Source organism: Coturnix japonica, chromosome 20, assembly GCF_001577835.2.
Source record: "Coturnix japonica isolate 7356 chromosome 20, Coturnix japonica 2.1, whole genome shotgun sequence".
In the NCBI taxonomy this organism is placed as follows: domain Eukaryota; kingdom Metazoa; phylum Chordata; class Aves; order Galliformes; family Phasianidae; genus Coturnix; species Coturnix japonica.
The window spans coordinates 8289863-8361151 of NC_029535.1; the positions used below are offsets into that span (position 1 = coordinate 8289863).

A 71289-nucleotide genomic window follows, 5' to 3' on the forward strand; every position below is an offset into this window, starting at 1 on the left:
CTCTTTAGCAGAGCCCAGTTTTAAAGTGTGGCTCCCAATAAAGACAGACTCTGCTTAATTTAGTTCAACATTCTCCTCAGAATATCAGACATTATAATTGCTCTGACAAAATTCATAGCTTATCCACTCTTAATTTACTCTTTCTACTTAGAGCAGAGCTAGTTGTATCAGCCCTATGCACATCCTCTTTCCTACAACACTCTAATGGCTCCTATTTAACCTATTACTACACAGACATGTTGGATTAAAGTTTACCTGAATGAGAGCTTTATCCAGCTCCTGCAGGAGCTAATGGAGAAGGTATTTCAATATATACAATGTGACTATTATCTCAGGGGAGAAAAGAAGAAAGAAGTCCTGCTTAAATTAGAATAAGAATTCTGCCAAAATCAGTATTCCTTTGTTTCGTCCAACTATTCACTAAAAGCCCGCTCTCACTTAACAGCATTTTATATCACTTCTAGCATTCATGACATAGCCAATTATTTTCAGAGTCACGAACCAGTAATACAGTTAATTATAGTCTCTGGCACTTTTTTTGTTTGTTTAATCTCCATATTTTCCTCAGCAATAGTTTGTTGCCCTCATCCTTTTTAACTCCCATTTAATCCATTTGCCATCGCTTTTCCCAGCACAAGCATTTCTATACATTTCTATAGCATCCTTGATGCACCAGATGCACTGGTCACTGTGCCACAATCCCCACACCATCCCCTGCATTCCCACCCCTCCAGCTTTCCCTGCATGGAGTAAAGCCAAGGTCAGCCAGATGCTAATGAGATATTTGAAGCCAAAGCATGATGGGGTGATGATTGCTTGATGAGTATAAGAGGAGAGAAAGGTCTTGGCCGTGCCTCGTTTATTGAATCACCCACAGTTGCGTGGGGACAATTAAGGATAGAGCAACTACGCTCCTCTGACCAGCTTCCCAGTGTCATCGTTACTGGCATTAAGACAAAGAGGGGCAGGTTACGCACATCCTTTTAGCCTCATTCCCGCTCTAATGAAAGCATTGCAAATTATAATAAATCAGAGATTTTCATTGCATAAGCTGCAGCTTTCTGGCCCTCATACAAAGGGGGAATATTTTGCTGGCATGGAGTATGAAGAGCCTCCAATTTGTGCTGGAAAAGCTGGATAATGGTATTCCTGTCCTTGCATGGAGAGTCACTGCTGTACACCCATAGTGTGTGCACCAAGGCTTTGTCCCACTGGAGTTGTCCAGGTAGCATCTCAGAAGGCATTTACATGAGATGAGCTCAACCCTAGAAAGACACACAGCCCTTTGCTAAGGATAAAGGCAAGCAGCAGAAAATTAATTGGTACTCATGTAACTGGCATGTAACAGCCACAAGGCAAGTGAGAAGTTGAGTTTGGAGAATACGAGGAATGCAAGAAAAACCACTAAGCAATACAAGGTAAAGAAAATAGCTCACTTCAACAAGGCATTAAATGGAGGTAAACAACTCAATGAAAAGCAGAGGTAGGCAGGAAAAAGAAACAGATCCAAAAAAGCCTACAAACAACAACAAAAGCAGCAGCTAATAGTAAGCATGATACCCACAGCAGAAACAAGCCCAGATGATGATGGAAGAGCTAAGTGTATACTCCAAATAACACAAGTGAGAAGAGGAAGAGACAGCCCAAGGAGCACCTCTGTGCCTCCTCCACATACCTGATCCATTCTATGCCCACTGGGTGGCTTTCTAATCCATGCTTTAACACAATGTGAGACAAAAATCTGGGAGCAAGAGAGGAAAGTTCAGGAGAAGCGTGGCTTATTAAGGATAATCCTGCACCGCACACAAAATAAAGCCTCGTGTATCAGCAGGGCCACACCTGGGAGATACAGCAACTAGGAGAAGGAGACAGGAAAAAGAAAATGAGTATCAGAAAACAGGGCAATCCAAAACCTGGAGAGGGGAGAGATGGTGGCTGTCCTGGAGGTGAAGTGCAGCTGGTGCTGCCCATAGCAGCAGGTCAGGGACCTCACTTACAAGTACTAATAATGCAACCGACCCCAAGCAGAGCCCACATCATTAATTGCTCCTTACCTTCTTCCCCAGGAAGCCTGATTACCACACACAGGTCAGCTTTTCTCTCCCTCCCTGCTAAGGGCAAGTGTTCCTGGGGTTCTTTAATTCCCATCACACCTGTGCTCATAGGACAGGAGCAAGTTCATTTGTTGGTAATTATATTGATTAACTTCCCCAGCTACAGAGCTCAGGAGTCCCTGATTGCCTCAGGTTACAAACCTTTGCAGAAGGGAAGAGCTGTGCTGAGTGATGCTGTGGATGCTGTAGACCCCCATAGCTTTCTTTCCCTGCCCTGGGCACGCTGCTGTTCCATCCACACTACAGAACAACGTGGGATGTTTGCCATTCCCATACAAGTTCAGCATCTCAGAAAAACAAAACATTTGCTCCCTTCCATCCCAGATCTAAAATCACACCAAGCTTACCAACAGCCTCAAAAACACATTTCTGTTAAATATCTCCATCTTTCAAGGAAAGAAATACACTAAACATTTACTCTTTCCTTTTCTGCGTGTGTGTGCTCTTAAAAAAATCAACCAGAACTCTTCAGAAAGAGCTACCATCCCCATTTTCTTGTTTTTCCCCATTTGATGGAACATTTTCTCTCTGTTGCTGTTTACACCGGTGCATTTCTATATCTGGCTGCTTAAAATAGCGTGATCAGATACCAGGGATGGAAATCTCTTCTCTTGCGCATCCAGCGTGTCTGTTGTTGGAAGCCTTAAATCCAGCTCTCTGGTGGGATGAAATAGATGCCACTAATCCAGTTTCTAAAATATCAGGCATCAAACTGACACCGTTTTAAGACTGAAAAAGGCAATTTAATCAAACCTCTGCTATTTTCTCTTTTTTTTTCCTCTCTCTTCCACAATTTATGATGGCAGAAAGAGAGACAGATTGCTTGGGGAACAATGTTTTCAAACCTCTACAGATAACATAAAACTGCTCTACCGCTTTCTGGGCTGTTACAGCCCCCAAATGCACTCCATCTCCTCGTGCTCCTGTTTGCTCAAAGCACTGCAGAACGAGGTTTACCCTTCTGTGTTTGTTTGAGCACGGCACTCCAGATAGCTGCAGGGCCAGAAGGTAACTGGAAGCTGGATACAGGCGGGTACAAAGCAGGAAATTAATTGTGGGTAGTGAATATTGGCTTGGTTATTATTTGCTGCTATCATTATTTCCACTGAGTTCATCACTGACCATGAGAAAAATGCACTGAGGCTCCCGATGCAATAACCAGGAACCTTTTCATTTTTGGGGATATGACATGAGTAGTTCTGAAGCTCAGAATGAAGCAGTTCCCAGGCTGGAGGAGCTGAGACTTGCCACAATAAATGGAAGAGAATCCACTTAATCCTGACACATGGGCTGGGTGCAAATCCCTTGTGCAGCATTTCAGCCTGGGCTTTGTCTCTGAGATGGCAGAAGGGATTTTTGACAACCAGACTAGCTGATGTAAACCTGCCACCTCTCAGCACACCACCAGCAACAGCATGTAGAGTGAAATGCTTTGCATGGGTTGTCTGAGTTGTAGTGGGAGCCAAGCAGTTTTTAATGCACCAAGCTGCTCAACCCATCCACACGAAGGAAGAGAAGCCTCAGGAGAGCTTCAGGCCTCTTTGTCCATAATAAACACACATTGCAAAGCTTTGCTCCTGGATTACACCTGACCCTGGCAGGGCCCCCGTCCTTGTTCCTCAGCAGCTACTGACAGTGCCATCCACTACTCCATCCCTGCATTCCTCTGTCTTTTTCTCCCCAACTGCCTTCAGACAGTGTGTGGGCACTGCCTGACAAGCCGACAGCAGCAGCATTAAAGTGTCACTTTGTTGATGCTCAGGTGCATGTCACAGTGTCACATCGAGTCCCACACAGCCCCATGAGGCTGTGACAAAACCCAGAGGCAAGGACACAAGGGATGAGGTGGGACCCAGCCCCAGCATGGGGCAGCAGCTGTGCCCTGGGGGGGTCCCTGCCCAATGGCCAACTCCCATCCGACCACATCCCCAGGAGATGCTCCTGGGCAGCAATGTGTGCTTCCAACAAACACCATTTCCAAGCAGCAGAGTGAAAAGTGGTTTGGAGAACTGCAGGAAGAGTTGAAGCCAATGAATAGATGAGGATAAGAATGATAGGAACTATTTGTGCTGCAAAGGCTTCTGTCAAAAATGGTCCGAAAGCAACATTTTGTCCCACAGAGCTGGCAGCAGTCCTGTGCTGTAACTCAGTTATTGACAGCAAAGGAAGATCACCTGGAGCTTATTTGGTACACTACATTTAATATGTATTCTTTTGAAATCCTGAACATATAATTGCATCTATTCTTTGGGAAAAAAACCCCACAAACTACTGCTCTGAGTGGTTCTAAGCAAAGAGTTTCTTCCTATACCCACTCCAAGGTAAATATTTTCTCAGAAGACCTCTTCAAAAATCTAAAGTTATTTTTAACATAAATAACTTCATTATTTTGTTCCAAATGATAAGAGAAGTCAGCTTGACTCAGTCAGCTTTACAGAAAGTTTTTCTTCTTGCTACTTCAGAGAGGAACAGGATTCTTTGTAGCAGGAAAATGAGAAGGGAAGAGCTTCCCTTTCCCCTGAGCTGTACAACGCCAAGAGGCAGCAAAGACCTTCCAGTGTGCAAAGGGAAAAACTCTGAAGGCGCCATAGGCAAAGAGCAGGGAGAGAATCAGGAGGTCTGCAGGCAGGCTGGGGAAACACCACCCAAATCCAACAAAAGCAATGAACTCCAGACTACCTCCCCTCGAAAAGAGAAACACATCAATGCGACCCAAGTAGTTTCATAACAGCAGAAAGTCCAAGTCTGGAGCCCTACTCCATTGAGCTGCTGGATGCAGGGCGCATCTCCATCCATCTCCTCTCCATGTCTGTGCTTGCTGATGGGCACAAGTTTCCTCCTCATTTCCAGCCTAATTACCCATCTATTTCCATTCATTCTTCTGCAAACATTGGTTTTTGTATTTAATTGCTCTTCCTCTCCCTGGTATGCAAAGAGCCTTGTGTGGCTGTAAATTATGCCATTTCTCCATAATATTACCCTCCAATGTTATCGCATGGATTTGGTTCTGGCTCAGCAATTGTAGCTTTGACACCGTGAATCCAATAGCAGGTTTTTTTTCCTATCAATTTCCAAAGGCTGAGCCCGTAGAGAAGAAATTACAGCAATGATTCCAAACAGAGGCCCTAGGAAAGCTGATAAAATGCCTCATGCCTGTGTTTTCTGCAGGGAAGGATCAGCTTCCCTGTTTAGCACTGCTTATTAAGTCATTACAAACAATTAAAGCAGCCGAGGGGAGGAAGACGGAGCTGTCGTCTCCTGCTTGCAGTCTGCTTCTGCCCCCGGCATGAATTTCATGAGACACAAATCTCCCAGCGGGAACCTCCCAGCGATTGATTTCCTGCTTGTAAAATCCAGCAGGAAGATGCCCCAGCTTTCCTGCCAAAAAAGGGAGATGAAAGGGAAAATGTGCCTCACACAGCTGCAAGGAGAAACCTGCCCAGCCATAGGCCATGAACAACTCATGGCACTCATGGGACCCTATGGGACAGGTGCTCATCCAAGCACTTTGTGCTACGTTTCCCCAGCACAGGTTATTTCTATGCCAGGGTTGGTTCAGATTGAATACTAGGAAACATTTCTTCTCTGAAAGAGAAGTGTTGTAGTGGCACAGCTTCCCAAGGGGGTGGAGGGGGTCACCATCCCTGGAGGGGTTCAGAAAACACAGAGATGTAGCACTGAATGATATGGGTTGGTGGTAAAAAGAAGGAGAGAAAAAAGGGGAAAAAAAAGAAAACCAACCAAACAAGAAGCAAATGTTGGTGGCCTCCATTTGTGCTGAACCCAGCTGCTGACCAATGCCAGGTGCTGTGCACTGCAAAGCCCATAGACCCACCAGGTAATGGGCACTGCCAGTACCTGATTGCAGAGCAAGTAGCTCATCGTATCCTTCTGTTAAATTAGGATATGCTGGGGGACAGACGTGTAATCGATTGCTAAGTAACCTGCAGAGACATGAAACTGCTCGGCAGTTATCTAGTACTCACTAAGCAACACAAAAAGGTTATTGATGCACTTGGGGAGTGTTTCTGTACAGCATGTGCTCCTGTAACTCCTGACATCGGAGGCAGAGAAACACATCACTTAGCATTTATGAGAAGAAAGCAATTCTTATAATAAGAAATCAGCTTCCTGGCAAGGAGCCTCAGTGAGCGTTTGCAGCAGCTGGTGGAAATGGGCCATCTACAAGGGAGTCATTTTCAGCCGCCTTCAAGTGAAATTGAGAAGCAGGAGGAGGCAGATCTCAGAGCCCGCGTGTGCTCTCTGTCAATAAAATGACACTGGCATTAACGAGGATCTCTGGGATTACATGGAGTGGCCGATCCAGTCCTAATGCAGCCTTCCAGCCTAGAATACCTCCTGCTCAGGTAGCTCTGGACTGAAATGGACGACCTGGCAGGAGGCAGAGCCCAAGGAGCTCTGTGCTCTGAGATAGTTATCTATGGAAGAGAGAGGTTTTGTTTTACAACATTTGTGTGTTGTTTTGTTTTCTGCTTAGAATCGCAGAATCATGAAGGCTGGAAAAGACCTCCAAGATCTCCAAGTCCAACCCCAGCCCACCTGATTGTGCCCTCTGACCACATCCCTCCATGCCACATCTCCACAGCTCTGGGATGCTTCCAGGGACAGTGACCCCACCACCTCCCTGGGCAGCTGTGCCACTGCAGCACTGCTCTTTCAGAGAAGAAATTGTTCCTAATATCTGATCTGAGCCTCCCCTGGCACAGCTTAAGGCTATTACCTCCCAATTGCTTCTCCTCCACAAGAATCAGAAACACTTTCCCTTTAGTGACTGTTCACATAAAATCACATTAGTAGGATTTCTGATGGGGAGATGCTGTTCCCACGCACGAAGCTTTATTTCATTCAGGAGGATTTGCTGTGGGGCTTTCAGGGGTTTGGGATCCACAGTTTGTAAGAAAGAAAAGTCATGTCCTCCTGACTGACATCCACTGCTCTTTTTGTCTTTCTACCACACTAAGTCCATCCTCACCCTCACTTAGAGCCAAATACCCCTGTTCCATCCATGCCAACAGAGTGCAGATGAGACAGCTTCGCCAGCTGGAAATCTTCATTTGCATCAATGCCTCATCACTTTCCTTTTGCTCTGCATTTCACAACACACCATTTCCTACTGAAGTTCACCCTCTGTTACACAACTTCCATTTGCTCCAACACGTTGAAACTTCCAACCAGGAGCACGCTCTCACAAACCTAATTTTCATTAGCAGTACTTGCCTGTATGAGTTGCAACAACCTATTTAAATAGATCAGCCTAGCATAAACCACAAAGATGAGCTGTTATAAGTGATCATAGTTCACAGAATCAAATTGGGCTACACTCAAAGGTAGCCTCTTGTTTTCCACCCTCTCTCCTCTCCCCACTTAGAATAATTGACTGTATCTTAAGCCTCATAATCCACTTCTTGGTTGGTCTGAAGAGCATTTGCACAAAGGTGCAGCTCTGTGCAACCACCCTGGAATACATCGTGCTGGAAGACAGATCTCAAGCCTTTTTATTTTTTCTACTTAATCTAAACAATGAACATTGTACAAAATATTAAAACATTTTTTTTCTAAAACATGATATTAACATGAAGATGAGTCATTTTACTGTCACAACACAGGCAGGGAGGGGGAACCATAGCAAACAAAGCAGCAAATTCATTCAGCAGCAATTTGCACTCCATAACCCTCCGATGATTGGGCTTTTAGGCCAGATGAGCTCTGCCACTTAAGCAGACAAAGTGACACATTTAGCTGTTGCTTAGAGATATTGGAATATATTGCACAAAGCCAAGCATCCCCAAAGGGCTCTGTGCTGCTTTTCTGTGGATGCATTAACACCACTGCAATGCTGTGTGCAGTCAGGAGGCAGTTTTCAAAGTGAATGCAGCAACGTCAGAAACAAAGTTTTCAGAAACAATACTTCTGACATAAAAAACTCGAGAAGTAAATTCTCAGTGACTGATATGTGAGTCCCAGTGCTGTACTGAAGCCAGTGGGTCTCTGGCATCCCAGGTCAGGCACTGCCTCCTCTCAACTCCCAGAAGGCTTACAGAAAAACAGAAGATACACTGTCCTCACTGGGAAGCTCTTAACCCACATGTGGCAACAGCATCATGACAAGGGGAGCCCTGTCTGCTCCCCTGAACCACCAGGACCCACAGAGATGAATTGCATGGAGAAGAAGCCTTTCTCCCCACACTGGGCAGACTCAGGGCAGAAACTCCAAATCCAGTTTCCAGCCTCAGAAAAAAGAAGGGGAAAACGTCAGAGAATAGAAACATCCTGAGTTGAAGAATCATTTTGATTTTGTTCTCTCTGAAACAAGGCTGAAACCAGACCAGGAGCTGAAAATTGAGGGCTTTAAAGCAGCTCTCTAGCATTCTATCCTCACCCTTTAAATCCTCGTCTAAATTGCAGCAAGACCGGTCACGGATCCTTGCTTGCAAGACCCGGGTGCACCGGTAGAGCTCCGTTAATTAGAGGAGCTGTCCGCGGTGCTGCCCTCACCCGGAGCCGACGCTTTTATTCCCATCGGAGCCGCTCCGAGGAATAAGTCACACAGCATTTATCTTAATTGCTCCCCTGCAGAGACAGCAACGGGGCAGTTATTGATACATCCCTCACCTCTGAAGAGCAGGCCACTTAGAGGACTCATTACTACTTTTTTTTTTTTCGCTTTAAGCACCTGCATTATAACTTCGCTTCCCCATCACAAGTGGTGTTGCCATTCACAGACACCTTTTTTAATGAACAATTCACCCATTTTCCAATGGAAAGCTCTGCTCCATCCCCTACCCAGTAAAACCAGCACCCTTTCCTGGCTCCCAATGGTGTTATCCTTCCCCTAAGTCAACCTGGAAGGGTTGGGAAGCTGCTGCAGGTACAGGAGTGACAGTGAGCTCTGAATTCCCCTTTCCAGCTCACCTCAACACCCACCAGCTCAAGGAGAAGGACATCACTGGGGGAAACAGCCAAGCCCCATGAGCACCCATCCAAACAGTGACCTATGCAGCTCAAAAGCAGCTCCAAGGCAAGGGCTACAACATAGCTAATGTTGCCCCACAATAAATAACACAGCACTGCCTTTTCTTGCCAGAAACCACCACTTAGAGATGCTTGACACAACCAGTGCTGAATGTTAACCCACAGTGCTGCAGCACCTTTTGAAAAGTACGAACAACTCATTCAAATAAATCACCCTAATAACCAGCGACCGCAAGGCAGTCAGCAGAGAACATTTTGTTTTGGTGAGCAAAGTATTGATTGCACATCCATGTCCTTGAGATGAACTTGACTCTTTGAAAGCAGCAGAAACAGGATCCTCCCCCTGCTAATCCCTCTGAAGGGTGAAGCAGAACTGTTTTACCAAGCTGGACCCAGCCACAGCACTTCTTTAGTGGCCTCAGAGACCCCCAGGACATGTTGAGCATGCAACAAAAGTTCCACCCCATCATCCCTCTGGCTTCATTGCTGAGGGGCTGCAGGAGGCTGGGACAGCATAACTCACTGCCATCAATAGGGGAGCAACCCCACAGATGATGTGCTGTGTTATCTGAAAACAAAGAAGGCTTCAGCCCTGTCTGTGCTGAGCTGTGGGTGCTGCTGCAACCAGGCACCACCATTCTCCATAGCCCCAAAGTGATGGATGGCCTATGCATGCGGTCAGCAGTGCATTCGCTTTATGGAAGCAATAAAGCAGCACAGATTTGGAAGCACAGGGGACTTCCCCCTCCCTAAAATTCTGCCTGCCTTTCTTTTTGCACAGCTGACTCAAGCTATATGGTGACATGTGTCACCTGCAGATCAGTTACACCTGCAGTGTAATCACAAAACAGTGATTCCTAAACAAGTGTCTTCCCATTGCAGACCTATCAAACCCGGCTTCCCCTACAACAACTCACAAACTGTTCCAATTTCCCCCCACAAAAAGAAAGAGGGCAACTCTGGAGGAGTCCATTTTCTGTTGAAATAATGCTCTTATAATCCCTATGGATATTGTTTGGGCAATCTTCACTTTGTTTCATTTTGCTGAGGTCCAGCAACTGGCCAGATTTGGGTAGAGATACAGAAAATACCAACAAGAGTTGTGCTTCAAGCCTAGGGGAAAAAAATGACTCAGTTCTACCCGTGACCCTCAGGAAGATGCTTCAAAGTGTTTGATTCCCAGCTCATTACCAGCGCACATGAATCTTGCTAGAAAAGGGAAAACATCCCCTGAAAAGGAGCAAAATCAAACACATCTCTTAACAGCATTTCTCATTCCAACACGCTGACCCATTTGGTGCTGCACACTGGCAGCAGAGCGCTGATGGATGGATGTCTCTCCCCTGCTATTAAAGCAAAGGTCAGGCAGCCTGCAGCCAGGTGCTGCATTTAAAAGACTAAAGGAGAATGAGGATGACCTTTGGCTTCCTTCCTACGTTGACATGAAAACAAAAGTGATCGTATGCTGTTGCTGGCTTCGATATTTAACCCGGGGTGTGTTTCTTCACAGCACTCCTGCACCTCCTCAAGCACATCCCAAGATTAAGCTGTGTTTCCAAAAGCTGGACCAGGAGCTCAGCTGGAAGCAGCAGCGCTCTGGCAAGGTATGGCTGTTTATTTTTTCATTACCAGCTCTGTAATGTTGTATGCCCTCCTCCCACTCCCTCCCCCCCTCCACACACATCTGTGCATCTTTCCTTGTTAAAAACAGCCAGTGCTCCCTATTGGGATATTCCAACTCCCCCCTCCTCTGCCTCTTCACACATCCCCTGCTCAAACAGCCACAGCCTGACAGCCCAGGGTGCTGCCTGTGCACCTCATTCCTGAAGAGAGCAGCCCTGCTACACCAGCTGCTCGCCAGCATCTGCCTGATTTCCTATTTAAATAGCCCCAGCACAGACAGAACTTTTCTTCCCCCGATGGGAAGGAGTGCTAATTGCTCAGCCGTGCCATGCACACACGGCCACCATGTTGCTATGATCTCAAAGATGGGTAACGTCAGCATCCCGGGGACCCTCCTCCAGCCAGGATCAGCGAGACAAGGCTGAGCTACACGGAGCAGCAGTGCCGGAGGAGCAGCAGAGCTGCACACCAGGTAAGGGGCACCGCAACCCTCTGTCCCCATGCTGTACCTGCTCACTGTATGGATGCGTGACAAACTGCAAGCAGAGCAAGGCACTTCTCATTGCTCAGCCTGGGGACCAGTTGCCAAATCTTTGATCTGCACAGGGGGTCGGGTTTTTTGTTCCCTTCCCTGCAGAGGAATTTTTGGGAGCACAGGTCAGGCGGTAGCAGTGGATGTGGCAGCCAGAAAGCTGGATGCAGAAGGGGAGATTCTTTCCTTGACTTTAGACAGGATCTGCTTTCCTGGTGCTCCCCCCTTTTTTGTCTGGATAATCCTCAACTTGGGATTCGTGGGTTTGTCTGTCTGTGCCAACTTTTGCGTGCTGCCACAAGTGGATGCTCTTCATAGTGAGTAAGATCATAACCTACCTCGGTTAAGAAATAAAGTTACTTTAAATGTGGGTTAAGCCCCTTTAACTTCATTTTAGAAATACCCCTTTAACTTTATTTTTCTCCCTTCTTACTTCTGCTAGGGCACCCTGGGAGAGGAGCATAGCTGGGTCGTAAATGTTATTGTACGTGCAATCTCAGCTGCTGAAATGAGCTTGAAGACTCCAATCTAAAGAAAGGCACTAATTAAACACAACAATGCTCCTGCTCTGATATGGAAAAGCAAGCACTGTGCAAGTGAGACAATCATCCCTCACATCCTCCAGGGGAAGCTGCCCAGGCACAAAGCTTCCTCTGCTCTCTGTGTTGCTGCCAGCCCTGAGGACTCTCACTACAAATAGCTGAACTGAAGCCACCGGACCTCTCCAGCAGAGAAAAGCAGCGGCTCACCAGGGTGCTCTGAGAGCTGCTCCACTTACACAGGGGGGATACAATTGTCCTTTGCTTTGTTCATGAAGCCTTGGATGTCAGAGGGCAGCCTGTGACCAGCAGGCATGGGGAACAGCTCTCTGTGGGACAGTTTGAACAGCACCTGCAGCAATGCAGCCAACAGCTCCTACCTGGACAGCAATATGACATTCAACTTCACCTTCCAAGAGCAATCAGCTGATTTCTATGTTATCCTCCCCGTGATTTACTCTGTTATCTGTGCTGTTGGGCTCACAGGCAACACTGCTGTCATCTATGTGATCCTCAAGGCTCCCAAGATGAAGACGGTAACAAACATGTTCATCCTGAACCTTGCTATAGCTGATGACTTGTTCACACTTGTCTTGCCCATTAATATCGCTGAACACCTCCTCCACTACTGGCCCTTTGGAGAAGTCCTCTGCAAGGTCATTTTGTCCATAGACCACTACAACATCTTCTCCAGCATTTATTTCTTAACAGTGATGAGCATAGACAGGTACTTGGTAGTACTGGCTACAGTCAGGTCCAAGAGGATGCCACACCGTACATACCGAGCAGCCAGGATCGTCAGCTTATGCATCTGGATCCTAGTCACTATCATAGTTCTCCCATTCATCATCTTTGCCAACGTATACATAGATGACCTGAAGATCAAGAGTTGTGGTCTAAACTTCCCCAAGCCTGAAAGGTTTTGGTTCAAAGCCAGCAGGATCTATACCCTCATCCTTGGCTTTGCCATTCCAGTGTCCACTATCTGCATCCTCTACACCATGATGCTCTACAAGCTGAGGAACATGCACTTGAACTCTAATGCCAGAGCTCTGGACAAAGCCAAGAAGAAAGTCACCATCATGGTCTTCATTGTCCTGGCTGTGTGTCTTTTCTGCTGGACCCCCTTTCACCTGGCCACTATTGTGGCTTTGACCACTGACTTGCCCCAGACCTCCATGGTCATTGGTATCTCCTACTTCATCACCAGTCTAAGCTATGCCAATTCATGCTTGAATCCTTTCTTGTATGCTTTCCTGGATGACAGCTTTCGGAAAAGCTTCCGGAAGATGCTGGAATGCAGAACTTCTTGAACAGAGGACCGGGAGGCTTGCAGCTCCCTTCCCTCCCATAGCTTTGCAGGGGAAACTTTGCAAACTTTGGGGCTGGCTAATGAATGCACAAACATTCTCCTTAGACTGTATGTACTGTATGTTTACCATTATCATTCACTATTTGTCCAGCATTTTCCATCTCTGCATCCCCAAACTTCTCAAAGCTGTATTCCTACGTTCTTGTTTCTGATCACAACCCAAAGCAGTAAGGACAGAAAACTTAAGGACAGAAACCTTTTTCAAAGGTTTGCTTCTGCTACACAGTGGTCCTTTATTGCCATCTGCTGTACAGCACAGTGAAGCTGTAGACCAGCTTTTAGACTGAGGGAGCAGCACGGCTTTGTGACATATTAACAATACAGAAGATGCAAAATGAGTGTTTAGAAGGAAAAAATAACCATTCTCATGTCCAAGTGTGCACGTGTGTTAAAGCTTTGCTTTTGTTTGGGGGAATGTCAGCTCCACTCTGACCCGTTTCCTTCTTTCTTGAACTGTTAACAGAAGTTACATTTAAACCAAAAGAAAAACCCATGTTTTAAAAGTACTGTTCAATAACACACCTTAAAAATGTTGTGGTTACTGTGAGAATTTGTGTTAGAGATTATTTTTACCTAATAATTCCTGTTAAACATCAGATATACATTTATTTAAGAGTGGTCAGTTAAATAAACTCCACGGGGAATAAGAAGGAGAAGAGTCTGGTCCTTCTTTCACTGCAGAAACCTTGTGCTATTTGTCCCATGTCATGGTTACACACATTGTGCTTTCCCTGCCATAAATAACAACATCATCTATTGGTAACAGCTGAGGTGTTTTGTAAGTCACAAGGCTATCAGCAGTCACTACAAATACAGGTCCACCTTCAACAGATAAATAATAAATCAGTGCTTCGCAGAGCCAGGGCTTGCAGTGAAGCACCTGGAGATCAAAAGCTGAGAGCAATGAGAACTATGTGAACATGTTTCAACCCCATCCTCTACCTCTCTGTGGGGCTGTAGGATAGGTACATATCTTCCAGCTCTCACCTCTACTGTTTATCTGCACAGCAGAGCAGGGCTCAGTGCCACCAGCAGTATGAATGCAGTGCTCCCAGAAGGCCCAACTTTGTGGGAAGGAAGGGCTGAAGGGATCAAAACTAGATGATCATTATGGTCCTTTTCCACCCAAGGCCATTCTATGACCCCACTTAGGAGTCCCTCTCTGCCCTCCCCAAATATACAAGCACCAAGACAAGCTTTTATCTGCCCACACCTTGTCACAAAAACACAGAACAAACCAAACAGAACCTAAAACAAGCCATAACACACACACTAGAACCGACCCAGGAGGTGAATTACCTGGAGCATGGGTCTGATCTCCATCCACAAAACAGAGCAGCAGCGTAAGCTCAAGCACCATCCAAGAGGCAATTGTAGAAGCAGAGCCTTCCTTCAGCAGTGTAATGGGCTCCTGGGGAGGCAGGTAGGAGCTCCAGCTGAGGCCACTTGAGGCAAATCAGGCCCATCTGTGCTCTTTTCTGCCTTAGGCCTGATGACTTATTGCCCGCAAAGTTCAGGAGCCAAGTTCCATGGCTCAAATCTATTTCTTGTTAGCTACACCTTGTGCCTATGCTTCCTCCTTTACCCCCAAAACACAAGGGTTTGTCCAGATGAGAAATGACAACGTGTGGTTGGTGTGGGGGGAGAAGGCAGGGGGAGAGGGGGCTGTTTGCTTAGCAGGAGGAGTCACAGTCCTCAGTCACAGGAGGAGGAAGTGCAAAGCAATCAGCTCTACCTGGAAGGTGCTGCTGGCTCCCAGGAGGCGATACAAGACTCGAGGAGGAGGAAGATATGGCAGATGGAGGCTGGGGCGTGAGACTATTGGCTGATTTGGGAAGGAAAGCTGGGAGCTGCGGTCCTGACTCACCTTCCCAGGGCATCAGGGGGGATGCAGAGCTATTGCAAGACCCCCGGAGCAGCCCAGGAAGAGCTGAGTACAGAGGATGGGCACAGCCACCCACTGCTTCAGCACGGCTGCCATCTGCTGGCCACGGATACCCGGGTGAAAACACATCACAAACCGACACATGCTGCACCACGGGCACGAATTGCCTCGCTAGGTAATAAATCCGACAGTTATTAACGTGATATCAGTGGGAAAGGCAACAAAACACCTGTGGAATCGCTTCAAGACAAAAGGAGGCTCAGCTCCTCTTCGCTGTGGTGACCATGCACTGGGTGGAGAAGGCAGCCCAACCCTGCAAGCAAAGCAGATGAACTTTCATCTGGAATGCCTTAATAAATGCAAAGATGCTGGGAAACCCCACAGCTCCCTGCCTACACAGAGCTGGGGGCTTTTGGCTTGCTCCTACCTGTCCCCTCTCTGGGAGCAACATCAGGACAGCGCCTTCCCTTATGGCACTGAGTGATGTGGTTTAGTGGGCATGGTGGTGATGGGCTGATGGTTGGACTTGATGATCTTAGCAGTCTTTTCCAACCTTAATGAGGCTGATTCCCCCAGTTGCTCCCTTCATCATCCTTGGGAGAGAGAGAAGAGGCCATTTCCCACCTCCAAAGCAAAAATTAGGGCTCATGCAGGGCTCGTGTTCCCACCACAGGCATTAAATGCAGGCAGCTGAGAGAAAGAGAAGGGATAAGAAATTGCTATTGCTTTTTAAGTCTTTGCACTGCAGCAAGAAATTGTCTTTGTTTCGGTCAATTGTCCTCGGTTGAGTTGTGCTGCAGTTTGTTCCCACACGGAGCTGTAATCCCCCGGTACTGGCACAGCCTCCTGCCGCTGGTCATGATTTTGAGTGAGAAATGACATAATGCTCCAGTGAGAAATGGAGGCTCTGCCAGGGTGATGCCTGCAGGGCTATGAGCACCTTGGAGCTCAGTGCTGGGGGAGAAGGGCACTGAGAGGGATGTGGTTAGTGGGCACAGGGTGGGGGAGCAAGCTAATGTTTGTGCTAAGTGGATCCTAGTGGTCTTCTTCAGCCTTAATGATCCAGGCTGGGCTGTTATACAGGGAGCCAGAAAGGAACATGTGAACCAGTTTGGGCTGTTGGGACCAGTGGCAACCTCTGGCCCCCCAAAACCCACAGGCTGCACTGCCCCATTTCCCCAGCTCCCTTGTGCTGGAAGGGAGTTGGTTTAAAGCAAATCATTGAGTAAAGTGACAGTAAATATTGCCATGTGTTTCTCACTGGCATTTGCTTTTCGTAAGCAGAGATGCAGAGAGAAAGATCAAAGCTGTCTGAATAGCTTTTAATTACGAGCCTCAATTGCTCTATTTTCTCTCAGAAAAGTATTACAATTATCTAACAAAGCTCATCAAGTGGAATTAGGCAGTAGCCTGAAGCTTCAAGCGCTGTTTAGTGGCTATTTTCCCTTTTAAAATAAAATAATATTTGATGTCTAGATGGAAAAACAGGCACTCCCGTAAGTGCCCAGGGCTCACTGCATAGAGGCAGGTTGGGAAGCTGTCCTCGACAAGAGCTGAGCTGCTCCCAGGGCTGAGCACAGCTCTGGGAATCCACCCCAGTGTCCCCTCAGCACCTTTGGGTGCTGCCATCACCTCCCACATGGGGGAAGGGACATCACAGGGAGGTCACAATGAGCTGCAATGCTGGAGCAAAACCAGACAGCTGTCCCCGTTGTCTGTTTTCTTAGAGGAGATTTATTTCTCCCTCTTTCCCCAGCACTTCAGGGCAATTCCACCACGTTACCTTGCCCTGCACAGCTCGTGGCTGCATTAGAGGAAAGCCCAGGAGTTCCTAGAGACCCCAACATCCACTGTACACAACTCAATAAGAGTGACGAACAAGGAACGCGGAGAAATAAGGATTCCATTTCATCAACTCAGCCCTCAAATGAGATCAGAGGCTGGTAATTAATAAAGTCAGCTTTCAATGCAATGAAGAACGTCCCATGAGACTCAGCCTGCTGCTGCTCCACATCGATGTGAAGGACGTGGTGTAATTACATTTCTCTGAGCTGTGTGCTGGAGAAACAGGGCTGTGCTGGGCACACTGCATCCTCCCATCCCAGGAGCTAATGGCCACATCCCACGGTGGAGGATGGTGTGGTTGGACAGCTCACATCCATCCCTAACACATAACCAGGAGACGACAGGCAGTTTTCCAGCCAAGCAATCTCAAGCCAAACCCCACGGCTGATGCCAAAGCAAACCATGGAGAGAGAACCCTGCTCAGATTTCCACCCCCTGCTCCACGCAGCCACAGGAATGCAGGCAGCAGGGGCAGAGCCAGGGCCAGAGGTTGGCTTCGTGTTCTGCTTTTTTGCTCTCTATCCCTGGAGGCAAGTGATTATCTCCAGGAATTTTCTCTGCAGTTAAGCAAAGCAAGAGCACGGGATGCCAAAATGAGGGGATGTCCAAACTATGTGAGCAAATGACCTGTGCACACACAGACAGGCTGCTATTAGTGCCTAAAATTGGATAAACATTCTATAGCCAAATCACAACGCTGGATTTGTTTCACACAGGGGGAAACGTAAGCTGAAAAGCCATTAATCTTGATTACCTATTGACTGCGTTGCTCGTGTGTTCATTCTTCATCACGGAGTGAATCGGTGCAGTGTGATATTTTCAGGGCACTCGCTGCACGTGGCAAACTAAAAACACACAAAAATCAATGTTTACAGAGCGCATAGGGCTGGTGCCAGCTTTGCCCGATCCCCTCCCTGTTGCCAGGGGAAAGGTGAATGGAGGCAACAAAAGAATGTTGCAGGAATGTGCTCGTTCTACCAATGGTTTCCTTGGGGAGAGGATTAAATACCCTGGAAGCTGAACAGATGTTCTCCAGGGGGGAAGGTGAACTAAGCCAGCCTGGGAGTATCTTTGTGTACTTCCTACTCCAGAGAGTATGTAGGGAGTTTCTGGGTTGCTGAAGCAGAAACCTTGCATGCATGGGAGAGGCAGCAACAGCTCACAGAGCAAAGTACGGGAAGAGGGTAATGGGGTGTCCCAGGGTGCAGAGCCACATTGCTCCTCTGCTGCAGACAGCTGGGATTGCACTGCATTAAGGGAGGGAGAGAGCAAAGGTAGTTTACATGGCTGATTAGCACTGTTGTTGCCAAGATACACCACCATGTTGCTCTATTTATTGATCAGTTCATTCTGTCATGCAGTTTATCCAGGCTTCAGGGGACAAAAGGGGGCAAAAAGGAGTTGTGAGGCTCTTTCATCTAAAGTGCCCTCACTCCTGTCCCTTTACACATCTCAGTGCTCAGAAAAACCCTGGAATTCCTGCTTTCAGAATGAGTTACAGCCTTAACATGTCTGTTATGATGTGTCTTGAGCAAGTCTATAGGGGTAGGATGGAGGGAGCAGGCAGCCACCCCAAATAGGTGTGCATCAGCTCAGCAGCAGCATCACCTCCCACCCCACCCCATCTTGGGGCGGTGGTTGGTGCTGAAGCCCCAGGTTCTCCCTTCCTTTTCTCTCCCTTATCCCAACCACAGGCGGTGGTACCTGGGGATGTGATTCACACAATGAGCACAACCAGCTCTGCAGTGCTGAGTGCCGGCATGCACCGCCAGTTCTGCAAAGTCACAGCAGCAAAGCTCTGCCCACGTATTCACATGGAAACACGGCGTGGCCAGGAATGCACAAGCAGGTCTACATACAGCTCCAGATCTGTCAAAAGGAGGTTCTCCTTTTGCTGAGGAAATTTGGTTCATACATCAGTACCCACCAAAATAGCTGAAAGGAAGCACAGGGAAATGAGTGGGAATGCAAAGTGGGGTTTTTCTGCTTTGCTGCCAGGCTGCTGCTTGTTCAGCAAGCAGTAAGGGCTGCTCCTGCAAATCCTTTTCGTTGGGGAGGATGTAACCATGTAGAGCACCCACCCTCTGCAAAGCAGCCCCATGCACAGCTGCTCCCCAGCAGTGATACCTGAGATATGCACAGAGGGAGCAGAGCGCAGCTGCAGCTCCTGAAGGAGTTAACAAATCTGCCTCTGGGAAAGGAAAAAAAACAAGAAGAAAGCAGACATATTTACAGTCTAGCTCCTCATAAAAAAACACATCTTGTAAAAATAGCCTTGGTGACTTGTCAGTGTTAGATAATGTCTTTATCAGGGCTGGAGTTGTGGATGGTGGAAGGTGCTGTGGTTCCAAAGGGGACTGGGCATCAGAAGGGTGATTTCAGCTGGAAACTCACCTGAACCAGAGGACCTTGAGCTGATCTGTGGCACAGGAGAAGATAACTCATCCCCTTTGTGGCATAAAACCTCACCAGAGAGGAAAGCTTTGGGCAGAACAGCCTGGGCAGGGGAAGGTGAAGGGGGCATGGCCCCACTGAGTGAAGCATCCCTACAGAATAGAGCATTCTTAAAGCCAGGAGCATGGCAGGGCACAGCTCAGCTCACCCCTCCTGGGTCCATCCAGCAGTCAGACCAGCCACCAGCAGCAGGGACAGCACTCAGGGCGTTAATGAATTCCACAGTACTGAATAAAGGAGCTTACTTTATAGCTTTGCCATAAGAACTCACCCCTGGGTACTTATAATTAACTGGACTAGAGGAGCAATAAAGATTTCTTGGTGTTGTTTCTTTTCCTCAGCAATTTTCTTTCTTTTTTTTTTTTATTTTCTGGAAAAAAAAATGAATAAAGTAAAATAAAATAAAATCACCACTGTTAATAAAGAAACCTCTGCTGATATTCCCCTGTCTAGGTAGGAATATCGATCTCCATGCAGAGAGAAGACGGTTTCTTTATTGCACACGTAGCACGGGATGATCAATCTTTTCTGGCTATGGAAGATTGCTTAGGCTTTGTTTTCAGAGCACTCCTGTAATTCACTGCTCTGCAGGACCATGCCCAGCCTCGCAGCCCTGTGGGATGGCAACCAGAGACTGCGGGAGCTCACACTCCTCTCCATCACCCATTTTCTCACATCTTCTTCATGCAGGCTGCCTCCAGACAAAGTCGGCACAACAGAAGTCCCATTGACCTCAGCTAAATGGGACTAGATGCACACAGCAAAGGTTTCAGATGGAAACACAAGCCCACTTGTGAGCATCCCATCCAACAGCTGCTGATCCATGCAGCTACGTCTTTCATATTCCACATCATTCCAAGCATAGGGGTTTTATTTTCCTTTATTGAAGCACACAAGTAGCCACCAAGGAAACTGTCACTTACACTGCAGTAATTGTAAAATCATATCAACACAACCATTTTAGAGGAGAATTAAAGAGCCTGCACTTCAGCTGGGCAGCTGAGAACAAGCCTTTAACTCCATAGGCACGGTACAATAAAGCTTTTGCTTCCAGGTTTTGTTGCTCTTCTTATAACTCCACCGAGCATTAACAGAATGCCTATACACATTCACTGCAAGGGCCACAGAATTACCCAAAAGCTCAGTAAACACACATTTATTGGTTACTCGATTATGTGAGATTGTTGCAGCATAGTCATTATAACAAAATCCTTATAAAAAGTGCCAAACACTTTCAAAGGACATAAATCTGTTTAAAAACACAACCAGGAGCTACAAAGGGAGTGTGGCTCTGCTGAGACAGCCTCCAAAGACCTCTCTGCTCTGCCTCATGGCACTGCAAGGACAGCCCAGCAGCCACATCCCCACTCATACCCAACACCCCACATCACCCCACATTGCATGGCTCAGAAGACCTCACACTGCCCATGACCAACACCATCATTGCAACCGTGAGTACAGCAGCCCATCAAGCTTGCTTTGTCACTGTCTCCAAGGCATGCCTGGGGCTGTATGAGATTTCCTGGTGAGTGCCTGGGGATAAACATCCATCACAAAGTGCTTACAGTGCCCAGACCTCCTCCTCTCCTGCAGCTACTCAGGGGAAGTGCTACTTGTAAAGTTCTCCCTTATATCCACCTCCAGACTCCCAGTATAAACTATGAGAATGGTCCCAGCTTGCAGAGTTTACAAGAGACCCGGGGCCTACAGATGGGACACTGGGACTGCATCTATATTTTAAGCCCAACCATAAGGGAAACACTCTACATAGAAATATAACATTGGATTCTTTTTTTCTTCTTCCTTTTTTTAAACAGCATATATAAAGAACATGACAGCATTAAAATAGTGATAAAGTGATACATTAAAAATACAGCATCTCATAGACCAGAGCACAAGGACTATATTCATGTGAAGTCTGTACAGTTCAGCTGCCATTGCAGCTGGCCATCTCCAAGCAAGGGCCACTACTTTCCTTCCCAAATTTCCCTGTGGCCACAGTGCTTCAGGAAGAACACAGGCCCGCTGTCCCCGCAGAGGGCACTCAGTGGTTGGACTCTCCACTCCATTACTAAATGGAGAAGAAAGAAGAAGGGGGGTAGGAGAAAAAGGAAAACGAATCAAGGTTGGTAGAAGTTGTGGCATCTCAGCAACATTTCCCAGAGCTCTCAGCATCGCTGATGTCGCTTCGACAAAATAAATAAACCATCTTTTGCACAGTCTGTACATGTGGAGCAGATAGGGAGGCTGTAGGCTGCCCTTCCTACCAGAAACATCCGTGTCTTCTGGGAGGAGCTGCTGGGCTGTCTCTAAAATGGCTTCCCCCTGTACATACGTACATGTGTTCATAGGCCACTCCATCCACTTCATTTCTTCCCTTCACTGAGGAAGATTACCAAGGCATGCTTGGCAAGGCAGACATCTTATACAATATAGCTGTATCATAGCAATATAGAGACGTGTATGTATATACAGACATTCTGTCCAATATTACAATGGGAAGATAATGCTAAAAACAAAAAACAATAGCAGCATGTAAACAAGGATCTGTGTTCATTTCATCCATCTTTTCCTCCTCCTCCTCTCCCCTCTCAGGTAGAGGATTTTCTGCAGAGCTCTCCAGCTCCCAGCAGCTTGAATTTCCCTTTCCGCCAGCTCTGCTCCCTCCCCGCATCCTTCCCCTCGTGATGACTCATCCTGGGGATGATCTTGGGTTTTGTCTGACGGCTGTTGCCCACTTCGGCTTCAGAAAAGTCTTATTTCAGAGCGGCGCCACAGGAATAAACCCATGTACACAGAGAGGTACAAGAGCAGAGGATCTGAAACGACTCAGGGAGGAAAAAGAAATGGAATAGTCTGCGTTTTGTCTGTCTCCCAGCAGCAGAAGCGTAAGATGCAGGAGCAATGCCTGTTTCAAACCCTTAATTCCCCAATTCTCTATAGCCTTGCAAGCTGCCAGGGTTTCCACAGGAATCAAAAGGCCGATTTCAAACGTGCCTCCACAGGGCAGGGCACGTCAGAACTAAAAATGCATTGAATCGGCTCTTTTGCATGCTCTTGCAGTGTCCGGTTTTCCCAACTCCCAAAATTGCTTCCTTGGTTTCTCAGTTTTGAGGTCCTGCTAAAGGGCCGTTATCTGAGTTAACTCTGATGTGGGAGTGGTCGGACTCTGCTGGGCGACAGCCACCATGGGGATTTCCATGCCTAGTCAGGCCGGATTGTTAGTCCCCTCCGAGTTCTTGCAGGCATAAGCCACATCCTTGGCGATGCTGCACATCCTGTTGGACATCTGGAGCTCCGTCCTGAAGGCGGTAGGGAAGCAGAACTTCTTGAAGCAAGCCTTGAAGTTCTCATCTAGGAAGGCATATAGCACAGGGTTCAGGCTGCTGTTGGCATACCCCAGGGCTGTGCAGAAGCAGGAGATAGCCAGCTCGAGCTCGCTTTCAGCCTTGGCACCCAAGCACTGGACCAGCACGAAGATCTGGATGGGAGTCCAGCAGATGATGAAGACTGCCACCACCACCAGCACCATGCGGGTGATGCGCCGCAGGTTGCGGTCCTTCTCCTTGGAGCCTGAGAGCAGACGGACGCTCTTCAGGCGTATGATCATAAGACTGTAGCAAATGGTGATGATCAGCACGGGGATCATAAAGGAGAAGAGAAAAACGCAGATGCCAAACACTGGATCCCAGTAATCCACAGGTGAAGGGAGCTTAATTAGACAATCAATTTCTGCAAGGAAAGAATAAAAAGGAGAGGAAGGTCAGAAAACTCATATCAGGAACAGAAGCATTTTCACATTCCACTTTGTTAAGGCATGTTTAATACTGAAAAACAATAGGAGTGATGCAAAGAAGCAATGACAAAGAGGAATGAGTTTAAATGGCTTTATAGCAGGGAAATTAGCCCATTGATGAAACCAGTTCCCCCTCTATGGCTCCCCAAGACCATAGAGCTCTCCTGGCCATTGGCATAAAAAACCCCAGCCCTCGGTGTGTTTTGACTGACCATTGTTCTCATTCTCTGCAGATCCCATCACCATCGCTGGGATGCCAAAGACAGAAGCGAGCGCCCAGATGCAGACGTTCACCACTTTGGCCTTGTGAGGAGTGCGGATGTCCAGAGCTTTGATAGGATGGCAGATAGCGATGTAACGGTCCACGCTCATCATCGTCAGGGTGAAGGTGCTTGTGAACATGTTGTAGTAGTCTATGGAGATAACGATCTTGCAAAGGACATTGCCAAAAGGCCAGAAGCCAAGGAACGTGTCTGTACCCTGGAAGGGTAAGGTCATCAGACACAAGGTATCAGCCAGAGCCAGGTTGAAGATGTAGATGTTGGTTGCTGTCTTCATCTTGGTGAATCTGAAATGTGAAAATGAGCAATGGTTAGAGCTCCACCTGACCCAAATGGGTAAGGCATTGAAGTATGCCAAAGAGGGCATTCATGTTATGGAGATGCTTCTCCTTACCAAAGAGCTATGTTCAATACTGCCATTTTATTTTCTACCTGGCTTCTGCACTGATGGAAATGGTGCTTTCACAATCAGTCTCACAGGCAGAAAAAGCTTGTCCTCCTTGACCACAAGCAAGGACAACAAACACTTGAGGCTGTCAGGTCAGATTGTGCTTTATGAAAAATGACTTCAGTGAGGCTCATCTAGGATTTCATCACATATGCCTTCATTATTATAAATACTGGTGAGAGTTTTACCCAGTAAGCTGATTTGAAAGGCATCATATGGTCCAGGAGTAAGATGATTAGCCATTCTGCATGGGCTCATAGCCAAAGGCTACAGTTAATGTGAGCTGTCAAAGCAGAACGGGTGAGATTTGCAGAGCTGGTTAGCAGCAGACTACAAGATATCAAAAAACCTGAAAGGAAAAAAAAAAAGTGACACTTTGGGAATAAAGTCATGAGCCAACTCCAAATGATTTGTGTCACTCCTGTCACTTTTATCACAGGAACAGACTGCCCCGAGAGATTCACCTTGCTCCAGTGTTAGTCGTCTCCCCTTTGCGCATGGGAAGTGATGCGAGGAAAGATGTGATCACCTGCCCAAGGATACACAGAGTGTGCAGGAATGGAAGCTCAGCTGTGACTCCAAGGGCACCTGCCCTTTCAGCTCCAGGATGCTCCTCTCATGGACATTAGAGCTAACAAGCTGATATCATTTTAAACCTTCATTTCATCAATCTTTCAACATACTAATGGCCTTCAGAGAAGCGTTGCCAGAAATGGCAGACAACAATATGTATTAACAGAGGACAAGTTCATTTGGGGGCAACACCAAAACCCATAAACCACCAAACAACCTGCACTTCGATATACATTCTAGAATATTATGAGGTCCGATTTAACCTGACATGCTCTTTTTTTTTGGTCCAATTGAGTCAGAAGAGCAAACCCAGAGCTGTGCACCTCAATTGACACCATACTCCTCCTAGATAATGCGGGCTTTGACTCCTGGCAGGTGATTTGGGTGCTCGGAGGAACACTGTCACTGCTACACTCTGAACTCCACCTGGACACAGGGTGACTTAGTGAATTCGCACCCAGAGAACCCACAGATGGGAATCTGAAGTCCATTTTTATCCTGCCAGAGCTCGTGTTAGAAGCCAGGTGTTTGGAAATGCTTTCTGCCAGACTGTAGCTTCAGAAAGCAAGAACAAAGGAGCCTATGTTTGCCCTTGAAAGCCAAGGGGAGCTTTTGGAGCAGGTGAGTGTTGACGGAAGCATTTGATGTTCCCACGTAAACCTCAGTCAGGCGGCTCCTGGCCCAGAAAGCACAGCAGCAGAGCAAGGCAGCAGGTTCTTAGAAAGATCAGAACTTATACAACCAAAAGCAGTAAAGGAAAAATACCAGCATCCTTCCTATTATGAAGAGACAAGCAAGTAAGGCAGAATACAAATCCAGCACAACCTGGAAGCTGCCAGGCTTTAGTGCTTCAGGGTTTCCCTTGCAATTCTTCCTTAGGAAGAAAGAAGATTCTGTGCTGCATAGCGTCATTGTTCTGTACCAGCACACAACAACACATGCAGATAAGTATTGTCAGCTCATGCTTCAGGAAATTAAGTCACCTAAGACTGCCTTAGCAGATACCTCCTGGGAACATTACTGTCTCTGTGTCTCTCAGTCTAGGCCAAGCTCGTTCCCCCCACCCATGCAGGAGGATTGCACTCGGAGGCAATTCATCAGCACACCTCCATCTCACTCTTCCATCACTAACACTATGACTTGAGGGAATAACAGCTGCATTTTTGAACAAAGATGGCCCACTTAACCACTAGGTTAAAAAAATATATATGCACATATTTCTGAGCAACAGGAGAAACAAGCAGCCATCCACCAATCCACCCGCATCCTCCTGCCAACCTTCACGTGGATTCTGAGGCTGATTTTGTGCACTTCAAAAGGTGGGGAAATTAATTTGCACCTAATTAATTACTTCTAGCTCCACTTTCTCCACATGCTGAGAGCCAACAGCCATTATCCCAACAAACCCATGTACCCAAACATTTCCAGAATGTTCAGTACAAACAAAAATCAATTAATCACTTCTCCGCGGATTAACCTTTCTTTTCTTTTCCTCTGGGAACTGAGAATGTTCTCTTTCTTAATCTGAACAACAACAGCAAAAAGAAGACAAATTAAACTCTTAGGCTCAAGGATGCATAGAAGTTACGCCCCCCAGCCCCCCCGTGGCACAGCTCTGGCACTGACAAGGTCTGCACGCAGGACACAAGCTCCTGCTGAGCCACTTTCTTGCACTCGGTCACAGAGGTAATTTCCTAATGGAGCATCTCCCACAGGGTGCTCCAGCTGCTCTCAGCTCTCCATCCCACTCCACCTTTACCATCAATGTAATCCTGCTCTGTTCTTATGCTCCCCCAGCTCCTGAAGCCTAAGAAGAATAAAGACCCATAGAGCAGCTCAGCACTTGTTGTCCCCCTCCTTTCTGCTAAGTGGACCTCCAGCAGCGTTACATGGGGGAAATCCTTCAGGAAAGAGAACCTGCATTTTGGCGGAGGAGGGGAAGCAGGTAGATTTTCCACATGCTGGCTCTGAGGTGCTGTTTCTCAGAAGGATGGATTCTGCTTCTGGCTGAGCCTCAGGGCAAGCTGCAGTGCTATTGTTTCAGCACTGTTCGTCCTGTCCATCCAGCTGCTGTACAGCACGCAGACGCCCCAGGGGTAAGGAGTAGCAAAATCAGATCCTGGAACAGAGCTGCAGGTACCAGGGCAGAAGGAACAGAGCAAAGCCTTCACACCCCGGGGAGCTGTGAGCATCACCTCCAGAAGCCCTCTGCCTCTTTGAGTCTCTTGGCATCAGCAGCTCCAGCTCATTGGGATGCAGACAGTCCCTTCATCCCCTTCCCGGACATGCAGAGATCTGCAGAAGGGCAGGGAAGCAAAACAGAGCAGAAAAAGCTCTGGAGGGATTTTGCAGAGCTGCTCCAGCTCTGACAGCAGGAATCTGTGAAAATCAGTGACATCCCAGCTCCCAGTCTGCCTTTAGCCCACAAGTTGAACAAAGCTGATATTCCATCTGGCACAGACTGTCCTGCTTTGTGTCATCTCAGCCACATACTCTCACGGTGCTCTGCACATCTCTCCTGCTCTCATAACTCTCTTGCAGCCAGCTCATCTTGGAATTTCTCCCCCATTTAAGCCTGTTTGTTCCTAACGATTCAACATGCCACAAACAGCACATTTCAGAAATGAATTTCAGACTATGGAGCCAGACAGCAATGAAAAAAGCAGCCACCATCAGCAGTACATAAATCCTATTCATTACCTGGGCAGGATGGTGACCAATAAGCAGGGGTTAAGGAGGCTGCCACAGCACTGGTGCTTTGGGACAGGAACATTCTCTCACTGACAGGAGCTGTCAGTGGGAGATGGGCAGGAATACCCCATGCTATGGGCACAGCTTGCCCATGTCCACAGATGCAGATCTGACCCCCCCCCCTCCCACTCTGTACAGCACAGACCCCTCCACACGGGTTTTCCTACTCTACAATTTACAACAATTACCTTTTGTTTTGTTTTGTTGTTGTTTATACTCCAGGAAAAACCAGGAGAGACCAACGTGGAGAGAGCAGGGATCCCAGCTGACCTCGCTACATCCCCTGGGTCTGCATTGCATTAACCACTCACTCAATTTTAGCTCTGAGCCGCACAGCTGGTCAACACTCTTCCATTAAAAAGCTTTCTATTAAGAAATCAGCATCTCTGAGATGTCCTATTAACTTCATTTTCCCCGTCTCATCACAGCCAGCTGCCCTCAGCCTCCAAGCACAGGGATCGATGGAGGTTTCCAGCAGAAGGACAGACAGCACAGCCCTACAGGACAGAAGCAGCAAGGCAGAGCTAAGGCTGTGAATAAAGGCATAGGGGTCTGGTATCTACAACTCCTAAAGAGCTGCCTGAGCTGCTTTGTAACCATGGACATCAGCAGGGAGAGCTGAGCAGCCTCAGCGCTTTGCTGACTGTTCCAGGTTCCCAAGAAGGGAGAGCTGGCACAAAGGGAGGCATCTCCCCCATGAAGCCCCATTCCACAGAGCCCTAGAGATGAAGCTTCATTCCCAGGGAGGCTGATCCCAATGAGCACATTCAGCACCAAGGGAGAGTCCTCCAGACCATCACTGCCAAACATCACAGCAACACAACTCAAGGGAGAGGGCTCCCCAGGCCAGAAGCTTTGTGCTGCCCATCATCCCCCCCCTCCAGCATCACCGTGGCCATGAAGCTTCAGGGCTTGGTCTCTCACACACACCAATGCTTTGGTAGCTCTCATATATAGGGAAAGGCTGGGCAGCTGGGTCTGCACTACCTCAACCCATAGCTCACAGGTCAGCCATGTCCAGTACCACTGTGAAAGCAACATATCTCCCTTTGCCTACCCTTTAAAAAAATAAAGGTTTGGGGCACCCAGCATTGCAGAGATCAGTGATAAGAGAGAACCCAGCAGCCGCTCACCCCCACTCGCTCCTCAAACACTCTCTGCATCATGATGTTCAACTCCTTGTTCCACCCTCATTAAAAGCAGCACAGGAAATGTATGCAGAAGAGAGCAGACAAACAGCAGGAGGAGGGAGGGGAGGCATTATCTGGGCTGGCAAGGAACTCTGCAATGAGCAAGCAGAACAAAGCCCCAGACAAGGCAGATTTGCACAATAGGCCCTTTACTGTCCAGGAAATAGTGCTCCTGAGAAGAGCCCTTCTCAGTCTTATCCAATTAGTGCCTGGAGCACTGGAAGGGGAATGACAGTCACGTGGCGACTGGCGCTACAAATTAATAGCTCCAAACGTTAAATCACTCCAAATACAATAGAGAGGTAGGTTGGTTTTTACAACATGGGGGAAAACCCAGAGGAGGTTTGGAATATGGTGGTTTTTTTCTTTTTCTCTTCTGTCTGAAATACCAGGAGATCCCAAACTTTTCCCTCTGGGCTATGAACAAACTCATCCAAACAGAACAAATTGCCCTTCCTGAAGCCTCCCATTTCCTTCAGCACTGATTTTCGAGTCTTTGTGTTTCCCCATTCCCTGAAACAGAAAGCAATTATTGCCTGCATCACCAAACTGTTCATTTAGTGGAAGAAAATACACCCATTTCTTACAAGTAGTCCCGTTATCCCCGGTGAAACATAAGCATGGAAAGGTGAAAAGAGCTTCTGAAGGATGCAACACGGTAGATTCTTTCCCCATCTTTCCCCATCAATGGAAGCATTATTGCTGAGAATCCCCAAAATACATTGTTTTGCCAGCAACCAGTGCTCAACCCACTAGAAACGATGCATCTTAAGGCACAAAGCCCAGCAGCACTCACATTCAAGAAGTCAGCCAGGCCAACAGCAGCATCCTCACACCCTCATATTAACTTGGCAGCTCTGTGTCAATTTGTGTGCTTGGCCATGGTCAGGTTTGGGATACTGGGTTTGTTTCATCACTGTGTCTGCTCCAGTGAGCAAGGGCAAGGAAATAGAAGTTCTGGGCAGGGATACTCAAAAGTTGCTGCCTCTCTGTGATCTCAGAAGAGTCATTCCCTATTGCAGCTCAATGTTGGTCTCAGCCAGTACTGAGTTCCCAGAAGATACCAATGGGGAAGGAAAGGACAAGATGTTCCAGGGGAAACTCCAGGGCTAAATCCCACTTTTTCTCAGGCCCCATCTATATTGCTGGAAGGTATCAAAGCCAAAAGGACCAGAACAGAAGCCACTGCTCTGGAAGCGTAGCACTGCACAGGCACAGCACATCCCACTTGCCCAGGATGCTGGGTTGAGTTATTTGTGTTCTTGCTGACACAACAGCCACCATCCTGAGGCTCTCCTTGCTCCTTAGAGATACCCCCTCTCCCCAGAGGCCAACACACACACATTGTCAAAGAAACCAGGGGATGAAATGATGGCAGCTGCTCACATTCCAATTCTGCAGCCAGCAAGAGAACTCTGAGCTCCTCCTGCCACACACCTAAGGATCACACACACTCCCACCCCTGCCTGCACAGCATCTCAGGCACCCCCCAGGCAACTGTGGGACAGGAACTTTTCATTGGCAGATTTGCTGCTCACTGCATACACGCACACCCACAAGCACTGTGCTATGCTGAACAGAAACACAAGCAATCCCAGTGTGGCACTGCTATGCTGCAGACACCCCCCCCCATCCATCTTCAGCTTCCCCAGCAGTGCTGCAATCCCTTCTCCTCTCCAGAAACCCAACCACAGTTAAGAGCTCTGCTGGGCAATTCAATGAACAGGAGAGTCACTTTGTCCTTGTGGCAAAGACCCAACCTCTGCTCAGTGAGGCTTCATTTTGCAGCATCTCCCCCAGCACAGCTGTGTGTGTTCAGTGGAGAGATGCTTTGGGAGCAGAGGGGCTCCTGGCAAGAGCAGGATTTAATCTCAGCTTCTGAATATCTGCTAATTATTTTAGTCGTCTTTGTTGAAGGAGAAAACAAAAGTTTGCAATGTGTTTTCTGCGCTGGCATCAGGAGTGTTCTGAGATTTATATAGAATGGGAGCTGATTCTATACCACACACAGCACTGAGATCACAAGAGGGATGCTGGCACTTGACATAGAATTGCAGCCCCAGTGGTTGCAGGAGCTTACTTTGTACTTGCAGGGTTTATGACTGCAGGAAATCAGGTGGTTCAAACCACAGCAGGAGCAGGCAGAGAGGTCAGACAGTGCTGCAGGAGCAGCCCAGGCTCTGAGCTGTGTCCTCCTGCAAAGGTCCTCCCAACTCCAGAGCCAGGAAAGTCACCCTTATCTCTTCACCACCCTGTTGCATCTTATTTACACCCATATTTCCCATCGAGGTGGAAAAGCTGCATGAATTGCACTTAGAGGTAAAAAAATGCAAGTCTGAGCTTCCCAATAAGCCCTACACCTCAGAACTTGGTTCAGCTCCCAGATGGAGCAGCAGCTGCACCCACAGCAGGGGGAAGATGTCCCACAGAGCAGTGGGCGCACCCTGCATGCTCCCAACACTTCATGTTCCCCAGGACACCCCACTCCCTACCCAGCAGCTTGCAAAAAGCCCCACTTATGGAGCAGACCTGCTCGCTCCGTTCCATTCTCTGGGTTAAACTTTAGGAGGCACCAGAGGGCAGCTGAAAGCTGGTGGGAACCTTCACCATGCCTAGCAAGGGAGGGGAAAAAAAAAGACCCAACATATAAAACCCAAAGCATTAAACAGACACCACACCATTACCTCTAAAGCACATTGCAATTACCGGAGAATCACCAGCCCTCTCCTCTTGCAGCACTGATTTATTCTCACGAGGTTGCCCTCCCTGCTCCCATCCCTCCCTTGCAAGCTGCCTGCTGCCTACCTGACGATCACATACATGACGGAGCAGTTGCCCACCAGCCCCACAATGCACACAATGGAGTAGACAACCACAATGGTGATCTTGATGCTGAGCGGCAGGAAGCTGTCCCCCGTGCCGTTGTTGAACCAGTTGCTGGGGAGAAAGCTCAGGTTCAGCATGGAGGAGTCGTTCAGCAGCTTTCTCAGGTCGGGGTCTTCCAATATATGGGCAGGGAAGAGGGGGTCCATCATGAACCACCAGCCTGTGCCAACGACCTGGGGGCACCGAAAAGAGAGTTTTAAGATATGCTGGTGAAACGGGCAGTTCAGGGCACAAAGAATGCAAGGGATGCTCCCCAGGAGCACGAAAATGGGATTCAGACTCCAGAGCTCAGTGCACCCTGAGCTCAAATATCTCCACACCGTCAGCACAGCAGGAATGCAGGCTGCACAACTCCATTCCTCCCGGGCACTGGGAGACCCCCACCCATATCCCGCAGCCTGGATGAGGCTGGAAACCCTTAATGCAGCTTCGTGCTCCCCAAACACCCCCTACAGCAGCCTCCAGCCGGGGCTCCAAGCTCACCCCACCCCTCCCCCCCTTCTGTCCAAAGCCAGCTTGCTGCAGCCCTGCAGCATCCCCTGCAAAGCGGTAGGAAATGCCCGAAGTTTAAAAGATACAGAGACACGTAAACCCCTGCTGGCTGCTTACCTGCGTACGGATTTCCCTTCTTACTGCGTCCGCATTCAGGCAGCCCCGCAGGGAACAAAGCCGGGTTGGGCACGGCCGGAGGCTCCGCTGGAGGGGCTGCACCCCCGGAACGCAGGTTTTAAGGAGCAGGGAAGGATGGGGGGGAGAGAAGGAGAAAGAGGGAGGGAGGGAAGGAGGGAGGACGGCGGCTGGGCAGAGCCAGCCCGGCTGCCTGGCTGCTGTCACTGCGTAAAAGCAAAGCGAGGTGGGGGGGGGGGGGGGAAGGAGGGAGGGGATGGATTAAAAAAATAAATAAAAAGGGGGGGGGAAAAAAAGGGAAAAAGCCAAACCCACCAAAGCAGAGCGAGCTCACACCTGCGGGCTCCGTCCCCACCGCTCAGAGCTGCCACCCTCCCCTAGTTACCCCACAGATGGAAGGAGACTCCAGCACCAATACCCAACCCTACCTGCAGTCCCCGGCAGTGTCCCGCACCCACCTGGGGCAGCTCAGCAGCCGGGAGGGCTGAGTGCTCCCGGAACAGAGGTAGAATTTGGGGAATTTAACCTAGAAAGTGGCCAAATGGCACAGAGGGCTGAGCCAGGGCTCTCAGAGCTATGGTGGGCAAAGTGGGGAGGGGTGTAACTGAGAGCATCCCCTGCTTTGTCTCAATTTGAGGAGCACATGGAGCTTCTGACCCTTACCCCCTAATCCTCCCCAAATCCAGCCATGGGATGTGATCACAGCTGTCTGCTATCCCCATACACAGGGGGAAAATGGGACCGTGAGGTCTGCCTCATTCTGATCCCACACCAAGAGCACCCTGCCTGCAGGGCCTCATGCTCTGCTGCCCCACTCACCTGTCACAGATGGTAGAAGCAGTTTTCCAGCAGTTTTTGGGGTGCAGCACACATTGGTATGGCCCAGGAGGCACAGAGAAAGACTACTGCCTCCTTGGGCAGCAAACATTGCTTCTCTTACAGAGTCCACAGGCAGCCCAGAAGAGCAGCTTGGGCCCAGCAGACAGCCCTTGCTGCTCCAGTTCCACATTAAAGCTTGCCTGGGGATGTTTAGCACAGAAGCTGCACCTTCCTCACCAGTAATAGCATGGGAACATGCAGCAGTGTTCCTAAATGCTTCCATGAAAGCAGGTCCCAGATCTGAGAGGGAACAAAGGAAAGAAGCACACAGCAGAGATGCAGCCCTCCGTGTGATGCAGGAGTCCTGGTGTTTGAAAGAGTTTTGGTCAGTCCATTAACAGGCGTGTGAAATAAATTCAGGATGAGACATTAATAGTAAATGGATTGATTTTCAAATGCTGAAGGGAGAACAGCAGTAAATCAGAGCAGAGAGCTCACCTGGACAGCCTTCATGCTGCTCATTGACCTCTCAAATAGGAAAACCCAACTTATTCCTGCTGCACATTCAGTCCCAATCTCTCTGTGTTCTGCTCAATGTGACCCCAACCTAATCCAATCACTGAATCATTTGAGGTGGAAGGGACCCCCTAAAGGCTGTCAGTCCAACACTCCCTGCAGTGAACAGAGACACATCATTATGTTTCCAAGCCCCTCCAGCCTGACCCTGAGTGTCTCCAAGCCCCCAGTTCAATCATGGAAGTCTATATTAACAAAAGAGATGACTATTCCTTCTGTTCTCCCCAGGATCCCCCCCACAGTTCAGTGGGCAGACTGCCATCCTATGGCAGCTTTCTTTCTCATCAGAGATCTTCCCTGCATCCTCTGGGGTCTTCACACCAAAACAAAGGCCAGCAAGATTTCACCTGTGAGGTCCAAAAGGATTTCTCCCAGCCCATTTCTTGGGAAAAGAAAGGGATCAACTCTTCTGGTGGAGGGCTTCTATGCAGACAGCAAAGTAATAAAAGCCAAGAAGAATGAGCCCAAAACAAAACCCTCCTTCCAGGTGATGGCTGGATGAAGCCCCTCTGTCAGAGCTGCTCTGCCACCCTCAGCACACTTTGCGGAGCTATTTAATTAAAGCCGTTGTGAGCAGAGAATTAATTTTGCAAGATGGGAAATTATTTCTAACAGAGAGATGAAGGTAGGTTGGGGGATGCAGAGCGTGCTGGGCTGGTAGGAGAGCAGAGGGTCAGAAACCCATCTATCACTGCAGGGCTGACAGGCACTAAGTGCATGCAAAACTCTAATTAACAACATTTGCACTCTCAGCAATGATGGGCAGGCAGAATGTGTTCTTTGGGTACTGATTTTTACCCCCAAATAGAGCAACTAAGAGTGTGCACAAAGAGAGGCTCCTCATTTCTGCCATCACTGCCCATGCTATAAGCACTGAGAGCACGGCTGACATGCACACCCTTCTCCCATCAGAACTGATGGCAGTGCCACATATCACCATTGGAAGCACACTGATCAAACCACTTGTTTCCCTATTCTAGGCTAAACTATTTAGAAGGGTGAGAAACAACAGGCAGGTAGCTTTGTTTTCTGCCATTAAACACGTTTGTAAGCACAAAAGGTCCTGCTTTGTGGATCAAAAGTTTAAGCTTTTCAAGGGTCAGCTCTGAGCATTGCTGCTCCCTTCAGCAGGTCGGTGCTGAGCAGCATCAAACACTGCATCTTTCAGCACCAAGGAAACAAGCAGAGCAGGTATCAGCATTTCATATAGAAGAACTGCGTGGCAGATAGAAATATTAGAGCAAGACTTTTCCAGAGATGGAAAACACACAGAACAAGTGAGACCTGGGGCAGCCAAGCTGTGGAAGAGCACAGGGCAGTCCCTGCTCAACCTGCAATGGCTCAGCAAGACAGGAGAGATGCTGGGCTCCGTTTATGAGCGCTGACTGCTTCACATAATGCCACAGACCCATGGCAAACAGCATCAGAGGAGCTGACAGGAAGTAATGAACGAAAATTCAGGGCAGAATGGAAAAAACAACCATCTCTCAGGCTCAAAACCACCTCTCCAGAGTCCCTTCTGCAATGGGATTCAGCACTACTTCACAGAGATGGTGCTGACAAATTCTCTTCCTCCAGCAATGTTATAAATCATGCAAGAACGCGAGGGAAGAAGGATTCCAGAAGTGGATTATCAGCCTTCCATCACTGATGAACAGCTTTGAAGAATGAGAAATAACATCTATTAAGAAGAGGGCACGCTGACTTCAATATTTGCAGTGTGAATTCATTGTAACTTTCATATTTCCCCCATCAGTCTCCTTTTGGAGAAGTCTCCATAGACCCTTTTCAGGGATGCTAAGCATCAGAACTGATAAGTTAAAAATAAATAGAAGTTCAGTAGGAACAAGCAGGGGCCTGGGAACAACCAGCATCAGGGAAATAAAAGCTCCTCCAGGTTTCAACCTGCACTGGGACCCTCCCTAAAGCCCACCAAAGGGTATGGAGCCAATGGGATCCCACATCCCTCCTCTTTTCCTTCTATGAGGATGGAGATTCTCAGGGAGAGCTCACAGTGGGGATCCAACCCGCACACATCACACCATGAATACACACCCAGACATGAGCATGAAGACAGCAGATGCAGCAGAGCTCTCTCATCCCAGATCCATGCTTCTGCTCCCAACACGTGTGCCAGAATCAGAATGTGATCTGTGCCTGCTCTCTGCATCCCAAAATCCCAGCCCACAGCTGAGGCTGCAGGCAAGGATTGATCCACAGTGGGTACAGCATACAACAAGAACCTCACGCAAGAGACAGCTGATCCCTAGGTGCACTTCAGCAGTAAAACTGGTATCAACTTATTGCTCTTGTAAAGCAGTAGGACAGGAAAATGAATGTAATTCCAACCCACCTCAAGCATAACAGAGATCTCTTCACTTCTCCTCTCATCTTTCTCCTTCTATTTGCTCTCCAGCACCCAAATCCACATGGTTACCAAGTTAGGGAATACATCTGCTCCCACTCCATCCCCTGGGAGCACAGAGTGGGAGAAGAGAGAGCCATTCCACCCCCAAAACCTGAGCGCAAGAAGAGCTGCTTCAGTTCTGCTCAATTCCTCCCATATTCCTTGTGTCTTGCTCATCCACATCCAGAGGGAGGGCAGCCACCCACAGCAGGGGTGCTACAACCCTCAGGCATCACAGCACCTCAATAATAATTGCTGATGTGCAACTACATAACAGCAGCCACCTGTATTTTGCAGGACAGCCTGGCATGGTGGTGAGCTGAACCTCACTGCTTACAGGTAATTCAAGCCAATCACGTTCACATCATAAGTTCATTTAAAGCAAAATCCCTCAAGTTCCAAGAGGAGAAAGCGAGTGCCTGACGTCACCCCCTTCACTGATATTTTACTGTTTGCCACCATTATTCTCAATTTCCCAGGGAGTGATCATATCAGGTGGTTCTGAATGAGCCCATTAGCCATTTTCTCCGTAACATTATATTCCTCTTTATAGTCTCATTCCTTTTTCCATCTCAAACCCATCAAGTTTGAAGCAAGCAAATCTCTCCAGTCTCACGAGACAAACCATTCTTCCTCGGGCCATTCCCTCCCCAGGACATGGATGTTGGCCCCCACCCTGTATACAGGCACCCAGTAACCATTGCTCAGTACTGTGGTCCCCCACAGCCCAGGTGCCAGGAGAGGAAAGGGCTCTGATTTAGGAGATGATGGCTGTGCTGTTTACACAGCCACCAATAAGACAGAAGCAACGATGCATGCAGATCCTCCAGGCCCCATCCCAGCACCTCATCCTCTCATCCTTTAGGGAAGAGCACAACTCTGTGCTCAGATGGCAAAAGCCCTTCAAAGCAAAGACCTGCTCACCACATCTACATTGCATCATGAGACAACAAATTTACTGCAAAACAGGCCAGCACTGAGATATTCAGTGGCCACTTGCTGTTTGCTTCCCTCAGAGCTTTCAGGGCGGTGTGAGCAACAGATGCTCATTAACTTGCTGTTGGGGAGCTTGTTTCCACAGTCCTGCCCACCTGAGGGCAGTCCCTGAAGCATTCTCCTATTCCACTTTCTAGCAAGAAGAAGTTAAATATGCTTACTGGAGATTTCAAGGAATTGCAGAGGGAATTATATTCCTATCTATCTTTTAGAGGCTTGAATATCTGCCTTTGGAAGATTCCAGTCCCTAGCAAACCCATCACTAGGAAGAAAAAAAAAGAGAGATAAATGGAAGACAAATGCTAAGAAGCCATCAGCTAGGTACAGAATATGTATGTAAATAATATGCAACAAGCAGCAGATCCATAAGGCCTTCCTGCATATGCTATTTATGCGACTGTCAAGCTTGTTCTGAAGATGTCATGCAAAGAGCCATGCCAGCAGTGCTGTACATATGCTCCAAATTTCATAATGTTATGTGGGATTGAGAGTCAACTGCTCTGCTGGGATGAGTGGTTTCCAGAAGAGCTGAATTGCTTTGCAGGAGCCAAAAACCAGGGCCTGAAGGTTTGACAGAAAAGGGTAACACCTCTAAATAGTGCCCCAAGGACAACATCCAGCCATACAAACCCCATACATACAGCTCCTATCTGAAAAATAGTCAGCATCCCTCAAGAGAACAACCTCCCCTTGTCCTATAGCACATCACACTGCTCACATACTTCCTCCAGCTCAAAGCCTTACCTAGAAGCAGAGCCATCACTACCGAGCTGCTCCCATGCTTCCCACTCCACCACAATCCTTCCACACCCCTCACATGGCCCTTTTATGCCCTCTTCCCAACATGACCCACCTGTGCCCAGCACAGTGATGGGACCTATTGGTGCCACCTGGGCTGCAATTTTCCTGCACTAATGGTCTGGGATCTGGTTGGGTAGAAGAACTGATGCTGGTAATGAGTGTGTGTGATGGAGCCAGGACATTGAATGTGAAAAAAAAATGTGTGAAAAGTTTCTGAGAGACAGATATTCTACTACAATTAACAGTTCTGAACTTGAAAAACCATGTGAAAAGTCTGTAAGGAGTAGATAGCCTAACACATAACTACTGGGCTCTCAAACACAAATAGCAGCCCATAGGGAACAGGGCTGGTATTGGAGGAGGCATAAAGTTCCTTCCAAGTCCTCCTAGGACAGGGCAGCTCTTCTGTGCATAGGATCACTGAAGTTGGAAGTCATTGAAGTTGGAAAAGACCTCCAAGATCACCAAGTCCAACCCCAACCCACCCCACTGTGCCCACTGACCATGTTCCTCAGTGCCACATCTCCATCTCATGACATGTGATTGAAGCTTTCTTATGCAATAAAAGATCTGCACAGGTCAGGTTTCCACACAACTGGGGTTTGGTGTAGAGTTGTTAGACCCCTCTTCTGCACTGAGGTTCAGCCATGCAAGAGGCAAAAAAATCCTCAACTTTTGTTTGATAAATAATAATAATTGAGAGCTCTATTCAGATCTTTCCCTTGCATAAGATGACCCTACAAGCCTTAAGAAGCGTTATCTCAAGCTATCAACTGGTTTTATGTAAATCTGAATGAGTGCTGAGGAAAGGGGAAGGGAAAGAGAGTGAGAAATGGCATTTCTAAAATGGTTCCCATACCTCAGGTTCAATTATACTTCTAGAGGTTTGGATCTGTGCTTTCCTGCAGACTTCAGGCTACCACAGAAGATAGATGAGGTTATACAATGGTCTTGGCGCTGCCTCTTCTATAACCTAGAAGTGCAGCAGCTCAGTCCTGCAGTCACAGTGGGTAGGGGTTAAGATTAGTGCAGGAATGCCTTTTAATGCCTCCTCATCACTGTGAATCTCGGAGTATGTCAGTAAAATCTAAACAACTTAACAGTTCTGCCTTATTCCTGTCCTCCCTGACCTGGTTTTCTTTATTCACGTCTTCAGGTGATGAGCCATCACTGAGCAGCACCTACGCATCCCATTAAAAACCAACCCCACAGCCTGCAAAATGGGTTACTGTGCACCTCCTGCACGGCCCCTCATGAACCCTTCCACCAGTTTGCAGATCCCATTGGAACCAGCAGGTGATGCTGAAGCAGAAAACATGGAGTTCCTTCTGCTTTCTATTAGGCTTTGATTTTCCTCCCATAAAACTCCTAAGTGAGAAAAACACTGTGATCTTGGTGGGGGATTTAGAAAGTGTAGGATATAAATGATGACACGCAGCATATGGCTTTGTTCTCACTATCTAGTCAACTCCTCAGTCCGTGCAAATACACGTGGGATTTTTCACACCTAGCAAACAACGAGGAGGCACCTGATAGAAGAAGGGACATTCCTTTAGCAGAAGGTTGGTTGAGTTTAAGCTTTCCTTGCACTGCCCTTCACACAGCACTTGCACCTCCCCAACCTCACTGTGACATTTCTGGTGTATGTTAGATACTGCTTTTCCCTTTGCAAGCCTGCAGGTGTTGCAGGGAGCCTTGTGTAGAGCAGCTGTGCTGGGAGAGGAGACTCGTGGTCAGCACCTTGCTGATGCCTGCTGCATCCCTTTGCAGTCAGAAGATTGCACAGCAAATGCAGCAAATGACCCCGTCCAAAGCAAGAAGAGATGGCTTTTTCTTTTGTAAGGCATGCATCATCAGCAGTTTGTGGGAGTCATAATGATTTGCAAGAGTCAGTGAAAAATTGTCTTGATGGTCTTTGCTTGAAGCCTGAGCATTGCAAGGCTTAGCAGTGCTACAAATGCATCTCCATGGGATTTTTATTTGCTCTCATTGCACGAGCTAATTCTTCATCTAAATACTTCTGCTGGGATCTCGGCCTGTGCAAGAGATTGTATTTATTAGGTAAAAAAGGAGAAACTGATACGTCATTGCTAAACATCAGCAATAGCTCCTGATATTGCCAGCATCCACTGTGAGACACAAAAGCTCCCTCACCCATTCCCAGCTCCACACTATTCTGGGGGCACAGTGCGAACGCCTTTTGCCTACTGTTGGCCATCCTTTGTATCACCAGGACACAGAACTTGTTCCATCCCCCTGGCCGTGCCTCGGTTTTTCCCTCTGCTGTCAGCTCAGCATGTGACACGCACTTATTTTGCTCAGACAAAATCAAACAATCAAATCAGTACATTTACCAGAAACATTAAAGTGTGGGGAAGAGACACTTGATAGGCAGCCTCCACTCCAGGGGATGGGAAATGCAAAAGCTCTATCTGACAGGCGGTGACATTTGCAAGTATTGCCGAACTTCAGCAGCAGAAGGGGAAAAAAATAATGTTTGGTATGTCAAGGGACCTTCAGTGCTGTCCTATCCACTACCAGGACCAAGACCCACAATTCAGAGTCACAGAATACCCCATATTGGAATGGATCTATAGGGCTCAATAAGTCCAACTCCTGGTTCCATACAGGACCATCCAAAAATAAGATCAAAAAAGAGAGCTTAGAAATGGGCACCAGAAAACAGCCCCCTAACACCCCAACTTCTGTATTTGCCCCATTGCTTATTGACTGGGATCTGGGGGTGCAATAAACTGGTCCAAGCACACAAAGAGTGTGCACATGGATAAGCATGCAAGTATTACACAAGTTTTTCTCTACTCGTGCTGGATTTGCACAGGGGATGTTTTTCTCTTCATATCCCCCATGGCTTTGCCTGCCCAAATCCCATACATGCTCTTTTAAGGAAGTCCATCGCCGTACCCAAGTGTCTTCCACATAAAACTAACAGCAAAATCTGGTAGGATGCCTTTAGTTCCAGCATTGAAATGCACTGAGCTTAATGGTTTTGCTTGATGAATACATTTGGTATAGATTTGAGTTGCTTTTGTTTTCCTTCTCCTGAGATGTGAGCTCGGTTGGAGCGCACTGATTTCTACAAGAGCACATAAACCATTAGGATCCAAAGAGAGCAAAGAAAGTTCACAAACTCAACGAGAATTTTCACACACCCCCTTTTCATCTCTTGGTCATTCCTTAATGAATTCCAGACAAACTTTTACATAGTTTCAGTCAAACTTACACAGTGTTTTTTCCTAGAAAGATGTGATACCACTAACTCTCCAAGCTCCAAGTAATAAGAGCCAAAACCCTGGGTAAGAAGCACGGTGACCTTGATGGAAAGCTAACAGAATCAACGTGGAACAGAAACATCTGAAGTCCTCTGCCGTGTCCTCCGGTGCCATCGGCTGTCTCAGCTGCAGAAAATGTCACCTCTGCCAAACAGGGGGTTTAATCGAAAATTAAGTTCTAGGAAAAAATGAAGGAAGAAAGAGAGAAAGAAAGAAAGAATAATATTTGCTTTCATTCTAAGAAATACCAGATGCAGCTGCTGCCCTCGAGGAGAGCACTGAGAAATCATTTCCTAGTTGGCTGGGGGGGCTGTTGGGCTTTTTGATCGTTAACAGTGAGATGCAGCCAAACCTAAGGAGAGGAGCAGAGCTGGAGTGGGCACATGGAGCCCTCTGAGACTGCAGGAGAACCCTGGAGGATGGGGCAGCCACAGCACATGCACATCCCCACACAGCCAGCAGCAGATTTGGGAGCGTTGAAACCACCTACGGCAGCTGCAGGAGCTGGCAGTAGACACGTGCTGCTATCAAAATGAGCCCTGCTAGCTCTGCGATAAGCACACACAGCAGTGCCTGCCAGCTCCTTCTCTCTTCTAGCCTGTGCTCATCCACCTGGTCCCAGCTTGTCTGCAGCCCGTCCTCTGCTTTGTGCAGGAGGGTGCTCCCTTTGTGTGGGTCTGCCAGAGGTCTGTTATGGAATTATACAGTCATTAAGGTTGGAAAAGACCTCTGAGATCCCCAAGTCCAACCCCAACCCACCCCACCATGTTCACTGCCCATGTCCCCCAGTGCCACAGCACCATGGTCCAGGACAACTGCAGGGATGGTGACCCCACCACCCCATGGGCAGCTGTGCCACTGCATTGCAGATCTTTTGGAGGATAAATGGTTCCTAATATCCCACCCCAAAATGACACAAGGATTTCTTTCATCCTCAACAATCCCCTTTGCCACTGCTGGGCCTCCACCACAGGTGCAGCTAAGATCTCTGCCTCACCCTCAGCCATTTAGTGGGTATGGTGGTGGTGGGTTAGTAGTTGGACTAAATGATCTTTGTGGTCTTTTCCAACCTTAAAAATCCTATAATTCTCTGACAGAGCATATCTTAAAAGCCCTGGAGAAATTCCTAATCTTACTTTTTAATGAAAAATATTAAGCCTGGGGACGGCTGCTGTTCCTATGACCAACACATTCTGCAGTACAGCTGTATTTTCTGGCCTGTATTCTCTTTTCCTTCTCATGCAATATTTGTTTCCTGAGAGAGAAAACAACAGATCAATTTTGCTCCATTATGTTCACTGCACATTTTTAGAGATTTCTTACCAAATTCACTGCTCTGTTCCACCCTGTTTATCTGAAAGGTTGCAGGAACTTCAAGCATCATTAGATCCTTGACAGAAATTATTTTCACTTGCAATTTACCATCCCTGCTCGGAGAAAAGCCTGCAATATAAGGCAGATGAGCTGCCCTGGAGCTCGTTAGCTGTGTGAGTCTCTGCCCTCTGTGCAGATCAGAGCAGCAGCTCACCCAGGGCTTCCTGAAGTCTCCCCACCCATGCCATGCTGTAGCACAGCCCTCACTTTGCTGCCCATGATCTGCTCCACACTGTGCTTACAGCCCTTTTCCAGCACCAGAACCCTGGTGGAGAAACCTTTGCTTCTCCTCTTCATACTTGCAAGATGAATGTTTTCCATAAAAGCATCCTGAACCCAACTGGATATCATAAAACTATAAGGGTTGGGAGGGTCCTCTGGAGCTCATCGAGTCCAGCCCCTCTGCTGCAACTATATGAGCAAGCTCAATAGCACTGCTGAAACTAATGGGTCCTATTTTGCCATTGATTCCTCACACTGTCTCAAGTCCTTCTGCTTTAATGGCACTCCTTCAGGCATGTCCTACTCTTCAGTTTGTGTTTGTACAGCATGTTCCACAGGCAGCCTGCATGTGGCCTTCTGGACACTGCCACAGTGCAACAAGTGCTGGGGGCTGCATCCTGCTGCCACGGATTCAAGCACCACTTCACCCCTCAAACAAAGGTGAACAGCCTGAAGACATCCCAGTTTATCATTTCTTCTGCTTGGCCAGAGAATGTCACTGAAATAAGTCTTCCATTTCTTTGTAATATGTTCTTAACAGAAAGCATTCAAGCATTCAAATCACCGGCTACCTTGGACTAAAATACCTCCTGTTTGTCATCTGGGCTGAAGTGACCTTAAAAAACTTGTGCATCAATTCACTCCTTCACTGGGACACAGCCAAAACTTCATTTAACCTGAAATCATGTGAAAACAGGGGGCAGACCAACCAAAAAACTTCTTTAAAGTTATGCCATAGCTCTATTTAACTTGAGAAATTAACTGAAAGCCTCGTAAGCCCAGTGAAATGTCATGAGACCCAGAGGGGTCAGTACTCGCATCAAGTTCTGACTCCACCTGGAATGGGTCAGGCTCCCCATATCTTGCTTTTCCTATTTTCATCATCAGGATATGGAATGCTCCTCTAACCTCTAAGGGACAATCCAGGTGAGGTCTTTGATTGCCAACAAGCACAGCTTCTTGCAGTCACCATGCTCATGTGACAAGAGCATCTCTTCAGCACAAGACAAGTGACTGGCTTGCTCCAACCCTATCCAAATGGCAGAAATTTGCTCTGGGGCTGAACACCTATGAGGTGTAAGGAGCATCCTATGGCCACCCTGGAACCTGCTGCTCAATCAGCAGTGACTCAAGCTGCAAGCCCCAGGCAGCAGCACTTTTTTGCCCAACAGATGCCAAGGAGATGTATTACTCATCCCAGGAGCAGGCGGGATTGGGATTTGTGCCCTGAGGGCAGCAGTCACCTAGCAACTCTGAGAGGCTCTGCCGTGCTCCCGACACATCTTTGACAGCAGCACCGTATCCTTTCAAGTCACTGTTAGAAACCAAGAAGAAACATGAGAGGAATGGATCGGTTGAGTCTTCTTACGGGGTGAACTTGCATTGCTCCACAGGCTTCATGGATTCCTCCTGAGCTGTGGCTAATAGCCACTGTGATGGTGGAGGGAAGAGTGAGGCTCTGGCAGCATCACTCCCTCATCCAACAGCTCATGGCTGGGACCAGCCCTTGAAGAAGGCAGAACTGGAAAGGGAGGAATGGATCCAACAAGCCCAACAAGAGGCCTTACCTCTATCCATACCTGGAAAGGATGGTGCAACTACAGCCAACCCCAGCACAGCTCCCACCATGGAGCAATGCCCCCTGCTGCCATGTGAGACAGTGTCAAACACTTTGCAAAACACGGGTTGTCCTCGACCTGCCTAATAAACCACAACTAAGCTAATGAACCCAAGCTTCTAAAGACCTACGTTTCATAAACCCATTCGTTTTATTCCTAGCGCTGGGCTCCTCATCGATTGAATTCTTTCACCTGTTCTATTATTTTACCCACAATTACAGAATCACAGATATAATAACAGCCTTTTGAAAACACAAACTAGCCTTTTCTCAGCCTTTCTGGTGCTGATTAAAAATGAACATCTGCAGACCTCAGCCTTTTGTGGCAGCTCTTCTGAGACTCTCCAACACGTGTTACATCGACACTGGTTTCTAAGTGTGCCCCCCGACAACGCAGATATAATTTACTACTCTGCTGATTAAAGGCAGGTTGAGAAAGATTGCACTGCCCATTAGAGATACAAAGCACATAATTCTGTCCTTCCAAATGGCACAAAGAAACAGTGACCAAACATGATTGCATGGATTGAACCACTCCACACACTGATGGACCCACCAGCTGGAACCATTTTTTTCCTCCTGCTCAAAGATATTTGAAGTATTTTTGTGCTTCCTCTTGACAGCCACAGTTTCACAGTCTTTAAAAAACTGCCCTTCATCATCTGGCTGAGCTTCATGATTCCCGATACACATCATTTGGTTACAAGTTCCTTTTGCAAACTATTGCTCTTCTCATATCATTAATACCTACCCTGGCTAGGATCCTGAGACTGGGAGCCCTCTAAGCAAAGACTTCCTTACAATGAAGTCCAATTGCTTGTGCATCAACCACAATGAACTCCACCTCAAAATCCCCTATATACACTCCCCTTTTTTGCCCTTATCTCCCATCCATTCCCAAGCACAGTTTCCCCAGTGCTGCTTTGGCCTTTTGGAAGCTGCCATAGGACCACATGGCTGCGACAGTGACAATACTGATGGAAAGGCAGGTGAAGCTGCCCTTTATCAGCCCCTGTTGGATGCAATCAGGCAGTGATCAGCAGTTTCTAGGCAACCACAAAATTCCTGTCCAGCAAGGTCTGGAATAGACTTGGGGTTTGTTCTGGCCAAAATATCTTTTGTGCTAGAAAACTGTTAGCTATCATTATGAGAAATCCTTATGGCGTTTTAGTTACCAGATACATAGCGCTTCCAGAAGTCAATCTCAGCACCTCTGCAATGACAGCTATTTGCTTTTTGCACATCTCCAGGCAGCTGTGAGGCACAGGACCCCCCCTCCTGCCACATGGGGGTTCTTTAGGTAAGCACAGCCCCCCCATGAGAACCAGGCACAAAATAAGACCTTGCCCCCCATTCTCCAGTTCCTCCTATGCTTAGCTTCAGGAGAACCACCCTGCTCCCTCCTAACCCTCAGCTCACCCAGACCTCATGTCCTTCATCCTGTGTCTTGAAGGTGTCCCAGAGCTGCTGGCCCACGAGCATCCATGGTTTGACTTGATGACCTTAGATGTCGTTGCCAACATCAGTGATTCTACAGACCCCAGGTGAGCAGTGCACTGGGGAGAAACATCATCCTTTATATCTTCTGCTGTCCTCATTTGTGAGGAGAAGGGGCACTGTCCTACAGGAACACTTCACACCACAGCTGCTGAGACACCTGTATCAGAGCAGCAGAGCCACTCCTCAGGCTGTGTGAAGCCCAGGGTCCATGCATTACACTGTCAGCAAATTGGAGATTAAAACCTTGAGAAAAGGGCTTTCTCAGCCCAGCAAGCAAAAAGCAGGACAAAGCACCTCTGATGGACTCACTGAACCCAAGTTGAGCTTCTGCTGTTGTATTGTGGGTAGGTGACAAATCCCAATGTCTTTCTCACCCTGAATGTCCCACAGCTTTGTTTGCCTGTTAAAGGACTCAGTTCTAGTGGTGGAGATGGGAAGATCTCTCAGCAATACCTCGGAGCACTTCTCACTTTCAGAGCCGTGCTGCCCCAGAGCAGCATATTTAGAAGGTAAAAGCTGGCGAGGCATGCCCTGAATTCAGCACAATGCTATTTATCTAAGCAGAGAGCAATAATAACACAGCAGAGATTTCATTTCCTTTCAACACATAAGAACTCTGCTGAGCGAAGGTGAGATTAAATAATACAATAGACAGAAAGAGAGCAAAGCAAAGGAAGGTTTTTAAGTCTTTCTCCTTCGGCAGGAGTTATGAAAACCTTACAGGAGCCTTCACAGCTAAAGCTCCCTAGATATCCTAAGCCTCTTATTGAAGACAGCCCTGTTGCACACTCACCTCCAGCAAGACCTATGCCTGATGGAGTTAGCAGAAGGGGATGCATTGGCACAGGCCTTGGCTCAACAAAGGACTTGATATGTGCTGAAGCCAATCTACATCCAGGAATAAAATATAGGTGAGATTGAAGCACGTCCTCAAGCAGATCCACTTGGGCTCCATCAGGCAGTGTGGGCAGCGCAGCCCACCCGGAGCTGACGAACCACAAAGCGAGATATATGCACAGAAGGGGAAGGAATGCTCAAGCGAGAAGCACAGAAGGAGGAATGACATTTTGGCACTTTAATGCAGCCAGAAAGCTGGGTTTTGGCTGTGCCTCACGGCTTTACTTCCAGCCAACACAACAGAAGATGTCGTGCCTCCTGTGTAAGAGCCCATCGGTCTCATTGGAAGTCACAGCGCTCCTTATCACTGAAGATCTGAACAGGAGCCAAGAGCTGCAGTGAAATGTAGGACTTAATTATGTCTGACAAAAGCAAATCAATTAAAGGCTGCTTCGCATCTGTGTCGTTTTGATCAAGGCTTCTGTTTTCCCATCTCTTCTCCGCTCCCTTGAAGAAATCTGAATATTTATGGCTAAGAATTAGGTCAAAGCCAAGGAACGAATAAATGTTTCTCTGTGCAGGAGACAAGGAAAATCTCTGATTGCTAAACATGAAGCAAAATCCGCATTAGCTCTCAGCATGGCCAGGTAAATCCTCCACCCATTAAGGAAGGAACTCACCTGCGTGGTGCTGTGCCTGCGTAGCCTGAGCTCTGCAGGACCAGTGGGACTGAGCAGCAAATGTCCAGGATAAAGGTGGTTTATTTCTCCAACATCCATTAGATTTGCTTTTAAGCCTGCTGTTAACGACTGCCCTTTCAGGGGAGCTCCGGGACTCTGCAATTTGCTGCTATTGAAGTTCCCAGCCTCACACCTCAGGGATCTGTGCTTGCAGTGTTGTTTTGGGCAACGATGCTCCTAGAACAACGCCCTTCCCTGCTGCAGAGCCTTGCATGCAATCAAATCCCTCTGCTCCCATCCCTGTGTGGGGTCTCCTTTCACTTCAACATCCTTGACCCCCATCATCCAGCCAAAGGAATAGAAAATGGCACAATTCCATGGGTAGTTGTTTACAAGACATAACTACAAGCCCTGAAAAGAGAAAAAAAGAGTATTTATATGGAATTCACAGCAATGGTAAAACTCATCTGCTTGTTGCAAGAACCCATCCAGCACACCACCCTAACCACCATGTGCAAGGTGTTGCAGGAACCACATGAGATCAGCAGCATCCTGAGCCTGGCAAGTTGTTCCCACTGCATCCCCAGATGTGTGCCTTGTAGGTGAGCTCACAGCAGAGGCTGTTTGCTGGCCATAAGCCATAGGAATAAACCATCCCTTTCTCTGCCATCCCCATAGGAAGGCTGGGCTCTCCCCCGAGTGTTGCGATCTGGCCATCATCTTCACACTCAGCCCCATCCCTGCTCCCTGTGGGCCATTCCTCAGGGAAATTTCAGTTGGAGCCTCACAGAAATGATCATCCTGGTGGAATAATTATATCAGCATTGAGCTAATTCCTCTCCTCAGAGCCTACCAAATATTAAGTAAAGGCAATGCAGCGCGCTTTGTCATCCAAGTGCATCGGACAAGGCTGACACTAAGTGAAAACCAATGCTGACAGCATCGCTCTGTGTTCAACATGAATATATATGTATATATCTATCATACCTTGTGGAGAGGCTCAGGCTGGATGGTGCTGTTTGGGGTCAGGGGGTGGACTCCATGATCCTTGTGGGCCCCTTCCAACTCAGGATACTCTATGAAGCTGTCATAGCAATGAAATCTTTCAAGAGAAAAAAAACAATTTTCCCCCCCTCTGTTCATCTCTCTATTGTGGCATTTTCCATCCCTGGTAATTTACAGCTTTCTCCATCCCAGTGGGATTGAAAATTAGCTCTGCCACCTTGTCCACCCAAAAGCACCGTACAACTGGCAGCAACGTTGATTGCCCCATTTTCTTCAATAGGAAACTCTTCTACCAGGAGGAGCAGGATGATCTGTGGCAATGCTGCCTGTGTATTCTCTGATTTTATGCATTTCTTTGTCCTTGCCATGCGAGGAGATAAAGGACACCGCCCTAGGTGGCCGTGAAAGAAATGCTCTGCAGCCCTGCAATGCCATTGGGGTGGGAAATGGGAGTAAAGGGGTTTGGCTGGAACATTTGTACTGAGGCTTTGGAAAGGGAACAAAAACTGAGCAAGGCATCAGCATGGAGTGGGTGGAGGAGGATTATTGACTGCTAGCCCACGAATGCCAGGTTGTGGACAGGAAAGAGCAGCTGGAGGTTATGGACAAGCAGATGCTGGATGCCAACAGCAGGTTTGGACAGGATGGTTCCCAAACCTGCACATTTCCCAGGGCTTCCTGCCAGCAGCACAGCTGGGTCTGCATCAGGCTCTAACAGGGAGGAGCAACACCAGCCCCTAAGCCTGAGTTTGCTCCCCCTGCCACCCCAAAAAAAAGCCCATGCTATAAGCAGACCCCTGAACCCCTGTGGGCTGGCTTACACACCCTTATACACAGGAAAGCTGCCATGGAAATGACAGATTTTGTTCTTAAACAGGAGCAGCTAATGAGATGTCTTGCAGAGACGGTCTGCAAAGGTTGTATGGGGAGATCCCAAGATGAGATGGAGTCATTTGCTCCATCATAAGATATCTAGAAAAGAAAATAACCACTGGTACCAGTGTGCTGCTATTTCAGGCTCCTTCCTGCTCCCAAAGCCATCAGACACCTCTCTAAACCAGAAACATTGCACCCACAAGGCTATTACCAGTCTGCATACAGTAAGACCATTTTAACTAATGAATCCCCTCTAGAATCTGAATTAGCAGCTCTCCTGATTCCTGGTGGCTCACAAAGAGCCTGCCAGTGACCCCATGGAGCTTTGGGGAGCTGCTCCAGGGACACAACCCAGCCTTAGGAAACTGCTCTGCCTCTTCTTTCAAGGCCTTTTGTAATACCCAGGAGGCAGGCAGCAGTATTTGTGTCACTACCCAATAATTAAACTCTGTGATTCTTATCCTCTTCCGTCCCTCTGACAGATCTTTATGGATTGATGAGTTGGCTGGATGCAGCACATCTGTGGTTCTCCAGCACTTTGAGGCAGACCAAGTTGCTCCTCTGCCCCCCTCTCACAGAAACTCATGTCTTCTGTAGAAACCTTTTAATTTCTTCTTCCTGTTGCTCTCATCTAATTGTCTCTCTCTTATTTAATAAAACTGCTTTTGGAAGTCTGTGTACGTGAAAAACGGAAGTTCTGTTCAGTTTCCCCATGCAAAAATAACCTCAAGAAGGGCTGGACTTATGTGGCTCTGCTATGCTGGGCATCAGAAAATGCATCTTTTAAGCACCAGAACACAACCTGCCACTTCACAGCACCAAACCATCCCAAAAGTGCACATGAACAAGGCTGTACACCCCATTTCTACACCATGTTCCAAGACTGGGCTCTGCTTGGGTCTCCTTTGGAGCCACCAGAATCCACCACCACCTGTTTTTTTCCAATGAAAGAACCTTTGCATTTTTCTCTATCTTAGAAAAGGCCAAAAACAGTGCCACAAAACCTAGCTCTGCTATTACAGAAACTCTCGTCTGTTAATCAAGGCTTAATTGTTTCACACCTTTTGTTAACCTTTTGTTAAGTCCTGAGCTACTAACTACTCAGATGGTGATAAATCTCATCATTAATGCATGAACCCTGGGGCAAAAAATCATTGGAACATCTTAACATTTGCACTCTCTCGTTTGAGAACAACATCAAATATTCAGAACAGAAGCCCAGGTGGGAATAAAAGGCCTCACTGGAATAGGAAATGTTCTGAACAAAGCTCCCATTGCTGCAGGTGAAGGGCAGCTCCAGAGGTGTGATCAGCAGCTCTCCCACCACTGGTACCTGGCTGAGCAGCATCTGCACAACTCCTTCCTCAAAGCAGCATTTGAGTTGGAATGGGCTCATAAGGATCATTGAATCCAATCTCAAGTTTGCAACATCCATCCTCCAGTACCATCTCATCAAAGCAAGGGGAAAGGTGAACCCACACCAGCTGTGACATTGGGGGAGCATCCCAAATTACACCAAAGGAAATACACTTTAATTGCACTTCCTATGGGTTTGGCCAGAGCAAGGTGCAGCTCTGGATGGGAGCTGAGGCACAGCCCAGCAATGCCTCATGCATTTCAAGAGCAGAAGGAAGGAGAAATAGAGAAAAAATAGACCAAATACATGAGTTTCTGTGGGAAGGAGGCACTGGGGTTCCTTGGACTTCCTCATAGTGCTGGAGGATCCCAAATGTGCTGCGGAGATCTCAGCCACATGGTTTTCCAAGGCACAACCCAATAGGCTCCTTCAAGCCTAGGACAACATCCAGCCATTACTTCCCTTATTGTGGACCAGCTGCATCCCAATGTTTGAGTTGAACCATGGAGGAAAGCCAAGCTCCATCAGAACCACAAGGACTGCCACACCAAAGGTCTTTTCATTAGCACTTCACCCACCCTCACAGGAAATATATTTTCAGCTCCCCTTGTTGCTCTTCCTTTCTCCAAAGCAATAGGCAGCAGCTTTTATTTTAAGATAAAAAAAGAAGAATCTGCAGGGCATGTGTGGTCAATGGCTTCTTAATAACGTTTTTAGTACCGTGTTCCCAAGGGCTCATGTAAATAAAAAATGAACAAAATAAAAAGAGCGGAAAAAGCACAGCAAAAACAAATAGCCCGTGCACAGCCTGCTCCGAGTGCTTAATAACCCCCAAAGTGAAAGGTACTGCAAGGGAGAGGCAGGAGCCACGCTCCCAATTACACCCTGTCTGTCCGCCTCATAAACCAGAGGGATGGGGCTGCTGCTGGATGACACTGATCCTAATGCTGCTAAAGACCCATTTTTACCCTGTGTGGTTGAAATGGGGTTTGAGAGCCCCTGACTCTGAAGCACAGGTGAAGGCACATGGATGGGCAGTGCTTCCCATGCATTGTTTCTATTTGGGCTTTCAGTTCCTTGGAGGAATGCTCACAGGAGTCAAATTCTGAGCCTGAACTGCCAAGGTTTTACCAAAAGACAGTCTGGATCTTTCCAGGCAGGCAACATTTGCAGCTGCCCCCTGCACTGGCTGATTTAAACACAGCAGAGTGGGACAGAGCCATAGACTAAGGTGTCTCCAAGCAAAAAGGGACATCCAAGCTGGAGAAGGAGGCCAGGATGGGTGGGATGATGCCTCCAGCCTGATCCCATGCTGCTCCCATGGTACTGCCAGGGAATCTCAGCAAGGCAAAGGGCATGGCAGCCATTCTGCAGGACCTGAAGGGGACCCTGACACTGTCACTGCTCCTTTGATTCATTGCATGGCTTCCACAGGCAGAAGCACAGAAATGAACTTTAATGCTGCTGATTTCTCCCCCGATTGCAGTAAGAATCCTGCAGGGACTCAGCTCTCCTCACCTCACAGCATGGAGATGTTCCTCGCCAGCTCTTACACTGCAAATATTTCACGTTTAACATCCCTTAGCCTGGACTCAACAATATGAGGATAAGGAAGAATGAAGAAAAAAAAGCCTCTTTTGTTGTTTTCAAAGAGGAAAAAAATTCAAGCTTTCCTCGGAAAGGAATTAACTGTCATTTGCACCACCCTCAGCAAACGCAGCATTGTATTACACGGACCTTTTAGGAAAATTAAAGGGCTGTTACTCCTCCAGCTCTGCTGCAGTGGAAGCCGACACCGTCACTTGCTAATAAGATTAAGGGATTTCAGAACTTCAACTCCCTCAGTACCTGGATGGTTCCCCAGCCTCACTCACAGGTACGAGCCAGAGTTACTTCATGCAACTGAGAACAGGAGAATTAATTTCCAGATTGAATGAAAGCCCAGAAAAATCTGTCAAGCACAGTATCCCCAGCCCAGGCTGATGGTGATGCTCAACAGCACAGCTCCCTGCCCAGCTCCAATCCTGCTGCCAGCACTTTACCTCCTTGTACAAACAGGTATGTCTTGCAGAGAAACAAATGCAGGCAGCCCTGCTGCACCTACCACCTCTTCCTCCCATCCCACCATCATCACCCCACCCCATGTTTCTACCAGCCCCTACTGCTGCCCTGCACAGAAAGCAGTGCAGGATTCCCTCCTGCACACTCCCAGCACTGCTCCCTTGGCTTTCACAGTTCCCCCACTCCCTGCAACCTGCCTGCAGCACGCAAGGTTGGTTATCAGCACTCCCAGATGACCAGGCAGTTTGCTTTTGCCACAGTAATCGCACATGGAGATGAAAACCTTAATTAAATATCTGCTTTTTCTTGATGCAAATGTAAGCAGGGATTTTTTGGTTGGCTGTTTTCCAACAAGGACTCCTCATGCCCTGCATCTGCTGAGCGGCTCATTGTCACTTTGCAAGGCTCCTCCAGGCTGGGAGTAGGATGCCATGCCTCCAGGGCTGCTAATTGCAGGACAGCAGAGAGTTTACCCAATTAGCAAATGCTGTTAATTCAAAACATCTCAGCAAGGCGTACCGCAACGTGTAATTCAACCAGCTCTCACTTTGGTTACTCATGGGATGGGTCCATTGATTTCTTTTCTGGATCGACAGCAAACAAGAGTGATCTGAGAAAATCAGCTGTGCGTTCCCTTTGCAAAGGTGCATCATTTGAAAGCTGTGGTTACCCCAGGGGTGCCTGCTCTCCTCCTGGTTGCAGCGAGTTGCCTTCAACCTCTGCCTTAAGCACCTGGGATGTCTGAGATGCTGGAAAAACAGATGATACTTGAAGAAAATCCAGAGTGGCAGTTTCCTTTTGGGTTTCCTGCTGCTAAGCATTTTGTGGTGCCCTTATTTATATCTCACCTATCTGCACAGTGCTATAAATGGTCGTTCCTTCAGGTTATATTGCTTCAGCCTGCAGCAGAAGGATCTGTGTGTCAGGTACTAATGGGAGAGGTGGCCAGATTGCAGATCTCAGGACAGAGCTTCTACATACCACCCATTGCCCTCTACCTCTTCTATCTCCTCAGCGGCCATGCTGCTACATCCCAGCAACATGCATGGTGAAAGGAGACATCCTACAACGTGAAAGCAGCAGTGCTGAAAGCACCAAGAGCACTTTTGCTCCTTCCAGGAGCTGAGCTCCTCATGCAGAGGGATATGATCCATCCATCAGTGGTTTAGCTGCAAACTGTGTTTCAAATACCAATTATTTCCCCCAGGATGAGCACCTGGAGGAAACAATTCCTTCAAGCTTCAGAGCAGAGCCAGCCCCACACCCCACGCATCTTTCTGGTTTACTCCTGCCCCAGGCTGCCAACAAAGCATCCTCTGCAAAACTTCAATAGCCAAACTGCAAACCAAACGCTGCCCAACAAGCAGAAGAGCACCATTCCGTCATCCCAGCCATCCCATACTCAGAGAGTGCTCAACTCTATACCAGCAATAAAAATGAAATAGCAGAAATATTGAAAAGAAAAATGGAAAGAACGAGGGAGGGGAAAAAAAGCAGCATTGAGCTGGGAGTGTGGCACTATCACCCTGCCAAGGAGCAAAGCTGAGATCCTGCACTGATCTCAGAGACAGAATTCAGGAGCCAGCAGCTATCCAAGTGACTGCTTCCATCCCTCTCGCAATAGACGGGGAATTTAAATCAGGTATTCCAGCCCTCTCCTGCTTTATAGCTGTAATTGCTTCAAAGAGCATCTCACACTCGCTATATCAAGTGCCAAGCATGAAGAATTGCCAAGGGAAAATTAAGGTGGAATTACAGCCATAAGCCAATTTAACTCAAGCCAAGTCAGGCTCTCCATTGCTCACACTGGAGCTGTGTGAGGAGCTGCAGGGATGGGGCACATCCCCAAGCCATCTCAACCATCCTGCCCTCCCATTTTCAACCACACTCAGCACAGGAATTCCTGCAGGTGGGGATCATCCCTCCCCATTGAAAGCCCACCACCTGCCAATCCCATTCCTCAGTGACCATTTCAGGGCTTTCAAGTGTTGTTCAAGAAATACCCAGCAACTCCCCTATTAAATGGAAACAAGAGATTCATGCTGTGGGTTGTTGTTTTTCCCCCTCGATTTTTGTAGCTTTGCAGAAATGTTGTTTAATTCACAGATTCATGTTAAAATAACCTTTTGGAAGGCTGTGATTAACTCAAGTGCATGAAACTATCTGCATTATAGGTTGTTTTTCAGCCTTTGGCAAGAAAACACTTTACCCTGTGATGAACTCATCCCTTCCATATGAGCCAGGACGACTCAGTGCCATTCTACTGAAATCCCCACTGCTTTCAGAAGGAAACTGTTTCAAGTCAATTCATTGCATCGCGCCAAGTCTGAAGCACAAAATAATTCAAAACTAAGAAAACTGCCACGGTGTCCCCTCTGGGTCCCACCTATAGAACAGGATCTGCTTCACCCCAGGGAAAATCCCCACATGGAGCACGGTGAGCTGGACACGCTTCCATACAGTGCCAGGGGAGAAAAGAAAGCCTCAGTGCCAGCCAACAGATCCTACTATTTTCTAGTGCTTCCCCTTCCCAACTGCTGTGCTGGCAGAGGGGAGCTTTGGGGATGTTTCCAGCCCAATCATAGTAAATAAATCCTGTGCTCCTCCATCTGCTGCGCTGCTGGGCTCACAGGAAGCCCACACAGTGCCACCAAAGGCAGGGAGGGACATAGTGCCAGCTCACCATGAGCTGGGTTCGAATGCTCCTACCCCAAACCCAGGTACTTTAGGGGAAGGCACCGTCACTTTTCCTTTTGATGGAGAAATAAACCTGCCCTGCTTCACAGCTCAGCGCCAGCAGCAACATCGTTCTTGCAGAAATATGAATATGCAGTGAAATAAGTAAAGCTAAAACTCAATCCCCTGCACAGCTCCTGGTTGGTGTATCAGCAGCAGAGGGATGAGTGAGATGTCCATCATGGCTCTGTTACAGAACACCTACAGACTCATCCAGGTGCAGAATATATCCCATAGAAGAGCCAAACCCAGCACAGCCTCATGCCTGGTGCTGCTGGCAGCCAGGACGGATCTGAGAACACATGGAAAAGCTTTGGCCATTCATACAGTCATCACACCACAAAAGCAGATGAGAGACAGAACGCAACATGCCCACAGAAACACCAAAGGCAACACTGAGCTAAGAGCTGCCTCCATGGGAGGTGCGTGACTTCATTATAAGGAGACCAACAGTGGGAAAGATGCTGCAGGTCAGCAGTTCCCTCAGACAGAGCAGGCACCACGATGGCAAAGGTTGGTGTGAGCACTGGAGGGACATTCTAGTGTTTCTTATGGAGGAACAGGCAGGCAGGGGTTCAAGAATCACCATTTCTGCAGAGCCCTTCCTTCAAAAGAGAGCTCCGCTCCACTCTGTGCTTTTGATGCAAAGGGCATCACAGGGCTCCACGTGGCTGCTCAGCACCCAACCTCAGCAGTGTGAGCATTGAGGCAATTACCTGCCCCTCTCCTTGCTAATTGCTCTTGGAGAAGAAGGATTTCAAGAAGAAAAAAAATTAAAGTCCAGCAAGGTGCCTCTGAAGTACAAAGCAGAAGACCTTTATCTGGCAGAAAACACCGTGTTTACGTAGCATCCCTGGGAACTGCAGACTGCTGGGTGGAAATTAAAGGTCATCCTTCTTTATTATTTCTTACAGAGATGCAGCCCAAATCTGGGATTTTGAGAACAGAGGAGAGATAAAAAGCAAAACTCCAAACACACCTTGTCCCTTGATGTCCTTCCTTGCAGTAAATAGAGTGAAGGAAGACATCAGGCACAGGGGTGGAAGGGAACACTGGGAGCTTTGTCCTTGTAGCCATGGGCACCATGAGGTCCTCCTTCCAGGGTTGGGTTCTCCAATGGGGTTGGGTTCCCCACAGCCATAGGAGGGAATGGGGCAGTGCTGGGGCTGGGGGCAGCGCCATGTGCCCACCCATCTCCTCGCCTCCCCCCCCCCCCTTCACTCTCCCACCTGCAATGTGTTTGCAGAAAACTCTTTTCTGCAACGTCTGCCACTCCGCAGTCATTAACATCCTCCCACCACTTGGGCTGTCATTTTCCCCTAATGATATATTTAAAGAAAATGATACCACAGGCAAAGCATTTCTCGCTGATTACAACACATGGCAAATCCCAGCACCAGGCATGAGTCAGCCGCCGTCACTCTGTGTTTGCTGCTCCTCCCGGAGCCTCAGGGCAGCCCATGCAGATCTGCTCTCCCCTAAACCCACCCATATGGGCATCCTGACCCACACAGGTGCCCCCAGCTCTAATTTCTGCACCACCACAAGGTGCAGCTTGAGCCCTAAATGGATGGATGCTGCATGTCTAAATGAGGGCTGTGCTCATGCAGAGACTTGGTGAGGTTTTATACAAGGCATGGCTACAGCTGGTGCATTTGTTAGACACATTTTTTCCCCTTTATGGCTGAGCTACAGCAATTGCAGAGCGAAGCTCAGGGAGCGGATCGCACACACAACCCATCCATCCTGAGAGCTGCAGGGCAAACAGAGGCTATTTTAAAAGCCTGAAAACCAAGACAAAAAAAACACCAAAAAACAACCAAAGCCAACAAAAAGAGAAGCCAAACCCATCACTCCGAGCAGCTCCTAATGCAGAGAGATCCCAGAGATGCTGCTAATACCACCTGGGAGTTCATTTATTGCTATTAAGTTGATGAGCAGTGGTATAAAATGCAGAGACAGACAGCTGTCATGTGCACCCCTCATTAGAAGCTGGGCTTCCTCAGTGGCAGCTCCCCTCCAGAGAGCTACCAAACGTTCCATATTTGTCTCAAGCATTTAAAATAAAACGCAGGGAAGGACAAAACGTTACCCTCTCATTTCAACAGCAGTGAATGAGCCCACAGGTTCCATCAGGTCCACGTGGAAAGCTCAGCACACCCCATATCTTTGTGCACACAAGTTTGGGTTGGTACAGCATGCACATGCTTGCAAGTCCACCTGGTGCAGCTGCAGTCTATGCACTGGGTAAGGCCAACTGGGCTTGCAGTCATGCTGCCATTAGCAGATCTGCACCCTCTGTATATTTGCCCACCCCAGGTACAGCTTTGGGTTACATAAACTTCAACTTCGATTAGAGAAGAGGAAGACATTTGACCTTTCCCGCAGCACTTCTCACCAAAAGGCCCATTTCAATTGCTGTGCTTGCAAGGAACAACTAGAGCACATCAGGAGCAAATCCACTGAACCCAGCACCAATCAGAATGGTGTAGGAGGCAGAAAGCAGCATCCCCCCCCCCCCCGCAGTCCTTTAGATGGGAGCAATATGGAAGGAAGTAGCCTCCCATCCACCCAACCCCTCAAGCAAAATGGGCTGCCAGGATCCCAGGACACCATCACTGCTCACACCTTGTCATATGAATTACTGCATTGCAGCTCACACAAGCATGGCATGGAGACGCATCTGTTGCTTTGCATCTGCTGGGATTTTGCACTGCACAGCAGATGCTGAACAGCCAGGGGACACTCAAAGGGCTGCAGGCAGTGCCCTGGGACATGGATGTGGTGCTCAGACTCAGCACTCCCTGCAGGGGTGGTGAGACCAGAAACCCAATGGCCAAAAGATGGGAAATGGGGATTTGCAGCTGCAGTGTCCTGCACGGTGGCAACAAGGAGGGGCTGCAGATGATGGGTTGATCTACCCCTAATACTGAGTGCCACAGGAGAAAACAGACTGAATGTTTGCATTGCTATATGTGACACATAGCACATCACTTGCACCTGCTTTGCAGCACCACTCCAACAAGTCATCCTCATAATTGCATTCCTTTCTGTTGCCTTGGTGAGCATAGGGAGACACTGCACATAAGAGGTGGGAGAAGACCCCCAGGATCCCCCAGCTCAGATGGAGCGGGGCTTTCCATCACACATCACAGACAGGGAGCTTATTCCCCACCTCATACAGGGAAAACGCCTCAATCAATGCTTTGCTTTGCTCCCCGTTACACCTATTAAGCAAAAGCTCTTAATTATTGAGGGGGGTGGCAGCGAACGCTCAAACCTGTCAGCACAGTGAGTGTTTGCCCTTCACAAGGATTAATTTCTAATAGGTGAGTAATTTAGACATTTCAAAAGGATCGGGTGTGTAATTTGGAGCAGTGTGTCACTAACTATAAAGCTCGCAGCCGGGTGGATTTCAATCAGATCGGAGCGATTTAACTTGCAAAATACAGGTTTGCAGTACTGGAAGGCATGGAAATGTCTCCTTTTGTCTGAAATACTGCACTCGTGTCTCTCACCAGGAGATGCTGTTTGTCAGTCACTCTGATTCCAGCAGGCATTATTACTGCTGAACGCTGTCTTTGCTATTTCAGGAAGGAAAAAATGGATTTCCACAAAGCTCTGCAGTTGCACCGTGGCTCAGTGTTGCTTTGCTGGTGCCCATTGGTGACAAAGGGCAGCAGAGTGGCTTGCAGCAGGCAGGCTGCAGGGAAGGATACACTCAGGTTCTGCTCATAAAGGGAAAGCAATGTGCTAAGAGCTACAGAATGCCACTGCCCCCAAAGCACACAGACCCCCATCTCTATAGCAGAACATGAAGGTTTTTCTCTCCTTCTCTCACCATATTTTCACCAAAGAAATGCCATGAGAAGGGCACACCACCATGCATGGCACCACATGGGGTCAGTGCTCCCCACCAGCAGGTGACACATCTCAGAGCATCACCAGACCCATGAGCAAGGTCCTGCCCTGGCAGGATTTTCCCCATACGCAGTGACACAGCCCCCAACTTCATCCCAACTCCATCACAAATGCAAAGTCACAATCTTAGTCAGAATCTGAGATTTTCCCCAAAGCAGCCCTGGAGCCCACAGGGACAGCAGCAGCACACAGCCCAGGGGAGATGGCTGCTCCAGCTGATAGCAGCAGGGCAGGTTTTGAAGCATGGTAATGAAGCAGAATATGGCTGATTTGCATTTGTGTGGCCTTGTTTGGATCAATATGAATTTCATACACTGTGTTTATGCTGATAAGTGCACGCAGGCACCCATATACAGCTTTGTGACACCCCGCCTCCCTTCGGTTTCCCTCAATCAAGCTGGCAGAGACAAAGCCAAGCTCTGAGAGCTCCTAATGATCACCAGAAATAGCAGTGCGACAAGCTAAGAAAAGCCACCACCATTGGGATGTGTGGCAGAAGCTGAGGGCTGGCAGCCCTGCAGCACTGGCTGAGGGTTCATATGGACCCCAAAGCTGTGGTTTGCTTAGTATAAAGCCACCTCTTCCCAAAGAAAATGGGAGATGAAGCTTTACAGCACAGCAGCAACCACTGGGGCATCCAGACATCCCTCTGCTTCCACTGGGTTTTGAGTATCCCAAAGGAGCCAAGATAATGCTCTGGGCTCTATTAGGATAAGTAATGAAAAAGAATTAGAAAATATCTATACAGATCACTCAGGAGGTCAGGACTAAAGACAAATGGCTGAAGGAGGAGAAGAGGAAATCATTCTCCCATTAGGCACCCAGGGTCCACAGGGATGTGCTCACAGCCAGTGGGAGCTCAAGGCTCAGTGCTCTGCCACTGACCCCACTCCTCTCTCTGGGCATTGCACAGTGATAAGCAAGGTGGTTCAGCTCCATTCCCTTCCCAAGAGGAGAGAAATGTGCCAAGACGACACAGAAATTGAGATGTCTGAAGTCAAGCCATTAAGATACTTAAATATTCCCTGTGCTCGAGCTAAGCAGTGCCTTAAAACCACCCGGTGGCTCTGACAGGCTTTGTCTCATCTGGATGCATCCATCATTGAGACAGGTCTGGGAATGATGGCCATGCTGTGCTGCTTCTGCTTCACTTCTGCACGCCTCTGGCCCAGCTGCTCCTCACTCAGTGTGTCCTGGGACCGAAGGATCCACTTAGAAGTGTTTTGGTTTCAGCTGCAGACACATTGGCAACGTACTGGAATATTTGCTTTAATTGTTCTGGTTTGTTTGATTCTTCCCTGTTCCCACTGAGGTCTTTCTGCCTACAAACAGGCAAAGCCTATGCTAAGTGCTCAAACATTGATTTTGCTTCATGCTTGCACAGTTCTCTCATTAAAACAAGCTGCCAATAGGTCCAACAGCCAACAGAGCTGCAGGAGAGGGCATCTGGAGGACCCCATCCCACTCACAGACATGGAACAAAGCTCCAGACAAACCCAACCAGAGCTTAAACTGGGTTGGCCAGCCCAGGTCACTGCCAAGCCCCAGCCACCCCCATGTGAGCCTGTACACATGGCACCATGAGCACCCCCCCAAGGTGAAGAACTACAGTGTGCTTCTACTTCCAGCAATGCTCGCTTCTTTCCTCCTTATGGAAAGTGTAACACACAAAACAAGGCTTTCTCATTGACTTCACAAGCCTACATGATGCTCCTATAAAGACTGCTTGAAAATTCTGCACAATGTTCTGAAATAAGCATCGCTGCCATTCCTCCTCTTCAGCATCTCTTATTTCTGCCTCCAAACAGACAGATTTACAGCTGGGATGGGCCAGGAAGCACCTCTTCCTACCTGACAGGAAGAGCTATAAAGGCAGCTCCTGTCTTACTGCAGATCTAATAGCTACTTTCTGCCCTCAACCCCGCCGTGAATATTTTACTGCCACTTACATCCCTTCTTAGCCCTGATTTTGCTGCTGGCACCAGGTTCAGCCTGCTTTGGATAATCACCAAAAGCAAGTGACATGTTCTGTTCTCATTTTTGTTTGTGCGGATGACTACAGAAGTAAAATCATGTCGCTGTCATGCCTAATGCCGGCAGGTTTTGTATAAGTGCTTCCCCACAAAGCCCTGCCAGCAGAGCTCATGCTTAATCCCTCCTAACCTCCTCCTGCTTAGAATTTGGGGCTGCTTCCAGAGCTGACAGCCAGTGGGGTGGATTTCAATCCCTGCCTCCAGGCCATCCTCTCCTACTATGCAAGAATAACCTATTTTGCCTTTGAAGGTGCCCATTCACGGGGCCATCTGCCTGCTGAGATCACTGCATAGAACTGAGAACACCGCTCTCACCTCCAACCCAACGTTCATCCCCTGAGATCCATTGCTAGAACAGCAGCCCTACCCAAAGACACCACAATAGGTGGCAGAAAGATCAGATGGCAGGGAGGGAAAAAAACACACCGTTCTCTTGAATATTCAGTATTAATTGAGGAAGTGTATGGGAAAAAAACTGGGTACGCTCTGCACAAACACTTAATAGGCCAGATGGGTTGGAGTAATTCTAAGCAACGGTTTAGTAAATGTCTTAAGAAGAAATTGAATGCAGCCACAGAGCTGCATAAGTGGCATTCAATAAATACTTCAATCAACGTGCATTAAAAGACCAGAATAAAGGCTATTTGCAATTTTCAGTAGGTAAAGAAACCACTATGATTTTAATGAGACATGAAGGCTAATTAGTAACTGGTACTTAATAAGACAGCGATAGTCAATGGGGGAAAAAAAAAGAAAAAAATTGGAAAGCATCACTACCATGGAACTGTGTTTTTCCTTTATATCGTTCCTGAACAGTTTCCACCAGGAGAACTGGCAAGCAGATGGTTTTTCATCATTTAAGCAGTAAGCACCACTGCAATGGGGATGGGGAGGAGCATGCAGGTTGAATCAGGACAAGGGCATGGGTTACCCACCAAGTGGATGGGGAGGGGGGTAGGGGTGCAAAGCCATCTTTTCTGCAGCAAAAAGCAAATGTGAGCAGACATGCAGCACTAATCCAGAACCATTTCTTCTTTCCATGGCAGACAACCTGCTTTTCACAGCCTTCTCTTGTTTTGAAGCTCAGAATAAGAAAAGTCATGTACCAGAGGACTTAAGTGGGTTGCTGAGAAAGCAAAGACTCTTCCCAAGCTAACAGGTTCCTCACCACTTCCCCTTGCTTTCTGCATCCATCTGCTCACACAATTGGACTCACAATTCTATTTTGAACCACAATGTTACTCCATAGGAGGAGTAATTCTGCTCATCAAGGAGAAGCCACCTGTGGCTCCAGGATGCTGACACCTGTCTTGCTGCCTACAGAAAGCCCACACGGGGAATATTAACTCTGCCTGCAAGCCATTGACAGCTCCTGCTCACACTCTTCTTGAGGCAAAGCAAATCTATGCAGGCATCTCCCTGGGGTCCCGTCCTCACTGCCCTGCATCACCACACCAGCACAGCCCTGTCCCTGTACAGCTGCACCAGGGCTGTACCAGAAGGACACGGTGGCAACACTGAAAAACCTCACTGAGAAAGAGAGGCAGACTCACAGAAAACACTCCGGGAAATGAACGAATCATCTAAATTAGAAGATGAGCTTCAAAAGCTGTTGCTTAGGCAGATCTGTGATCTAATCCCATGAGTCACGGCAGCTGTGCCTGGAAAGCAGCACAGGCTCTGCCTCAGTTTCTAGCAAAGCAGAGCTTCCTTTCACCACCTGCCTTGTTAGATTCCACATGGATTCACAAAGCACTGGGAGACCCCTACCACCCCTTCAGCCTTTCAGCCTGGTACCAGGACAAGCATTACTGGGACTGAATCACTCCCTGCATCCAGGTTACTATCTGCACCATTAGAGCTCTGAGACATGGGGAAGTTTGAAGGTGAAGAAGATGAGGTAAGAGGATATGCCCATAGGGAGCCAGCATTTCTGGAAATGAAACAGAGTGGAGGATAATCCTTCAAGAAAAGGTTAAAATTAACATCCCGATTAAGATACAGCTCACAGAAATCAGCTCAAAGACACAGGCAGGAGGAGCTGAGTGTGAACAGAGCCCTGGGGAAGGCTGGGATGTAAAGGTTACACATCTTTCATCTCCTGCCTCTCCCATGAGCTGACCCTGGCATTGGTCTCCTCGGCTGGATGAGCATCTCTAGAGTTGATACAAAGACATGCCAGCATGGTGCCACACCATTTCCATAGGCTTCACTCTTCAGCCTTTTATGTTTGCTTACAGCTGGTCAATTCTGAGCTGTTACAGTCCTGCCTCTTTGGGATAACTGGTCTCATTTGTTCACAGTGTTGTATAAAAGCAGTAAATCTTGGGTGGTATTCATGATCAGAAAACAGACAAGGGATGCTGCGCAGAAGGGAAGGGGAACGCAGAGAAAGGAAGGAACAAAGAGAATTGCTTCAGCACCCAGCACCGTTATCTGTGCTGTCAGTAATTAGCATGGAGTTATGATTATCACAGAGAGCAGATCATACAGTGGGATTGCTCCACAGAAACACTCATTTGCAGTTAAATTTTACACCAAATGGCAACATGAAAAAGAACAGCTCTCCATAGAGGCCAAAGCAGAAGTGCCAGAGAATATGGAGGTATTCAACAAGCCCTGTGGAAACTGTGTAAGGGACTCAGCATAGTAAATCCTGCAGAGAAACATGTGCTCATCACCAAGGAAAAAATATATATGTGTATATATATATTAAGGAAAAACCTGCTTTATTCTTTACCCCCTGGAGCACAAGGGCAGGCACTAGAACTTGGCTAAAGCCTCACTGTACGCTATCTCAGTGCCTCTGCTGCATTGTCTAGACATCTGCACTCTGCATGCAGAACGAGCACTGCTGACGACAGAGGGGAAATCTGACTTGCATTTCCCAGCCCCGTTTGCAGGCATTTTGCAGACATAACTGATGACGCACTCTGAAAGCCCAGGAGGAGGCTTGGGGCTTGCTACACATTTTGCTGCATAGACGCACTCTGCAATCACTCCAACTGCTCTAGGAACTTCAGCAAGCACACAGGCAAAGAAAGGCAGTGAGAGGTCCTGAGCACCACAAGGACACAGCTGGGGGAATGCAGCAGCTCTGTAGCTCAGGCTGGAGGTTGCATATAAACATGACCCTAAGGATCCCTTGCAAGTTGCACTGCAGAAGTGGGGAGTGCTAGCAAGAATCTCCAGGATCCTGGGCTCCAGGACCCCAAGCCAAGACTAGATATCAGATCATCACCCAATTTCTCCTGCTCTGAGCAGTCAGAATGAATGGGCCCAACCCAGCAGCCCGAAAGTGTCCTTCCTGCTCACTGCCTTTAGGAGCGATGTGAGCTGCCATTTAGTCAATGGGAAAATAACTCGGTTTAGCTTCTTCCCCTGTCATTAGCAGGCATCACATTAAGAACACTGTAAATCGCTGAAGAGAGGAAGAAGCACTTGTGCTAATCAGATTTCATTAGCTGGCAGCACCGTGCATCAAAGCAGGCTAGAGGCAGCAGAGAGGGGACTGCGTTCCTAATGGGAAACCTCAACACAAGCACCATGTCCTTCTGGATGCAGCATTTCCTTACTAAATAAACACCTCTCCACAGCACAACCAGTGATGCACACATCAGTGAACACAGCATCCCCATTCTGGGGCCTTTCTCCAACCATGGGGGTCCCTGGGATGCTCTCACCTGGTGCTTTCCTGATTACATGTATATCCTTAATGCAGCAGCAAAAGCCATAATGAGCCCCCAGGGCTGGGATCAGAAGCAAAGACAAACCAGAGCTAGAAATAAAGCGCAGGTTCTAAATGCAAGGGTAATTTCCCAACCTAACAAGGACATTCAGGGTGTTTACTATCTATCACGCATCACTCAGCCTTGAAATTAAGATGCAACATATGCAAGAGCTCAACCAGAAACACAGACTCAGGGCAATGACTTGTGGAAGCTGGATTCATTAAGCCACTGAGTTCCACGCTCATGTCACATCAACTGAGTTCAGCAGAGCACAGAACCCCGTGAAATTAAACCAGCTCAAGGTTTTCCAAATAGAAATGCTTTCATCTGACACGACTTAACACACGCCGCCCTTCTGTGCAGATCAGCCCATGCTGGCACAAAACACCCTCCCTTGTCATGCAGGGAGATGCGCCCAGGTGCATCACGTCTCTGGATAACAGCAGACACAAAATACAGCACTTGCTTTGCAATAGGAAAGTTAGCAGGAATAACAGGAGCACAAGACAAGCAGCAGTCCAGGTGCCCATGGCGACAGCACACACAGGTTTTGCTGACAGAGCTCCAGCCCAGCTCTATTCAGAACCGACATCAGCTAGATCTGAGCTTGAAGGTGAAATCTAAGTAAGTGAAATCTAAGTAAGTTTCAGCTCTGTAGCACCCAAAAGAAACACTGACATGCCACCCAACCCCAAATCACCCTTCTTTAGTCCTACCCCATTCCTGTTCCAGACTGGATTTAGGCCTTCGTGGGATAGCACAGCTCCATATAACAACTATACCAGAGCTCCTGATTTATATGAATACCAGGAACTTAATATATTATCACCTGTTATGTAGAGGTGTTACCTGTTGTTAATCCTATTAGCACAAATCAACAAGAAGATGCACCACAGCTGTGCATACCCAGCCCATAGCCCACCAATCCCTCACAACCCAGCCAGCTGCATTACCAAGGGTATTAAGCAGATGGAGTAAAATAGCATGAAAATACAAGTTCCTCGAGCTCTCATCAGCTTTTTCCAGCTTTCAGCCTATTAAGAGTAGCTGTTCACTGCTACTGCAGTTATTGGTATTAAATTACCTCCATAGTGAGACCCACCCGCATCCAGGCTGCAGTGCCATACAGACACACACAAAGATGCCCAAGATGCATTTATCGTCATCCACACACTGGGAAGGATGCAAGGCTCAGCCAGGAGATCTTCCCCTTCTCTGCTGGCCCATGGTGGTGAGTTGGGTCTGGACCCAGCCAAAACATTCTACTGTGGCTTTCAAACAGCTCCCAAATTCATCACATCTCGGTCACTTGGGGACGCTGGATTCACCCAGTTCAGCTCACTAATATGATTTGCTTTGTTTCCTTTATTCAGGGACCCAAGTACATTTTATACATTAACCTGAGCCTTTCACCAGCACAATTAATTCAGCAAACTGAGCTATTCATACGGCCGTTGTTGCTGAAAGATGTGCAATATGAGCCACTAAAAATATATAAACAACAACATACGGGACTGCAGAGTGGATTGGCAGAAAGTAATTAAGTGAGCTGGAAACTGGCCAGGACAGTAAAATGAATTAGTTTGTTTGGATTTCTTTTTTTTTTCCCAATTGGCCAGAAGTGGTCCAGGCTTCATGTTGCTGGTGCACAGAGCTGGGCAGCTGGGAGAAGCAACCTTCTCTGCTGCAGGACGGCAGCAAACCCATTGGATCAATGCACCAGATCCGTACCTTGGCATATATAAGGTGAGAGGCAACATGCTCTTTCTAAGGACCCAAACAATTGTATGTAAAGCAACCAGTGCAGCTGGGTGCAGACCTCACCTGTGGTCTCTGGAAGAGCAGAAGAAGAGGACTGCAGCTGCTGAGACAGGGAGCTAACATCTCACTGTCTGCAGTTCTTGCAGACTTCTAACCTCTGTAGTTCACCTGCACAGCTCTAACATCTGCAAGCCCCCTTTGCAGGAGCTGCACCTGGCCCAGCTCCTCCTGAGCTGACTTTCAGCCTTGGCTTATGCAACGTAGGAGCTCCTGCAGCATCTCCATGGGCAGGGCTCAGCACCTCAGAAAGGTCTTTCAGGATCAAACTGCATGCACACGTGTATGTACACACACACAAAGCTGCAGCCATAGCAAGAGACACACAGACCCACAGCCACCCTGACCAGCCCCTCTGCCCCCCATGGCTTTTATTAAGGGGCAGTTGCTGCCCAACTGAACTCCTGCAGCTCCTGTTTCACTGCAGTTCTACCTGCCCTGGGGTGAATCAGTCCTTAGGGATGTTCCCCTACCATCACCCCACTGCAAGCTCCATGGGCTCTCCCTGCCCCACAGTGATGCTGGACCATACTGGAGCCCATCTCTTCCAGCATCCTTCCCCATTCCAATCACCCTGCATGGCCTTCCAGCCCCACAGCCGCATCCTGACCTGGACCATAGCTCCCAGCTGCTCCCAACCCTCTCTCACACTAATTACATGAGGTTGTCCTGGGGTAGGGTGAAACAAACAATCTGAGCTACAGCACAAGAGGCCAAAATGGCCTGAAATTGCTGTTTATGTGGGAAATAAACAGCTGCAAAGAGCAGAGAGGTCACAGTGAAGTGTGGAGTGGGAAAAGCAAGCCTCTCCTTGACTTCTTCTGCCTCTAGAGAGCATTGTTGCATTTTCTTCCCAGCAAGAGACAAGAACAGAGGCATCTCCCTGCTCTGCAAGTAGTGGTACTTGAAATGCTGCAGTGGCACATAACAGTCTCACATTAAAACCCCCATACATCCCTTTTGCAAGCTCTGAGGACTAACAAAGAAGGTCACTGTGCTTTTGGATTCAGCTTGTTTCTCATCCAACATGCACCAGGGGCTCACAGCAAAACACTTCTTGGGAAAGGGCAATTGTTCCTCCTGAGCAGAGCAGAAGGGCCCTGCAGAGCAGCACGGTGTGGGCAGAAGATGGGGAGGGAAGTGGTGAGAGTGTGGGCAGAGGGAGGAGGAAGCAGGACCTCGTGTGCTTGATCCATGCTCTGCTCACCTGTGGGATGCAGCCCTTGCTTAGGCACCAAGAGACAGTAGAAATCCCTGATGGGACCATAGTCAGCCTCACTTGCTGCATCTGTGTGCAGGATCCATCCCATTGCAGCATCCCTGAGTGACATCACCACCTCCTCTTCCTCCTGCTCCATCTGCCCCATCCTGCCCTCACCTCCCCTCCCCTCTCTGCCCGCTCCTTCAGTCCAACTCATTATCCATGATCAATTAAAATATATTTTTTTAAAAGAGCATCATTACTGCTATGAAGAAAAAGGTTATTACTGGTCCAATTTGCCACGGACAGAATAATTACTGTCTCCCACGCAGTGAGTCAGGCTGCAGCCAGGGCTCGGCCGCCAGGGACGAGTGGTGTCTGGTGGCAGCCGGAGGGTGATGTGCTCAGGCTGATGGGCTGATAAGGGGCAGCAGACATCGGTGAGAACACGTTGTAATGAGCTGCCTTCAGTGAAGCACTCAGTGCTTTCAAAGCTGGCATGTCTGCCATCGTTCTCTTCTTCTGGAGCGCGGGAGGGAAACTAGAGGGACAAGGACAAGGAAGGCATGCAAAGGGCAAAGCAAAAAATACCATTTTGCATGAGCTCAGCTGCTGTGAAATCCTTTAGAGAACTCCCAGCTGCACATCAAGAGTGTCTCAGGGGAGGACAGGAGCAGGTTTTTGGCTTCTCCAGGTCACGGCCACCTGGGCAGAGCAGAGGGATGTTCTGAGCAAAGCCGGCACTCGGCAGCCATCTGCACAGCCAAGAGTTGTTATAATCAGCACCAGCAGGTTCGATACGGCACTTGTTTGCAGAGGAAAGAAGAGCAGGAAATGCTGGTGCTAGAATTCCTAGGAACCAATTGCTAGGATTCCTATGGGAACCAATACTTTCCTTACAATGACAACCAATTTACCAAAACCTTGGTAATATAGGAAATCTCAGCTCGGAGAGCTGCTGCCCAGCATAGTGCTCTGAAGCATTGCTTTCCCTTGTGTATCCTCACTTCCACCCCTGACACTCTGCTGAGCTGGTCTCCCCATCAGCTGAGACCTTAACCCCTGTGCAAACCCTGGCAGCAGGCAGGAAAGACACAGCCCTGTGATACAATCAGTGTACTCCTCTTTTGGGGGTGGTTTAGGCTTTGCTTCCAGGGCTCTGGGCCCAGTGGGCATACTGGAGAAGGGTTGGGGTTGAACTCGATCTTAGAGGTCTTTTCCAACCTTAATAATCCTGTGACTTTACAGTCTTATAAACCAACAATACAGGGGATCCTAAGAACATACAGAGGGGAAATGAAAGCAGCATGGTGTGGCAGGGGGATGAGGCACCGCACAGTGGTGGCACCCATCTGTCACTGGGTCACCTCATCACATCCCCATCCCTGCAGGCTGCGGGTTTGCTTCCAGCTTGGGCATTCCTGGAAATCGCCTCCAGTGTCAAAACATGGGCAGGAAAGAGGTTGATCCAGAGGTTGTTTTTGTGACTTTTGTTCTGTTATTTTTTAGGGTGGCTGTTCTCCAAGTATTAAACAATCAGCCGACCAAGGGATCCTGCTATGAAATCAGGAGTTATATTTAAATTTCGGCTTTCCCAGTGAGGCTGGGATTTAACAGAGGAGCGGGGAGGTTTGCACACCTCTCTCCCAGAGGGTTTATAATGGAGCACGGCATTCTCCAGTGTGTGGACACAAATGCTCAGCCCTGGCTATGCAACAGAGCTTTCCTGATGCTTTATGAATGATTGCCATGAACGGAGAAAGCCAGAAAATCCACCTGGACTGCAAATTCACACCAGAATAGGGTTGTTTTTAACCACAGAATAGAAGACATTTCCCTCTGCTTAACTGCCCACCAGTAGGCATTGAAAGCTGCATGGCCCCTGCAAGCAAAACAAGAGTAGCAGGGCAAAGCCTTTGTCCAGTGGCCGCCTTTGATGCTGGATGTGGAAGGGGAAATTTTCCTCAGCACTGAGCAGGTTTTGGCGAGCTCTTGGTTTTCACACCCACTCAAGCAAAAGTGTATTTTCTAGCAAAGGAAAGTATGTCAGGCCATTGATTTCTTGGGCAACTGCACTGCAGAGCAGACAGAGCTAAATTCAGTGATGCATTAGGCTGCTGGCTGCAAACCAAGTACCTAGTAAAAATTGCTTTAAAAACAAAAACACACCTCTTTGTTGTTGCTGTTGTTTTGTGGTACATTTGGAGAATAACCTGCCTCCTTTTAGACTTCTGTCCTTGGCTACCCAGTGCCAAACAGGGGGAAGAGCACTGCACAGGCTGTTAAAGGAGAGAACATCAGAGAATTGTAGGCTTATTAAGGTTCTAAACGACCACTAAGCTCATCAAGCCCAACCATCAGCCCATCAACCATCAGCCCATCCCACCATGCCCACTGCTCTAGCTCCATGAAGCAGTGGAGGATCAATAGAGAGGCACGTGTTTAACCACCTGCCTTAACAGCTCTACACCAGACAGAGGCATGCAACAGAAAGAGCAGTCCCCAACCACCCAACTCCTGCAGAGCAGCACATCACTGTACTGCACTAAGGATGGCTGCCCACTGCTCGGCATCAACCGATGAGGACTGACAACACTGTGGCCACTGCTCCCTGCACAGCTCTGATAGAGCACAAGAGCCTGGCTGTGTTCCCAGCAGGAGCAGTGAGCACACAGCTGAGGCCTCCCCCAGATTTTCACCCCGTAGCTTGAAGGGCCTTGGCATTTTAGACGCTTTGATTGCAAGTGGGAAGAGTTCTTCCTTCTGGCCTCCTCTCCCTTCTGACAGATTTAGCCAGATGGAGAGACACGATTACGGGAGCAACGATTGGCACCGCTCCTCCATCCATCCCACTTTGGTTTGCAAATGCTGAATAACGAGAAGCACTTGGCTGGCAAGACCTTGCCACCGCGGGCTCCATTTGCAAACAGCAGCACCTAAAGTGCAACCATCCATCAAAGCAAAGCAGGGGCAGCCCATCCGCTTGGCTCCCTACTCTGCATTGAGTGCAGCTCCAGAAATGCAAAGGCTGAAGTTAATTATGACCCTCCCCTCCCATGCCCACCTCCTCCCAACCCACCCCCCAAGGGGAAGCTCAGTGGGGGCAGAAGGGATCACTCCCTGCCACCCCCAGGCAGCGCTGCCACAGGGAATTGAAAGACAGCCATAATTTCTTGAGAGAACATTTCCAGGCGTGCCCAGATAAATTATTCACAAGGAATAAGAGATGAACCCATCTGGAAAAGAATAAAAAAATAAATAAATAAAAAAACCAAGTAGAAAAGGCCACTGGAATCTGGCCAGCAGCTTTCTGCTGTAAGGCTGCTGCCAGTTTGCAAAGTTTGTGTTTGCTCTGTGAAAGAAGATAGCAATTATTTATACTGGGTTAATGGAAAGGGGATCCGTAGCATGACATAAAGCGTGAGCAAATTGGGAAGCAGAGGATAACGCCATGGACAGGAGGAAGGACAGAACATGCCTCATCTTTGCTACAGCAAGGAAAAAATCATCTCAGAATCATC

The 71289-nt window shown here is 48.0% G+C and overlaps 2 protein-coding genes and 1 long non-coding RNA gene across 4 annotated transcripts in view; 1 reads left to right on the forward strand and 2 right to left on the reverse strand.

Moving 5' to 3' along the window:
* The first annotated feature begins 10815 nt into the window (after positions 1-10815).
* On the forward strand, positions 10816-13826 carry NPBWR2 (neuropeptides B and W receptor 2). The gene is made up of 2 exons (XM_015881715.2): positions 10816-11202; positions 11705-13826. The coding sequence occupies exon 2, from the start codon at positions 12116-12118 to the stop codon at positions 13112-13114; it is 999 nt and encodes a 332-aa protein (XP_015737201.1). The 5' UTR covers positions 10816-11202; positions 11705-12115; the 3' UTR covers positions 13115-13826.
* Positions 13827-20210: 6384 nt separating this feature from the next.
* On the reverse strand, positions 20211-33391 carry OPRL1 (opioid related nociceptin receptor 1). Of its 2 annotated transcripts, XM_015881705.2 has the most exons (5): positions 32729-33391; positions 31892-32115; positions 31202-31455; positions 23366-23721; positions 20211-23089 (listed from the first exon to the last, which is right to left on the reverse strand). In XM_015881705.2, the coding sequence occupies exons 1-5, from the start codon at positions 33009-33011 to the stop codon at positions 22566-22568; spliced, it is 1641 nt and encodes a 546-aa protein (XP_015737191.1). In that variant the 5' UTR covers positions 33012-33391; the 3' UTR covers positions 20211-22565. The 2 variants fall into 2 exon arrangements, with proteins under 2 accessions (XP_015737191.1, XP_015737192.1); XM_015881706.2 differs by lacking the exons at positions 31892-32115; positions 32729-33391 and adding an exon at positions 24071-24231 and having other exon boundaries at positions 31202-31313.
* Positions 33392-68039: 34648 nt separating this feature from the next.
* LOC116654305 overlaps positions 68040-71289 on the reverse strand; it is a 6364-nt gene continuing 3114 nt past the window's right edge. Inside the window, exons 4-5 of the long non-coding RNA XR_004309448.1 lie at positions 69938-70047; positions 68040-68473 (exon numbers count right to left, since the gene is read on the reverse strand). This is a non-coding gene — a long non-coding RNA (uncharacterized LOC116654305). The remainder of the gene's footprint in view (positions 68474-69937; positions 70048-71289) is intronic.

Coding starts and splice junctions, on each gene's coding strand:
- OPRL1 (XM_015881705.2), bottom strand. CDS start 33,011: ATGGAAGCATTTAGGAACACTGCTGCATGTTCCCATGCTATTACTGGT. Junction 32,116..32,728: donor GCTTCTACCATCTGTGACAG/GTGAGTGGGGCA, acceptor GCTTTTACGCAG/TGACAGCAGCCAGGCAGCCG. Junction 31,456..31,891: donor GAAGGGAAATCCGTACGCAG/GTAAGCAGCCAG, acceptor CGGTGCCCCCAG/GTCGTTGGCACAGGCTGGTG.
- NPBWR2 (XM_015881715.2), top strand. CDS start 12,116: ATGGGGAACAGCTCTCTGTGGGACAGTTTGAACAGCACCTGCAGCAAT.